The 65,177-nt window shown below is 44.1% G+C and overlaps 1 protein-coding gene across 1 annotated transcript; it reads left to right on the top strand.

The window, feature by feature from the left end:
- The first annotated feature begins 10,300 nt into the window (after nt 1-10,300).
- Nucleotides 10,301-38,065, top strand: LOC112257367 (UV excision repair protein RAD23 homolog B). The gene is made up of 10 exons (XM_024430878.2): nt 10,301-10,521; nt 11,237-11,318; nt 14,440-14,519; nt 30,053-30,225; nt 30,790-30,845; nt 31,109-31,236; nt 33,270-33,390; nt 34,990-35,117; nt 36,067-36,228; nt 36,520-38,065. Exons 1-10 carry the CDS (start codon nt 10,456-10,458, stop codon nt 36,631-36,633), a joined length of 1,110 nt encoding a protein of 369 aa, XP_024286646.2. The 5' UTR covers nt 10,301-10,455; the 3' UTR covers nt 36,634-38,065.
- The last annotated feature ends 27,112 nt before the right edge of the window (nt 38,066-65,177 follow it).

The raw sequence follows: 65,177 nt of genomic DNA, 5'->3' as shown, positions 1-65,177 counted from the left end.
AACTTAAATAATGAAAAAAAAAAAAAAAAAAACATAACAAAAACCAACTAAAGAAAAGACTGAAAGACCAAAATCTTTCATCAATGGACAATGAGGTTAAAACCATTCGGAGTAAAGAAATCATACCGGCTGTGATGACATCAGCTTTGTCAGTCCAAGACGTCTTGAACTTTGGCAGAAGGATTTCAGCAGCAATCAGCTGTGGCTCCTCCATCATTTCTCCAAAGCGCTTTTGGAGACCGTTCTGAATGGCTCTGATAAGTGGTAGGCACATTTGGCAAGATGCTTCCAGCCTTTGAAGTTTTGTTTTTAGTAAGAAGATCACTGGCAGCTTCCACCCCATATGCGTGTCAAATCAAATCAAATCTTATTGGTCACATACACATGGTTAGCAGATGTTAATGCAAGTGTAGCGAAATGTTTGTGCTTCTAGTTCCGACCGTGCAGTTATATCTAACAAGTAAACTAACAATTTCAACAATTTCACAACTACCTTATACACACAAGTGTAAAGGAATGATTAAGAATATGTACATATAAATATATTGATGAGCGATGGCCGAACGGCATAGGCAAGATGCAGTAGATGGTATAGAGTACAGTATATACATATGAGATGAGTAGTGTAAACATTATATAAAGTGGCATTGTTTATGTGACTAGTGATACATTTATTACATCCAATTATTAATTATTAAAGTAGCTAAAGATGAGTCTGTATGTTGGCAGCAGCCACTCAATGTTAGGGATGGCTGTTTAACAGTCTGATGGCCTTGAGATAGAAGCTGTTTTTCAGTCTCTCGGTCCCAACTTTGATGCACACATACTGACCTCGCCTTCTGGATGATAGCGGGGTGAACAGGCAGTGGCTCGGGTGGTTGATGTCCTTGATGATTTTTGGCCTTCCTGTGACATCGGGTGGTGTAGGTGTCCTGGAGGGCAGGAAGTTTGCCCCCGGTGATGCGTGGTGCAGACCGCACTACCCTCTGGAGAGCCTTATGGTTGTGGGCGGAGCAGTTGCCGTACCAAGCGGCGATACAGCCCGACAGGATGCTCTCGATTGTGCATCTGTAAAAGTTTGTGAGTGTTTTTGGTGAAAGGCCACATTTCTTCAGAATCCTGAGGTTGAAGAGGCGCTGTTGCTGTCTGTGTGGGTGGACCATTTCAGTTTGTCTGTGATGTGTACGCGGAGGAACTTAAAACTTTCCACCTTCTCCACTACTGTCCCATCGATGTGGATAGGGGGGTGCTCCCTCTGCTGTTTCCTGAAGTCCAGGATCATCTCCTTTGTTTTGTTGACATTGAGTGTGAGGTCTCAGACTGTAGAATGTTTGAAGCTGAGACCTAACTTTGCAGTACACATTCAAGAAGGACATTTCTCCCGTGCTCAGCCTGAAAGATAAGGTAAGGTAAATGTAATACCTCTTAGAATTCTAACATTTGATGGACAATACATATTACTGTAATAGGAAAACATTACATTGATTCAAAGAATTGCTACTCACATGTTCACTTTTAATTCTTCACACACATTTCTTATGGCATCCTCCCCCTTCTCTTGTATGGTACGTGTGATCCTCTCCACAGCCAGGTAAGTGGAGTTCCAACGTGTTTGATTTGGACTGATCATCAGCAGTTTGCACTTTCTCTACAACTTCAGCAGCTAAGGTTGACCGCCCCGTTTTATTCCACATGGCTTGGCATTTGGCAAAAGACCACCTGGACAAACTTTTGTAGCCATCACTATTTGTTTCTGCCAACGCAGAATCTGTTATTGCAATCAGGTTCAGCAGGTGACATGCACACCGTTGATGCTGAGGGAGTTGATATTCTAGGCCACTGTCATTTTCCAGGATGGAATAGGTGTCTTGGTATTCAACCTGCTCTGCTGGCTCTTCAGCATCTGAGTCTCGGTCTGCTGACTCGACTGCCTGGCTCTGCTCACCAAAAACATTGAATGCTTTGATGAAGTTTGATCCAATGTCTGTTGTGGTTCTTACCACTTTCCCCCTGATCCTGTATGCACAATGGATGTCAGAGGGCACCTGCAAGCACATCATATGTGTGGGAACCTCTCAATGTCCTGCAAGCGAGTGCAGCAGAATGTCTCACCAGAGATTCTTCATCTATCCAGTGACATGTGACCCCTATGTAACTCCTTGATGAGCTGTCCAACAATCAGTGGTGGTGGCAACATAATTTACCCTGCCGAGGTGTGCCATAACGGTCTTCTTCATGTGATTGGCAGCTTCATGTATTCTTGAACGAAACAGTAGGTCTGGAGATTACTTTGCATTGAGGATGCAGGGAGGTTACCAACTCTTTAAAAGCTGCTTGTATGACCAAAGAGAATGGCTGTCGGCCCTCAGAGATCAAATGAATGACAAGCTTGTCAACGGTTGCCTGTGAGATGCACCTGGCTCCTCCCACTGCCATCATCAGACATCATTGCTTGCTTGTAAGTTGAAGAGGTGTTTGATAGTTCCTTGTTTCGTTTGTATGTGGTTGCAGAGGTGAACATATTGTAGTTTGTCATCTTTAATGGATGTTTCCTCTGTGGACAAAATGACTGCATCAGTCTGGGCAAAATGTATATAGCCTGACCAGTTTGGTTTTATACAAATTAACTTAAACCAGCACTTAAAGTGCAATCTGTACGTATTTGGGCAATGACAACATTTTTTTTTTGGCTCTGTAGTCCAGCACATTGGATTTTAAAATATACAATGACAATGGGGTTAAAGTGCAGACTGTCAGCTATAAGAAGGTGTTTTGAATAATGTCACTCTCCAAATACATATGGATGTTGGGGAATATTGTTCTTTCTTTTCCCCAGTTATAAGAACTATAGTTTTACCAAACATGATTTTAGGCTATTATTTGAAACTCAGTGATCCAACCAGATATAGCTAGGTAATAAGCAAACAAACAAGAATGCACACACCTACAAATCCCAGGTCTCAAAATTATTTATTTATTTTATCTTCACAAGTTCATTCATTTCACGTTTTATTATTTCACCTTTATTTAACCAGGTAGGCAAGTTGAGAACAAGTTCTCATTTACAACTGCGACCTGGCCAAGATAAAGCAAAGCAGTTCGACACATACAACAACACAGAGTTACACATGGAGTAAAACAAACATACAGTCAATCATACAGTAGAAAAATAAGTCTATATACAATGTGAGGAAATGATGTGAGATAAGGGAGGTAAAGGCAAAAAAAGGCCATGGTGGCGAAGTAAATACAATATAGCAAGTAAAACACTGGAATTGTAGATTTGCAGTGGAAGAATGTGCAAAGTAGAGATAGAAATAATGGGGTTTAGCTATCACCAACATCTTAAATGATGGGGATGGCTAGCTACTAGCCACCATAATGTCAATGAGGTGGTAGCCCGCACTACAGCTTATATATAGTTCCTTCAGCTGTGTAAAGACATTGGTCAGGGTTAGCTTCTAACTAGCTAGCAACAGGATGAGCTAGCTACCGTTAGCATTATGCTACAGATTGAATGCAACTGGCTAATAGCAACACTTTGTTAGCTACATTACATAGCCTACACAACAAACTACATTCATGGCGATAAAATATATTTATAACTTTACTTTTCGTACCATTAACTTACATGTTTCCTCAAGTTTGAAGCAGAGTAAATGTAGGCAGCCACCTCCACCATCTTTGGTGAGCAGAGTTTACATTCCAGAGTTACACTGTATCCTCTTCTCTGCTTGTGTTTTTTGAGATGCGGTCAGGGATTTCCTTCCTCGTGGTCTTCAGAAGACCCGGCCACTGTCTCTGTATGTGTCTGTATTGTCTCCTGAACCTGCTCAATTTGTTTTTCAAGTTGATTAGACAACCTTCTTTTTTCATGGCATGTAGCTACGTTTTTTTTTTTACTGTTACACAATCCTGCTACCGATCATCATTTGGTTTACATACAACAGCTGTGATTGGGCCGTTTGTGCGATGCGTAAAATTGAATTATATTGGTCCATCTGGTCATGTAACTTGTCACTGACAAAGAAGTGAACAGTTCTACCTGCTACAAAATAAAGAAGTTTAAGGAAAACATCAACTCAAATTGTTCCTTTTGTAATGACCACTAAGAAACAGTGTTGCATCTTTTTTTGCCATTGTAGTCATATAAGAAAACTGTGGTAAGACATCAGTAGATTTATAATTGAACACATTTTTTATGAAGATCTTACACTATTGTGGAGAGATGTACCGCTTGGATTCTTTACCTATGATAGAAATAAGCTGAATTTTTTTTATGTAATTCATTTAATTATTCTTTTGGCCACATTTCATATTCACAAATGTAAATGTACAAACAAACAATTTTTTTTTCTTACCTTACAAAAAGAAATTGAACTGTATTTTAAGACAATTAAATACTCTGCTAACAAAAAAAGCTGTTAGAATTATAAGTGTATGTGTATGTGTCACGACTTTCTCCGAAGTGTGTATGTATAGGATTTCCTGAGTTTTCCCAACATAAGGCGCTAGTAGATTCATGCGCAGCTGGGATCTTTATTGACCGGTCATTTGCACTTAGATTAGGGATCCCTATTGTTCCTGTTGATGTGCCCTTCCCTGTACATGCCTTAGATAGTTGTCCTTTAGGGTCGGGGCTGATTAGGGAGGTCACAGCTCCACTATGTATGATAACGCAGGAGGGTCATGAGGAGAGAATTAGTCTCTTTCTGATCGATTCTCCTGTGTTTTCTGTGGTGTTGGGGCTTCCCTGGTTGGCCTATCATGACCCCACTATTTCGTGGCAACAGAGGGCTCTTAAGGGATGGTCACGTCAGTGCTCAGGGAGGTGTGTAGGTGTTTCCATAGGTGCGACTACGGTGGAAAGTCCAAACCAGGTCTCCACCCTCCTCTGAATATGCTGATTTGGCTCTCACCTTCTGTAAGAAGAAGGCGACTCAACTACCACCCCATCGACAGGGGGATTGTGCAATAAATCTCCTGGTAGACGCAGCACTTCCCAGGAGTCACATGTATCCTCTGTCACAGGAGGAGACTGCGGCTATGGAAACATATGTCTCAGAATCTCTGGGACAGGGATACATTCAGCCCTCCACTTCACCTGCCTCCTCGAGTTTCTTTTTTTTGTGAAGAAGAAGGATGGAGGTTTACGCCCGTGCATTGACTATAGAGGTATAAATCAGATCACGGTTAAGTACAGTTATCCACTGCCTCTCATTGCCAGTGTGACAGAGTCATTACAAGGGGTGCGCTTCTTCACAAAATTGGATCTCAGGAGCGCTTACAACCTGGTGCGTATCCGGGAGAGGGATGAGTGGAAGACGGAATTTAGTACCACCTCTGGGCAATATGAGTACCTCGTCGATGAATGCTCCATCAGTCTTCCAATCCTTTGTAGCTGAGATTTTCGGGGACCTGCACGGGTAGGGTGTAGTGGTGTATATAGATGACATTCTAATATACTCCGCTACATGCGCCCGAGCATGTGTCCCTGGTGCGCAAGGTGCTTGGTCGACTGTTGGAGCATGACCTATACCTCAAGGCTGAGAAATGTCTGTTCTTCCAACAGTCCGTCTCCTTCCTAGGATACCGCCTGTCAGAGTCAGGGGTGGAGATGGAAAATGAACGCATTTCAGCCGTGCATAATTGCCCGACTGCAGCGGTTCTTGGGGTTTGCCAAATACTACCGGAGGTTTATCTGGGGCTTTGGTCAGGTAGCGGCTCCCATTACCTCCTTGCTGAAGGGGGGATCGGTGCGAATGCAGTGGTCAGCTGGGGCGGACAGGGCTTTTGGTCACCTGATCCCTCCATGGCATTTATAGTAGAGGTGGACGTGTGGCTGGGATAGGAGCTGTGCTGTCTCAGCGCTCGGGTACGCCACCAAAGCTCCGCCCCTGTGCTTTCTTTTCGAAGAAGCTCAGCCCGGCAGAGCTAGGGAGCTGTTGGCTGTTGTCAAGGCTCTGAAGGCGTGGAGGCATTGGCTTGAGGGGGCACAACACCTTTCCTCATTTGGACTGACGACCGCAATCTGGAGTACATCTGGGCGGCGAGGAGACTGAACCCTCGCCAGGCAAGGTGGGCCATGTTTTTCACCCGTTTTGTTTTCACCCTGTCCTACAGACCAGGTTCCCAGAATGCTAAGGTAGACACACTGTCCCAGATGTATGACACAGAGGAGCGGTCCACGGATCCCACTCCCAATACTTCCGGCTTCTTGCCTGGTGGCACCGGTGGTATGGGAGCTGGACGAGGACATAGAGTGGGCGTTACGTACAGAGCTCACTCCCACCCAGTGTCCAGTTGGGCGTCTGTACGTTCCGTCTGATGTCCGCGATCGTTTGATCTGTTGGGCCCACGCGTCACCCTCCTCTGGTCATCCTGGCATCGGTCGGACAGTGAGCTGTCTTAGTGGGAAGTACTGGTGGCCCACTTTAGCTAAGGACGTGAGGGTTTATGTTTCCTCCTGCTCGGTGTGCGCCCAGTGCAAGGCACCTAGACACCTGCCCAAAGGGAAATTACAACCCCTTCCCGTTCCACAGCGACTGTGGTCACACCTCTCGGTGGATATCGTGACGGATCTTCCTCCATCACAAGGAAACACCATGATCCTGGTCGTTGTGGATCGGTTTTCTAAGTCCTGCTGTCTCCTTCCTTTGCCCGGTCTCCCTACGGCTCTACAGACTGCGGAGGCCCTGTTCACCCACGTCTTCCAGCACTACGGGGTGCCTGAGGACATAGTTTCTGATCGGGGTCTCCAGTTCACGTCTAGAGTCTGAAGGGCGTTTATGGAGCGCCTGGGGGTCTCGGTCAGCTTCACCTCAGGTTTTCACCCCGAGAGTAACGGGCAGGTGGAGAGTTAACCAGGATGTGGGTAGGTTTCTGTGGTCCTATTGCCAGGACCGGCCCGGGAGAGTGGGCGGCTTTCACCCCCTGGGCAGAGATGGCCCAAAACTCCCTCCGCCACTCCTCCACTAACCTATCTCCTTTTCAGTGTGCACTTGGTTATCAGCCGGTCCTGGCACTGTGGCATCAGAGCCAGATCGAGGCACCCGCGGTGGATGAATGGTTTTGGCGCTCGGGGGAGACATGGGACGCTGCCCATGTGCGCCTGCAGCGGGCCATCAGGCGGCAGGAGGCGAGCGCCGACCGCCACCGCAGTGAGGCCCCGGTGCATCCGGGTCTGGCTCTCAACTGCTCCAGCAGTCTGAGGTAGGGGAGGTTCCTCTGCCCCCTCTGGACATCGAGGGGGCCCTGGCATATACTGTGCGAGCCATCATGGACTCAAGGCATCGGGCGAGGGGCCTTCAGTACCTCGTGGAGTGGGAGGGGTATGGTCCGAAGGAGAGATGCTGGGTGGAGGACATCCTGGACCCTTCCTTTACTGCAGGAATTTCACCGTCTCCACCCAGATCGTCCTGCACCTCGTCGTCCCCAAGGCCGGTGTCGGCACACTGCTGGAGCCGCGCGTCAAGGGGCGGGGGCTACTGTCACGACTTCCGCCGAAGTTGGTGCCTCTCCTTGTTCGGGCGGCGGTCGACGTCACCGGCTTTCTAGCCGCCACCGATCTACATTTCTTTTTCCATTTGTTCTGTCTTGCTTGTACACACCTGGTTTCCATTACGTTTGAATTTATTCCCTATTTAACCCTCTGGTTCCCACATGGTTTTGTGCGTGTTTGTTCTTTGTTAAGTAGTCGCTCTATTGTGTCGAGCTGGAATATTTTTCCCTGTATGGAAGTTGTTTGTGATTTTCAGAGTAAGTACGTTGTTACTCAGTTCTGTGTCCTGCGCCTGACTCCGTCCTACCTGCTGCACACGGACTCTTGACAGTATGTCCCTTAAGGTCCTTGTGTAATGTGTATTGTATCCCCTAGCCCCGCCCCTAGCCCAATTGTCCATTGTATATTTTTCATATATACTTGTGTTCCCACATGTACTTCCTGTATTGAGTTAATAATAAAAATTCAATAAAAGTTCTAGCTGCTACAAAAGGCGCAAATTTTATGTGCTTGCCATGATGTGTATCCTTTTTCTAGATTGTACTCTGTAACAGATGGTTTTGAAAATGTACTTTATTAAAAATGTACTTAAGTAAAAGTACAGCCTTTAAAAAATACTCAAAAGTACAAGTACACAGAAAAGCTACTCAATTACAGGAACGTGAGTAGTTGTAATTCGTTACTTCCACCACTGGGTATCAGCCTACTCAATGACTCCCACAGAACACAACGCTGTAGAGTTGAACAAATATGAAAACATAATCTTATTTCGGGACTTTGACTGTGGACAATCACCTCCCCAGTTAGTCTATTGTGTGTAATGAACATTAATTTTGCACTGTACAGACTGACATATAGATTGTGCACCAATGAAATTGGGGTATCAACCTACTTGTTGAGACCCATAGTAGGGTGACACAAATTGTGCGGGACAGTCCTCCATTTTTGCCCTTTATTCCACGTCCCGCAACCAAACAATGTCCCGCATTTTATCAACAAATTCATACAGCACAAATGTAGAACAAAAGGTAAATTGTCCCGTATTCCAGTCAGACATTCCAACCTGTCTCTTGCATTCATGTTGCTTGTATGAAAATATATATAGCATATAAGGATGTGGTACTGGTGATTAACACTTGTCCCATTATTGTTGAGATCTAATATTAGCGGAGCGCAAGACGAGAAGTAAGCCAATGTCACAGGCCTATAGTCAACCAATCACATTTTTGAAATCCTTTCGGGCTAAATTCCAGCTAACCTTGAAGAGGACAGTTAGTCCTGACTACTTTTGCTGAAGAGCAAAAGTAACTAAATAGCCGAATTAGACTGAAGGATATAAGATCATTTAATCAAACTTGTCAGGTTCTCCAGTCTCAATGCTCATTCAACACATTTGCCGCTTCTTCACTCAATACCGTTTAAGAAGTCTCCCTAAACTATTTTACATTCCCTGAGACCAACCAGAATGTTTCCTGGGCCACATATTCCCAGGTTGTCATAAACCTGGGACCACTTGTGGTCTCTCGTTTTTGCATCACCAAAGTTTGCACGAGGAAAAATAATAGACTAGGTGTGGCTGGTGCGCTTAAATGAGCTCGCTCTGTGTAGCGAACTGCAGGGGGTAGGTATACTGTAGTGCAGCCAGAGCTCACCGGAGCGTCACTTCGCCACTTCTCACAGTGGTGCTCGTTTAGTAAAGTTAAAATCAAAGCTGAATCAATGTCTTGGAAGATCACATAATGATTCATTGGTATTCTGCATAAGAGAAACATATATAATAGCATACTATCACGTTACTGTTACACCAAAAACAACACCTAATTTATTATGAGATTTTTGTAAATTGTAAATAAGAATGTGTTCTTAACTGACTTGCATAGTTAAATAAAGGTTAAGTTTTTAAAAAATGTTCTAGGATGGTTAGCTAAATAGTCCCAACAACTAAAAAAATCGCACGAGGCCGAAACGCAACAGTGCTCGAATGTAAACTACTAAGCAGAAGGTGCAGGAAATACAGGAAGGATATACACTGTTAGCACCATCTGCTCAAATGTGCAAATGAAACAGTCATTCAATTACAAGAAGATCTAAATGCATATTCCGTATTGTTGTGTTCTGTGGGTGTCACTGTGTAGGTTTATACCCCATTTCATGGGATGCTCAATCCATAGGTTAGGCTGTACAGTACGTATAAGCATGCGCCCAATGCAATTCTGAATTTAAATGCATCCACATTGCATTTTCAACATATTTGTACTTTTTGGGGGTCAATTTGATTCATACTTGTTTTTTTGTTGAATTTATATAACATTCCAACCTTGTTTATCATTATCTAGTCCAATTGTGGCATGTTTTCACAATGTTTATCCTTTTGCATTCAATGGGTGATGTATTTTGAAGGCGAACCGCCGATTCCACTATTGTTGCTGACGCTAATGTTGTTAAAGACACACACCTGCCTAAAGGCTAGTGAGTGGGTAACTATTTAACTTGAGGGAAAATTAAACCCGAGTGCGTTAATTTAGCTTCAAATCTTTAGTCGCGAAGAAACAAAAAAAGTATTCCCTCGATCGGGAAAGATCATGGATGCGCCGATGATGCTGGTGTTGATGATGATGCACTCAAAACAAGTTTTTATTTAATTTAATTGTTTATCTGTGATGCGCTGCTAACAATGAATGCATGTATGAATTAATGAATGGACGGATTAATTCAAATGAATACTCAATTTCCCATGTTTCTTGCAATGTCGCCCTCGCGTCACCAGTTGCACATGCCTACTCGTCTTTTTGTGCAAAGTCAGGTTTGTTTATGCACTGAAAAGCCAAAAGCGTAATGGCGCCGGACAGGTTGTGATGAGCTAGCGGGAATAGTAAACGAATCGACCTACACCCTCGGAAAGAGTACGTGGTGAAATAAGTAAAGAAACCTAAGCTAAATTGCTCATCGCGAAAATGCAGATCACTTTGAAAACCCTCCAGCAGCAGACATTTAAAATCGACATAGACGAAGAGGAGACGGTGAGTTGAAACCACCATGCATTTGTTGAAGGGGGTGGATGGCTTCGGCTAAGTTACCGTTGGCTACCGTTAGCTAGCACACATTCTAGCTAGTTTGACATGGATAACTACTGTAGGTAGCGAAGCAATTTAAACATGTTCAAGTCCCCATTCAATTAGTGAATTAGAAATAGTCTTTAACGTAAAGTAGTAAATTGCTTCATATACACTTATTGCGATTTTATAATGCAAAAACAGATCTGAAACTTGAGGATATAGTAACTAACGTTGACTGATTTATGCTAGCTTTAGCTAGTAACGTTAGCTACCTAAATTAGCTGAACTTTATCAATCTCAACTGGCGAGCTCATTAGTTAACGCTGTCTAGTTAAATCACTTTTGTCATGCATAGTTGCAATTTATGTTTACAATAGATATTTATTCAAAACGGCAACTTTTGGGTTTGTTTTATAGCTAGCTAGCTAACTACTGTTAAGTAATATTAGTCATCTATTATAGCTAGCTAACGTTAATTTGTTAACGTTAGTCACACGTAGCTCGGTAGCTAGCTAATTATGAAGCAGTTGAATAGTTTGTTACCTATTTGGAAAATGTAATGGTTCAGATCATTGATCCATATAGCTAGCTATCTAACGACAGCTCTAGGTTTGACAACATATATTTCTCACAATGGACTTCGATCCCTTTATACTTTGTCTACTCTTTTTCTTTACAGGTAAAAACCTTAAAGGAAAGAATTGAGAATGAGAAGGGAAACGATGGTTTTCCGGTTGCAGGGCAGAAATTGATATATGCAGGTACAGTTTGTATTTTATTACCCTACTCTACATTTCGTCTGGCAGTATAAGGACTTTTATTTTTTTAAGCGTAATACATCGTTGTGCTGTCATAATATAATTACATGTCTCCTGTTGGTTTGCCTTGTGCCACACTGACAAGAGAGCTGCATAAGTATGTCAGTACACAGGTTGTCATCTCAATGTTTTCATGTATACTGAACAAAAAAATATAAACACAACATAAAATGTTAGTCCCATGTTTCATGAGCTGAGACAAAATATCCCAGAAATGTTCCATATGCACAAAAAGCTTATTTATCAAAAATGTTGTGCACATCCCTGTTAGTGAGCATTTCTACTTTGCCAAGATAATCTATCCATCAGACACTGGAATATCAAGAAGCTGATTAAACAGCACGATCATTACACAGGTGCACCTTGTGCTGGGGACAATAAAAAGGCCACTCTAAAATGTGCAGTTGTCACACAACACAATGCCATAGATGTCTCAAGTTTTGAGGGTGTGTGCAATTGGCATGCTGACTGCAGGAATGTTGCCAGAGATGTTAATTTCTCTACCAAAAGCCGCCTCCAACGTCATTTTAGAGAATTAGGCAGTAGGTCAAATCAGCCTCAACTGCAGACCACGTGTAACCACAACAGCCCAGGGCCTCCACACCCAGCTTCTTCACCTGCGGGATCGTCTGAGACCAGCCACTCAGACAGTTGATGAAACTGAGGAGGATTTCTGCCTGTAATAAAACCCTTTGTGGGGAAAAATGTATTTTGATTTAGTGGGTTAGCCTATGCCCTACCAGGACCACCCATGGCTGTGCCCCTGCTAAGTCATGTGAATTCTATAGTTTAGGGCTTAATGAATTTATTTCAATTGACTGTAACTCAGTAAAATCATTTAAATTGTTGCATGTTGCGTTTTTGATATTTTTGATCAGTATAATTATGTTATGGGAATGCAGAAATAGTATTCAGTCCGTGTATGTGACTTTTTGGGAGACTTGGAACAAATTCACATAGATGTAAGTTATAGATCTGTTATTAAAGAAAGTCTGTGGTAGAGCTGTCTCTATGTACACTATTTATATGTTTCCCAGTCTTAAGTTTAGTTTTTGTGTTTAATTTTTGGTTTTCTACACCAGCTTCAAATACTATTTTTGGTTATGAAAAATATTCCACAGCGGTTTAGATGGTATAATGATTATCTACACTATAGTTGCTTGTTTTGTAAATAAACTGAATTTAGGTCGAACTGTTAGATTCTTAGTAACTAGGAAATGGTGGAGCGATTTCAGCATAGTGCGTCTTTTAATGTTTCTTCACCACTATGACTTAACTTATAGGTGACAGGATAGCAGGGTTCTCCCCAGGGATAGGCTTCTGTGAATTTCATTGGCATAGAATGTCAGGGTTCTTGAAGCATTGTTGGCTGATAACTATCTTCATTAGAGGTCGACCAATTATGATTTTTCAGCGCCGATACCGATTAATCGGACAATTTATTTATTTTTAATGTATTTTTTTATTTGTAATAATGACAATTACAACAATACTGAATGAACTCTAACTTAATACATCAATAAAATCAATTTAGCCTCACATAAATAATGAAACATGTTCAATTTGGTTTAAATAATGCAAAAACAAAGTGTTGGAGAAGAAAGTAAAAGTGCAATATGTGCTATGTAAGAAAGCTAACGTTTCAGTTCCTTGCTCAGAACATGAGAACATATGAAAGCTGGTGGTTCCTTTTAACATGAGTCTTCAATATTCCCAGGTAAGAAGTTTTTGGTTGTAGTTATTATAGGACTATTTCTCTCTATACCATTTGTATTCCATTAACCTTTGACTATTGGATGTTCTTATGTGTAACAGTATAGCTTCCGTCCTTCTCCTCACTCCTACCTGGGCTCAAACCAGGAACACAACGACAACAGCCTCCCTCGAAGCAGTGTTACCCATGCAGAGCAAGGGGAATAACTACTCCAAGTCTCAGAGCGAGTGACGTTTGAAACGCTATTAGCTCGCACCCCGCTAACTAGCTAGCCATTTCACATCGGTTACACCAGCCTAATCTTGGGAGTTGATAGGCTTGAAGTCATAAACAGCAGAGCTGCTGGCAAAACGCACGAAAGTGCTGTTTGAATGAATGCTTGTGAGCATGCTGCTGCCTACCACCGCTCAGTCAGACTGCTCTATCAAATCATAGACTTAGTTATAACATAATAACACACAGAAAGGCATTAGGTCATTAATATGGACGAATCCGGAAACTATCATCTCAAAAACAAGACCTTTACTCTTTCAGTGAAATACAGAACCGTTACGTTTTTTTAAAATCTAACGGTGGCATGCATAAGTCTAAATATTCCTGTTACATTGCACAACCTTCAATGTTATGTTATAATTATGTAAAATTCTGGCAAATTAGGTGGCCCAAACTGTTGCATATACACACTGCGTGCAATGAACGCAAGAGAAGTGACACAATTTCACCTGGTTAATATTGCCTGCTAACCTGGATTTATTTTCGCTAAATATGTAGGTTTAAAAATATATACGTCTGTGTATTGATTTTAAGAAAGGCATTGATGTTTATGGTTAGGTACACATTGGAGCAACGATACGCACCGCATCGATTATATGCAACGCAGGACACGCTAGATAACTACACATGGTTGATATTACTAGTTTAACTAGCGATTATGATTGATTGTTTTTTATAAGCTAGGTTTAATGCTAGCTAGCAACTTACCTTGGCTTACTGCATTCACGTAACAGCCAGGCTCCTCGTGGAGTGCAATGAGAGGCAGGTGGTTAGTGTTGGACTAGTTAACTGTAAGGTTGCAAGATTGAATCCCCCGAGCTGACAAGGTAAAAATCTGTTGTTCTGCCCCTGAACGAGGCAGTTAACCCACCGTTCCTAGACCGTCATTGAAAATACGAATGTGTTCTTAACTGACTTTCCTAGTTAAATAAAGGTGTAAAAAAATAAAATAATAATCTGCCAAATCGGTGGACAAAAATACTGACTTCCGATTGTTATGAACTTGAAATCGGCCCTAATTAATTGGCCATTCCAATTAATCGGTCGACCTCTAATCTTCATGTTTGTTCCTTGCAGGGAAAATCCTAAATGATGACACTGCTATCAAGGACTATAAGATTGATGAGAAGAACTTTGTGGTTGTCATGGTGGCAAAGGTAAGGTATTAGAGGGGTTGAGATCTGGCCTTTATTGTGGTGGAGAATTTAAGAGTAGATGGCACAGAACTGTTTTTGCATCGTAAAACCATTTTCACACACACACACCAGACCATAACACACATACTGTGGCACCCACTGATATTGGCAGATGGACTTAATTAACTTTCCATGTCATTGGACGTACGTGTGTGTGTGTGATGTAGATTTCCTAGGCCTGTCACACCGGTGTTAATTTAGTCAACAAAAATTGTGACAAATATTAATCGAACATCAATTTCTTTTCAGTGGCAATTGACGAGATTATAACTGACTAAATAGACCCAGGAAAAAATTACTAAACAAATGATTTTTAATTTTAGTTGACTGAAAGGAGACTATTATCCCTGTGACTAAAATCTCAGTGGACTGAACAATAGTTTTTGGAGAGATTGAGCGCTTTTCAGTGACGAGCACAATTAATATTAGCAGCACAGATGCTCAGTTCTGTTCAGCATTGGGCGCACATGCCTAGCCTACATCAGTTCTTGTCATAGATTTTCAAGCAGATTTAAGTCAAAACTGTAACTCGGCCACCCAGCAACTTTTATTTCCTTCCTGGTAAGGAACTCCAGTGTAGATTTGGCCTTGTGTTTTAGGTTATTGTCCTGCTGAAAGGGGAATTAATCTCCTAGTGTTTAGTAGAAAGCCGACTGAGCCAGGTTTTCCTCTAGCATTTTTCCTGTCCTTAGCGCCATTAAGTACATGTTTTATCTTGAAAAACATCCTATTCCTTAATGATTGCAAGCATACCCATAACATGATGCAGCCACCACTGTGCTTAAAAATATGGAGTGATCCTCTGTAATATGTTGTATTGCATTTGCCCCAAACATAACTTTGTATTCACAACAAAAGGTTAATTGCCTTGCCACATTGCAGTATTACTTTAGTGCTTTGTTGCAAGCAGGATGCATGATTTGAATTGTTTTAATACTGTACATGCTCCCTCCTTTTCCCTCTGTCAATTAGGTTAATATTGTGGAGTAGCTACAATGTTGTTTTTGCCTATCACAGCCATTAAACTCTGTAACTGTTTTAAAGTTAGAGTGTAGTGCGTACCAGTACATCACTGGTGCCAAGCTTCCTGCCATCCAGGACCTGTATACTAGGCAGCGTCAGAGGAAGGCCCAAAAAATTGTCAGACTCCAGTCTTAGACTGTTCTCTCTGCTACCGCACGGCAAGCGGTACCGGAGCGCCTTGTCTAGGTCCAAAAGGCTCCTTAACAGCTTCTACACCCAAGCCATAAGATTGATGAACAATTAATCAAATGGCCACCTGGACTATTTACGTTGCCCCCCTCTTTGTTTTTACACTGCTGTTAGTCACTATTTATTATTATCTATGCATAGTCACTTTACCCTACCCACATGTACAAATTACCTTGACTCACCTGTACCCCTGCACATTAACTCGTTACTGGTACCCCCTGTATATAGCCTCGTTGTTATTTTACTTTGTTACTTTTGATTTTTTTTAAAAATTACTTTGGTTTATTTAGTGAATATTTTGTTCACTATTTCTTGAACTGCGTTGTTGGTTAAGGGCTTGTAAGTACGCATTTCACTGTAAGGTCTATAGCTGTTGTATTTGGAGCATGTGACGAATAACATTTGATTTTGAAGATGTGATTTGGCCTTGGACTTTAATGCAGGGAAACTCTAATCTGTTTTTCCTAATTTCTTCTAGCATGTTAAATGTTCAATCAGAGGAGAGAAAAAACCCTCTAGTTCACCTTTACTCCACAGACACATACAAAGCTCTCCTTCACTCTTCATTTGACCATAATTCTATCCTCCTGATTCCCGCTTACAAGCAAAAAGTAAAGCAGGAAGCACCAGTGACTCGGTCAGTAAAGAAATGGTCAGATGATGCAGATGCTCAGCTTCAGGACTGTTTTGTTAGCACAGACTGGAATATGTTCCGAGATTCCTCCGATGGCATTGATGAGTACACCACATCAGTCGCTGGCTTCGTCAATAAATGCACCAATGACGTCGTCCCCACAGTGACTGTACGTACAAACCCCAACCAGAAGCCATGGATTCCTGGCCACATCCGCACTGAGCAAAAGGGTAGAGCTGCCGCTTTCAAGGAGCGGGACTCTAATCTGGATGCTTATGAAATCCCACTATGCCCTCTGACGAACCATCAAACAGGCAAAGCATCAATACAGGACTAAGATTGAATTGTACTACACCGGCGCGCGTCAGATGTGGCAGGGCTTGCAAACTATTAGACTACAAAGGGAAGCACAGCCGCAAGCTGTCCAGTGTCACAAGCCTACCAGATGAGCTAAATGCCTTTTATGCTCACTTCAAGGCAAGCAGCACTGAAGCATGCATGAGAGCATCTGCTGTTCTGGATTACTGTGATCACGCTCTCAGTCGCCAATGTGAGTATGGCCTTTAAACAGGTCAACATTCACAAGGCTGCAAGGCCAGACCGGATTACCAGGATGTGTACACCGAGCATGCGCTGACAATGGGCAAGTGTCTTCACTGACATTTTCAACCTGCCCCTGATTGAGTCTGTAATACCAACATGTTTCAAGCAGGCCACTATAGTCCAGACCTGCCAACATGCACGCATTTTGCGTACCAACTACGCTATTCTCTGTCCATGAACGCAGGTACGAGATCCGATTTTAATAGTAAGCAGAATTGTAATTTATTTATTTTACATTTTAATAAAAAAATTAATTCACTGGGTAAATCTAACATCCCGATTCTCGAGCTGCAACACACCGACATGTACGGAGTTTGTGTCAACGGACATGGAGATTAATACATTATTATTTGACGTAGCTACCCCGTGTTTGCGCCTCCTGTTTGTTGTGATGCTGATTTTTGGCAACTGTCAGCTGTACGTAAACACATGGACAAATCCCTTTTCGACTCCGTGCCAGCAGTTCACTCGCTAGTGAAAGAAATTAAATACAAATACGAAGAAAAAAAAAATATTTATATTTGTGCGAGTGTGATATACATTTAATTCTGCATTCCATTAGTTGTATTTTCCATGTAACATTACGAGGATCACGCAACCTGATAGACTGTAACTAATTATGATCCACGTCACAAAAAGCATTACAGAAGTTTAATCAAAAATAAATGGAAACATCTTGGCATTAAATGTCGGGAGTTTAGAAGACTGAGCGATTTTAATGAATGAGTGTCCGGTATTGGCTATAGAGGCAATGCTTCTAAAAGGCCTTTGCACTAGATTTGAGATTTTATCAATTTCGAAAATCTGAAATTATGTATGCAAATAAATACAAATCCAATAGGCACCTTTTACATAGGCTGAAACACCTGACTCTTCTAGCGAACAGTGTTCAGATTCCCTTTGCGGTAGCCTACTTAAGCTTTGTCTAGTCAGTTTGCGGTCTGTGTCAACGTGATCATTTGTTTTTATTATGTTTTCAAAAATGATTTTGCTTTTAGTGTTCATTAGGAACCGTGTTTTAAAAGCGATCAGACCCAAACAGCATGAGCAGTCGGGGGGAAAGAACCCCAATTCGGCACGTGCTACGCGAGCGAGTTGAATCTACAATTTACCGCACGCAGCTGGTACTCTTAAAAAGTTGGACAGGGTTGGCAGGTTTGATAATTCCTGTGCCCAAGAACACTAAGGTAACCTGTCTAAATTACTACTGACCCGTAGCACTCACATCTGTAGCCATGAAGTGCTTTGATACGCTGGTCATGGCTCACATCAACACCATTATCCCAGAATTCCTAGATCCACTCCAATTTGCATACTGCCCAAACAGATCCACAGATGATGCAATCTCTATTGCACTCCACCCTGCCCTTTCCCACCTGGACAAAAGGAACACCTATGTGAGAATGCTATTCATTGATGACAGCTCAGCATTCAACACCATAGTGCCCTCAAAGCTCATCACTAAGCTAAGGACCCTGGGAGTAAACATCTCCCTCTGCAACTGGATCCTGGACTTCCTGACGGGCCGCCCCCAGGTGGTAAGGGTAGGTAACAAGACATTTGCCACGCTGATCCTCAACACGGGCTCCTCGGGTGTGTGCTCGGTCCCCTCCTGTACTCACTGTTCAGTCTTGACTGCATGGCCAGGCACCATTAAGTTTGCCGACGACACAACACTGGTAGGCCTGATTTTATTTTTATTTTTTTATTTCACCTTTATTTAACCAGGTAGGCTAGTTGAGAACAAGTTCTCATTTACAACTGCGACCTGGCCAAGATAAAGCATAGCAGTGTGAGCAGACAACACAGAGTTACACATGGAATAAACAATTAACAAGTCAATAACACAGTAGAAAACAAAGGGGGAGTCTATATACAATGTGTGCAAAAGGCATGAGGAGGTAGACGAATAGTTACAATTTTGCAGATTAACACTGGAGTGATAAATGATCAGATGGTCATGTACAGGTAGAGATATTGGTGTGCAAAAGAGCAGAAAAGTAAATAAATAAAAACAGTATGGGGATGAGGTAGGTGAAAATGGTGGACTATTTACCAATAGACTATGTACAGCTGCAGCGATCGGTTAGCTGCTCAGATAGCTGATGTTTGAAGTTGGTGAGGGAGATAAGTCTCCAACTTCAGCGATTTTTGCAATTCGTTCCAGTCACAGGCAGCAGAGTACTGGAACGAAAGGCGGCCAAATGAGGTGTTGGCTTTAGGGATGATCAGTGAGATACACCTGCTGGAGCGCGTGCTACGGATGGGTGTTGCCATCGTGACCAGTGAACTGAGATAAGGCGGAGCTTTACCTAGCATGGACTTGTAGATGACCTGGAGCCAGTGGGTCTGGCGACCAATATGTAGCGAGGGCCAGCCGACTAGAGCATACAAGTCGCAGTGGTGGGTGGTATAAGGTGCTTTAGTGACAAAACGGATGGCACTGTGATATACTGCATCCAGTTTGCTGAGTAGAGTGTTGGAAGCCATTTTGTAGATGACATCGCTGAAGTCGAGGATTGGTAGGATAGTCAGTTTTACTAGGGTAAGCTTGGCGGCGTGAGTGAAGGAGGCTTTGTTGCGGAATAGAAAGCCGACTCTTGATTTGATTTTTGATTGGAGATGTTTGATATGAGTCTGGAAGGAGAGTTTGCAGTCTAGCCAGACACCTAGGTACTTATAGATGTCCACATATTCAAGGTCGGAACCATCCAGGGTGGTGATGCTAGTCGGGCATGCGGGTGCAGGCAGCGATCGGTTGAAAAGCATGCATTTGGTTTTACTAGCGTTTAAGAGCAGTTGGAGGCCACGGAAGGAGTGTTGTATGGCATTGAAGCTTGTTTGGAGGTAAGACAGTGTCCAATGACGGGCCGAAAGTATATAGAATGGTGTCGTCTGCGTAGAGGTGGATCAGGGAATCGCCCGCAGCAAGAGCAACATCATTGATATACACAGAGAAAAGAGTCGGCCCGAGAATTGAACCCTGTGGCACCCCCATAGAGACTGCCAGAGGACCGGACAGCATGCCCTCCGATTTGACACACTGAACTCTGTCTGCAAAGTAATTGGTGAACCAGGCAAGGCAGTCATCCGAAAAACCGAGGCTACTGAGTCTGCCGATGAGAATATGGTGATTGACAGAGTCGAAAGCCTTGGCAAGGTCGATGAAGACGGCTGCACAGTACTGTCTTTTATCGATGGCGGTTATGATATCGTTTAGTACCTTGAGTGTGGCTGAGGTGCACCCGTGACCGGCTCGGAAGCCAGATTGCACAGCGGAGAAGGTACGGTGGGATTCGAGATGGTCAGTGACCTGTTTGTTGACTTGGCTTTCGAAGACCTTAGATAGGCAGGGCAGGATGGATATAGGTCTGTAACAGTTTGGGTCCAGGGTGTCTCCCCCTTTGAAGAGGGGGATGACTGCGGCAGCTTTCAATCCTTGGGGATCTCAGACGATATGAAAGAGAGGTTGAACAGGCTGGTAATAGGGGTTGCGACAATGACGGCGGAAAGTTTCAGAAATAGGGGGTCCAGATTGTCAAGCCCAGCTGATTTGTACGGGTCCAGGTTTTGCAGCTCTTTCAGAACATCTGCTATCTGGATTTGGGTAAAGGAGAACTTGGAGAGGCTTGGGCGCTGCCGGGGGAGGAGCTGTTGGCCGAGGTTGGAGTAGCCAGGCGGAAGGCATGGCCAGCCGTTGAGAAATGCTTATTGAAGTTTTCGATAATCATGGATTTATCGGTGGTGACCGTGTTACCTAGCCTCAGTGCAGTGGGCAGCTGGGAGGAGGTGCTCTTGTTCTCCATGGACTTCACAGTGTCCCAGAACTTTTTGGAGTTGGAGCTACAGGATGCAAACTTCTGCCTGAAGAAGCTGGCCTTAGCTTTCCTGACTGACTGCGTGTATTGGTTCCGGACTTCCCTGAAGAGTTGCATATCACGGGGACTATTCGATGCTATTGCAGTCCGCCACAGGATGTTTTTGTGCTGGTCGAGGGCAGTCAGGTCAGGGGTGAACCAAGGACTGTATCTGTTCTTAGTTCTGCATTTTTTGAACGGAGCATGCTTATCTAAAATGGTGAGGAAGTTACTTTTAAAGAATGACCAGGCATCCTCAACTGACGGGATGAGGTCAATGTCCTTCCAGGATACCCGGGCCAGGTCGATTAGAAAGGCCTGCTCACAGAAGTGTTTTAGGGAGCGTTTGACCGTGATGAGGGGTGGTCGTTTGACTGCGGCTCCGTAGCGGATACAGGCAATGAGGCAGTGATCGCTGAGATCCTGGTTGAAGACAGCGGAGGTGTATTTGGAGGGCCAGTTGGTCAGGATGACGTCTATGAGGGTACCCTTTATTACAGAGTTAGGGTTATACCTGGTGGGTTCCTTGATGATTTGTGTGAGATTGAGGGCATCTAGCTTAGATTGTAGGACTGGCGGGGTGTTAAGCATATCCCAGTTTAGGTCACCTAACAGAACAAACTCTGAGGCTAGATGGGGGGCGATCAAGTCACAAATGGTGTCCAGGGCACAGCTGGGAGCTGAGGGGGGTCGGTAGCAGGCGGCAACAGTGAGAGACTTATTTCTGGAGAGAGTAATTTTCAAAATTAGTAGTTCGAACTGTTTGGGTATGGACCTGGAAAGTATGACATTACTTTGCAGGCTATCTCTGCAGTAGACTGCAACTCCTCCCCCTTTGGCAGATCTATCTTGACGGAAGATGTTATAGTTGGGTATGGAAATCTCTGAATTTTGGTGGCCTTCCTGAGCCAGGATTCAGACACAGCAAGGACATCAGGGTTAGCAGAGTGTGCTAGAGCAGTGAGTAAAACAAACTTAGGGAGGAGGCTTCTGATGTTGACATGCATGAAACCAAGGCTTTTACGATCACAGAAGTCAACAAATGAGGGTGCCTGGGGACATGCAGGGCCTGGGTTTACCTCCACATCACCCGCGGAACAGAGAAGGAGTAGTATGAGGGTGCGGCTAAAGGCTATCAAAACTGGTCGCCTAGAGCGTTGGGGACAGAGAATAGGAGGAGCAAGTTTCTGGGCATGGTAGAATATATTCAGGGCATAATGCGCAGACAGGGGTATGGTGGGGTGCGGGTACAGCGGAGGTAAGCCCAGGCACTGGGTGATGATGAGAGAGGTTGTATCTCTGGACATGCTGGTTGTAATGGGTGAGGTCACCGCATGTGTGGGAGGTGGGACAAAGGAGGTATCAGGGGTATGAAGAGTAGAACTAGGGGCTCCATTGTGAACTAAAACAATGATAACTAACCTGAGCAACAGTATACAAGGCATATTGACATTTGAGAGAGACATACAGTAATCACAGGTGTTGAATTGGGAAAGCTAGCTAAAACAGTAGGTGAGACAACAGCTAATCAGCTAGCACAACAACAGCAGGTAAAATGGCGTTGACTAGGCAACGGGGCCGACAGATAAAACATAAACAGCAGAATGGAGTACCGTGATTAATGGACAGTCCAGCGTGCATCAGCTATGTAGCCAAGAGATCAGTGTCCAGGGGGCAGCGGTGGATGGGGCAGGGGAGCTGGACAGGCGAGTGTTATCAAGGTTGAAAAAAGTTAACAATGACTAAATAGCTTGTAGCTAGTTAGCTGGTTGGCTTCTGGAGGTTCTTGAGTGTGTTCTAAAAATTAAAAATGATAGCGATTCTGTGTCACATTGGGTGAGGCAGGTTTCCGGAAAGGTATAAACAGATTAAAAATCAAAAAGAGATAGAGAGTGAGTATGGGTCCGGTGCGTGTTTGGGACGTGGCGATTCAGACGGTTAGCAGGCCTGTGCTAACAAGCTAACAGTTCGTAGGCCCGGGCTAAACAAGGTAGCAGTTAGCGGACCGGGGCTAGACAAGCTAGCAGTTAGCAGGCCGAATTAGCAAGCAGGGAGATAGCGAGGGCTAGAGAGTTAGACTTTGGGGGACGTCGCGATGGGGTGAGACTGTTTATTCCTCTTCATGCGGTGACATCGATAGACCGGTTGTGGGCCCGGGTATTGTAGCCCAGGAGTATGCTACGGTGGTAGTACAGGTGCGCTGGCCGGGCTAGCTTCACGCTAAGTGGGTGGAAGCGCTAGCCAGGAGTAATCATCCGGGGTTGTGGTTTAGCTAGATAGCTAGTTGTGAAGATCCAGCTGAAAAATGTTCCGTTTGCGGTGGGAATCCGGGATGAAAAATAAATAGGTCCGTTATGCTCTGGTTAGAGTCGCGTTGTTTGAGCTGGCGAGAGCTTTCCGAGCTAAAGGTTAGCTTAGCTGATGACCGGTTAGCTGAAGACCGCTAGCATAGCTGGTGGTTAGCTGGCTAGCTTCAGTTGAGGGGTTCCGGTTCCGACGTAAATATAAATACTTTAGGAAAAATAGCTACATTGGGTGAGGCGGGTTGCAGGAGAGTATTTGGAAGCTTAGGTTTAGCAAAATGTTTTTGAAGAGATATGCGAAGAAAAATATGTAAAAAACGAAAAATATACGATATACACAAGGGACACGACGAGACAGGACGACTTACTGCTACGCCATCTTGGGTGTATGATCACCGACAATGATGAGACCGCCAATATGGAGGAGGTCAGAGACCTGGCCGCGTGGAGCAAGGACCACAACCTTTCCCTCAAAGTGATGAAGACAAAAGAGATGATTGCAGACTGCAGGAAAAGGGGGACCGAGCATGCCTTCATTCTTATTCCCGGGGCTGTAGTGGAGCAGGTTGAGAGCTTCAAGTACCTTGGTGTCCACATCACCAACAAACTATCATGGTCCAAGCACACCAAGACAGCTCAGGTGACTGAAAAGATGGCATGGGTCCTCAGATCCTCAAAAGGTTCTACAGCTGCACCATTGATAGCAATGGTTGCATCACTGCCTGGTATGGCAACTGCTCGGCCTCCGACCACAAGGCACTACAGAGGGTAGTGCGTACAGCCCAGTACATCACTGGGGTCAAGCTTCCGGCCATCCAGGACCTCTATACCAGGCGATGTCAGAGGAAGGCCCTAAAAATTATCAGACTCCAGCCACCCTAGTCAGACTGTTCTCTCTGCCACTGCACGGCAAGTTGTACCGGAGTACCAATATAAGTCCAAAGGGCTTCTTAACAGCTTCTACCCTCAAGCCATAAGACTCCTGAACAGCTAATCAAATGGCTACCCAGACTATTTGCGTTGTCCCACCCCCTCTTTTACTCTGCTGCTACTCTGTTTGTTCATCAACGCATAGTCACTTTAATAACTACCTACATGTACATCTTTCCTCGACTAACCGGTGCCCCCTCTGTAACGGTACCCCCTGTATATAGCCTCACTACTGTTATGTTACTGCTGCTCTTCAATTATTTATTAGATTTTTTTTCTTATCTATTTTTACTTCACACATTTTTCTTAACTGCATTGTTGGTTAAGGGCTGTAAGTATTTCACTACGGTCTACACCTGTCGTATTCAGCGCATGTGACAAATGCATTTAGATTTGAAGTCAAATTGGCGTCATGTTGAAATCCGGAGTGGTTTCCTTCCTCTCCGGTAACATAGTTAGGAAGGACACCTGTCTCTTTGTAGTGACTGGGTGTATAGATACTACACTTTGGATGGTGTATCTTCCCCATGCTCAAAAGGAGATTTGATGTCTGCTTTTAAAAAATAAAAATATTGCCCCATCTACCAATAAGTGCCATTGGAACGAGGCTTTGGAAAACCTCCTTGGTCTTTGTTTTGTAATTCACTGCTCGGCTGAGGGACCGTACAATTATCTGTATGTGTGGGCTACAGAGATGAGGTAGACACTTATTGCCCACAGAGTGAGTCCATGCAACTTATTAGGTGACTTGTTAAACACATTTTTACTCCTGAACTTTAGGGTTGCCATAACAAAGGGGTTGAATACTTATTGACTCGACATTTCAGCTTTTCATTTTTAATTAATTTCTAAACATAATTCCACTTTGATATTATGGGGTATTGTGTGTAGGCCAGTGGGGGGGGTCCACGTTGAACTCATTTTAAATTGTCTTTAACACAACAAAATGTGGAGAAAGTCGAGGGGTGTGAATTCATTCTCAAGGCACTACCTGTTTTTCCCTCGCTTGAGTATAGAAAAGTATTTACATTTTTAGTCTTGCGCAACCCTCACACTTTCCTCACTGCATTTCTTAGCCAGGTTCTGTAGCCAATGTACTAGCTAAGTCTACCGCATTTCTTCAGAGAAAGCGGCTTGATTCTAGCCATTACTGTTCAAAACATATGACCCATAATACCTCCGCTACATTGGTTGGCCGCATTTTCCATTCATAAAGCATATTGTGGGCCATTCTAAAACGAGGCTATTTGCGGCCCGGATTGTTAACCATTTGTTTAGGCTACGCCTTGTTCAGTCATGTTATCTCATTAGCTAGCTATTGCTAACAACCTGGGTTGCGTTCAGCGGGATGTAACGTTTGGTAACTTTCAGCTTTGTAGAACAAACTTTGCTGTCTGACATGTTGAATAAGGAATAACCTCAGCTCTGTTTTTGCAACTGAACGTGACCCTGTAGCCTGTATGCAAACATTTTGGTGGCACAGAAACAAATGCATAGCAAACAATTTATTGAGTAAATAACGTTGGGCCATTGATAACGATGACAATGTGACTGAGATGCAACCCATACTACTTTGCAAATACTTTGAAGAAGTGTCGAGAGAGACTTGTCAGTTAAATGCCTTTCTTGCCAGCTCTAAATGCAGTTATGAATGTAATACTAAAAATAGCAAGGTGGAACAAAAACTCATGATAAATAGAAGAGCACAAAGAAAGATTGTATTTAATATTATACTGACTCCACACACAATGGTCAACTCAGTCCCTGTAGCCATTTTGTTGACTATTTATTCATTTCCTGCAATCCTACACATTTTGGCATGGTGCGGAGAGAATTTTAGTTTTTAAGCGCAATTCTACACTTTGCCATGGTTTGTCGGGTTCTTATGCTGAGTGACTCAAACGTAAAATCAATGGGGATGCCATGAGATTTGACGTTCTCCCGACTGTCTTATTATTAGTTTAAATTTACACTCAAAGTATTTTAAATCTATTTTTTTTGGAGTGGTGGCCACGATTTAGCAACGGTGGCCCACCGCTTCTAGATTAATATAGGGGAAACACTGATTTGTTTACTATTGGTTAATGATACAATACAAATGAAAGGTAATTTAGTTGATTAAAATGGCCCAGTGTTTTTGTAATTTTGACAACTACAGTGGCAAAGTATGTGAACCCTTTGGAATTACCTGGATTTTTGCATAAATTGGTCATAGATTTTTTTCTTGATCTGATCTTCATCAAAGTCACAACAATAGACAAACAGTTTATGCACACTAACACACAAATTATTGTATTCAATATAGACAAAAAATGACATAATTTAAACTTTCACAGTGTAGGTTGGGAAAAGTATGCTAATGACTTCTCCAAAAGCTAATTGGAGTCAGGAGTCAGCTAACCTGGAGTACAATCACTGAGATGAGATTGGAGATGTTGGTTAGAGCTGCCTTGCCCTATAAAAAACACAAGAAGCATTGCCTGATGTGAGCCATGCCTCGAACAAAAGAGATCTCAGAAGACCTAAGATTAAGAATTGCTGACTGGCATACAGCTGGAAAGGGTTACAAAATTATCTCTAAAAGCCTTGATGTTAATCAGTCCGCGGTAAGACAAATTGTTTATAATTGTAGAAAGTTCAGCTCTGTTGCTACTCTCCCTAGGAGTGGCCGTCCTGCAAAGATGACTGCAAGAGCAGTCCTAGAATCCTGGAGTGTCAGCTAAAGACATGCTAACATGTCTGTTGACGAGTCTACAATACATAAAATACTAAACAAGAATGGTGTTCATGGGAGGGCATCACGGAAGAAGCCACTACTGTCTGAAAAAAAAAACATTCCTGCACATCTGAAGTTTTCAAAAGTGCACCTGGATGTTCCACAGCGCTACTGGCGAAATATTCTGTGTACAGATGAAACTACAGTTGAGTTGTTTGGAAGGAACACAACACTATTGTTTGGAGAAAAAAAGGCACAGCACAACATCAAACCTCATCCCAACTGTAAAGTATGGTGAAGGGAGCGTCATGGTTGAGGGCTGCCTCAGGGCCTGGACATCTTGCTATCATAAACTTTCAAATGTATTTTTCTGTCGATCAAGGCATTTTGCAGGAGAATGTAAGACTCTGTCCACCAATTGAAGCTCAACAGAAGTTGAGTGATGCAGCAGGACAACGACCCAAAACGCAGAATGACTTCACCAGAAGAAAGTACACCTGGAGTGGCCCAGTCCGAGTCCTGACCTCAACCTGATTTTTAGATGCTGTGGCATGATCTCGAGAGCAGTTCACAAGACTAGAGGTCGACCGATTAATCGAAATGGCCGATTAATTAGGGCCGATTTCAAGTTTTAAATAACAATCGGAAATCGGTATTTTTGGACACCGGTTAAAAATAATAATAATTTACACCTTTTTATTTAATCTTTATTTAACTAGGCAAGTCGGTTAAGAACACATTCTTATTTTCAATGACGGCCTAGGAATGGTGGGTTAACTGCCTCGTTCAGGGGCAGAACGACAGATTTTTACCTTGTCAGCTTGGGGGATTCAATCTTGCAACCTTAGTTTAGTCCAACGCTCTAACCACCTGTTGAAGGAATTTAATTCCTCTGTTTTAATTCCCAATCAAAATGAAACACTGTCAATTCATAAGGATTTGTATGACCCTTATTTTATAAGAATGGACAGAGCCCCGGTTTTAAAAGTCAAGTAACAGCCTTTAATTCAAGAGAGTACTGAGTTCATACACATTTTACCACAGGTTATAAACTGAAAATGACGTCAGCGTTTTCTAAATGTTCCGTCTCTTCTTGACACTGGTAGAAAGGCCCTATAGTTCTCAAGCCTTCCCCCCTCGCCTAGAGCCAAGGTCAGTCAGTGTAGATAAGCATTCTAGACAGTCTGGAGATAGTCCGTCCCTGCCATCTGGAGATTTGTACATTTGTACCAAGGAACAGACCGTCATTGTTCCAAACTCTTGACTACATTATATACAATACTGGGAGCAAGAGAGAAAATTGATACATGTACAGTAACATAACAGCATTCGGACTAGTCAGTCCTGATTGAAATGTATACATAATTAGTCATCATTGATAAAAATTCCCTTAACACCACCTGATTTTAAAAAAAATGACCTTTTATTTTACCTGGCAAGTCAGTTAAGAACAAATTCTTATTTACAATGACGGCCTAGGAACAGTGGGTTAACTGCCTGTTCAGGGGCAGAACGACAGATTTGACCTTGTCAGCTCGGGGGTTTGAACTTGCAACCTTCCGGTTACTAGTCCAACGCTCCAACCACTAGGCTACACTGCCGCCCCTACATTTCACTCCACGAGGAGACTGCCTGTTACGCGAATGCAGTAAGCCAAGGTAAGTTGCTAGCTAGCATTAAACTTATCTTATAAAAAACAATCAATCATAATCACTAGTTAACTACACATGGTTCATATTACTAGTTTATCTAGCGTGTCCTGCGTTGCATATAATCGATGCAGTGCATATCTTTGCTCCAATGTGTACCTAACCATAAACATCAATGCCTTTCTTAAAATCAATACACAGAAGTATATATTTTTAAACCTGCATATTTAGCTAAAAGAAATCCAGGTTAGCAGGCAATATTAACCAGGTGAAATTGCACACAGAGTCAGTGTATATGCAACAGTTTGGGCCTCCTAATTTGCTAGAATTTTACGTAATTATGACATGACATTGAAGGTTGTGCAATGCACCCTGCTGCTACCTGCCACCCGTTAGGTCAAATACGGAACGGTTCCGTATTTCACTGAAAGAATAAACGTCTTGTTTTTGAGATGATAGTTTCCGGATTCTACCATATTAATGACCAACGGCTGGTATTTCTGTGTGTTTATTATATTATAACGAAGTCTATGATTTGATAGAGCAGTCTGACTGAGAGGTGGTAGGCAGCAGCAGGCTCATAAGCATTCATTCAAACAGCAATTTTGTGCGTTTTGCCAGCAGCTCTGCAGGTCTGATCTGCAACCACAAAACGTTTGGTTGAGGTTATTGCTGCCAAAGGAGGGACAACCAGTTATTAAATCCAGGGGTTCACATACTTTTCCCACCTTGCACTGTGAATGTTTACACGATGTGTTCAGTAAAGACATGGAAACGTATAATTGTTTATTATTTTAAGCAGACTGTCTATTCTTGTGACCTAGATGAAGATCACAATCTTATGACCAATTTATGCAAAAATCCAGGCATTTCCAAAGGGTTCGCACATTTTTTTCTTGCCACTGTAGACTAAATCCTTTTTGTCATTTGAATAAGACTTAATGATATTTTAGTCAATGACTAAATCTAAAAAAATAAGTGCCAAAATTAGCTGACATACACCTCGATATCACACTGACAGAATGCAGATTGCATCCCACTGTGCAGAGTCGATTGGAATCAGTGTTACAGCCCCCCTTCCCATGCATGCAGGTGCAGCAACAGTTCATCCAATGATTGAATATTCTACCACACTGAGCTACAATATGTCACTTCTGCGCCGTTTGAGTGTCTGATAGTTGGCAGCAGGTGGTGTCCTTGAAAGATTGAATGGTAAAGATGGCTGTTTATTTGCATATCTATGAGTCTTTGCTCTGATCCTATATTGATGGGAAAATCTAACTTTAAGCAAGATGAGTAGCCTACGAGGCTAGCAAGCTTGTTTTCTTGCTGTGTTTTTGCTTAGTAAAAAAGGAACTATTGCTACCTCACAAAGTGAAAGTCACCTAAAATGAATACTGCTTCACAGTAATTCCCAATGTGTCCATGTCTGTATGTAGCCTAAAGCAGATCACAGGCTTCTTACATGACACGATCCATATTGGTTAAATCATTGTTACTGTATCACTTATAGGCATAAGTGTTCTTTTAAAAGATGCCTTGGAAAGAAACAAAAACCGAACGCTGTGGGCGTCCCCTTTCTCTCTGTAGCCTAAAGCAGCAGCTGCCCAGCCTTCCGGTTCTGCCGCCACCACCTCCTCCAGCACTACAGCCCCCACTGTACCCACGGCTGCCTCGCCAGGCTCAGATAACCCACCAGAGGGGTCCAAACCAGCCGAGGAGAGGCCCTGCAGCACTTCAGCACCAGCATCAACCCCCACCAGGTAGGTCTGGTTTGGCAGTCACTGCTGTGTCACAAATGACAACTTATTTTCTATATCGTTCACTACTTTTGACCAGAGCCCTGTTGCCTATATAGTGCACTACATAGGGAGTAAGGTGCCATTGGGGATGCTGTCGATGTTACCTCGGCCTGAAGACCACAGCCCAGCTGGCAGCCATTAATAGGAGGCTGTTTTTACCGGTCCATCTCAACGGTAGCCTCATGCAAAGGCACCGACACGCCGGTAGCGTTTGCCAGCTGAGACTACTTAGCACCTCTGAACAGAGTGCCAGCCGTCATTTGCGAACTGATTCTACATGTAGAATCATGTGTAAAAATGTCGGCAGTCGCCCACCGGTGGGTGGTCCCTGAAACACACTGAACAAACGGCAGATGGACGTGCGGTGTGTGTTCTCTCCTAAGACGAGGCCAGTAGACATGTTGCTAGTGTCTGAGCTTATAGAAGGATGAATGCATCTCTTTGTGGTTGTATTTTAGTACAGGGCAGACCATGTGATATACTACTTGAACAGTACTCATCAGTGTCACGCTCCTTCTCTTTCAGTTCCTCTGGTCTATTGACAAATGTGAACATGTTCGAGGAGGCAACTTCTGCTCTGGGTAAATGGTCTTCCTGATATAAGTGAACATTTGAGTGTATATGTGATTGACTATGTTTTACCTTGTCCTGTAATAGATGGGTATATGGCCATGTGTCTTGGTAGTCTTCCCTATATAGATAAAGAAGTGAAAGGCATAGCTCTGCCTCACAATCTGTTTTTATTAGGCTATGTTTATCCTAGTGAATGATGTCATCTGAAGCTTACAGAATCTCTCAGATCAAAATGCTGTCTGGTTGGTTTGTTGTTCTTCCTGCTCTTCAGTGACAGGCCAATCGTATGAGAACATGGTGACAGAGATGATGCTGATGGGCTACGAGAGGGAGCAGGTAGTGGCAGCGCTCAGAGCCAGCTTCAATAACCCAGACAGAGCTGTGGAGTACCTGCTTACAGTAAGCGCGCGCGCGCACACACACACACACACACACAGCTTCAACAACCAAGACAGCTTTGGAGTACCTGCTTACAGTAAACACACACACACACAGCTTTAACAACCCGGACAGCTGTGGAGTACCTGCTAACAGTAAGCCCACACACACAGCTTTAACTACCCAGACAGCTGTGGAGTAGCTGCTAACAGTAAGCCCACACACACAGCTTTAACAACTCGGACAGCTGTGGAGTACCTGCTAACAGTAAGCCCACACACACAGCTTTAACAACCCAGACAGCTGTGGAGTAGCTGCTAACAGTAAGCCCACACACACAGCTTTAACAACCCAGACAGCTGTGGAGTAGCTGCTAACAGTAAGCCCACACACACAGCTTTAACAACCCAGACAGCTGTGGAGTACCTGCTAACAGTAAGCCCACACACACAGCTTTAACTACCCAGACAGCTGTGGAGTAGCTGCTAACAGTAAGCCCACACACACAGCTTTAACTACCCAGACAGCTGTGGAGTACCTGCTAACAGTAAGCCCACACACACAGCTTTAACAACCCAGACAGCTGTGGAGTACCTGCTAACAGTATCTCCCCATCACACCATACACTTCTCTAGTCTGACACGCCTTTTTATTCAGTGTGAATGGTCATGTGAAAGAAATGCTCTAACCAACCCCCAGCCACATCTAGCTTAATGGATGGGTAACTATTGTCTAGACGTATACACATCTTTGTTAAATACAATAGATGGCCGTAATAACCCACAGACACACTTGGCTAACCGGATGGGTCATGTAATCATCTAGAGAATTTGAGTATTTTGTTTAGACAAGTAGGTAGCTAGCTACCAACTGGGAACCCCCAAGAGTTCCCAGTTGTCTTGAACGCACTGAAGTCAGAGATTTCCGACTTGCCAATGGTTTTGAATGGGGCAATAGTTCCAACCCATACTACTAGCAATAAAAACTGTCATAGCTAGCCACCAAGCTTGAATCTGCAGGTAGCTAAAGCTAACTAACTAGGTTCAATGTTAAATAATATTATTTCAGAGATCATACATGTAACGCTAGCGAGCCAGGCAACACAAGCTAGCTAACTTTAACTTGCAATGAATGATAATGACTTTCTGACAAAATTAGAAATGTATAATATCTGAAAATGTAGCTATCTAGATTCTTACCCGTATGAATTAACGATTTTTCCTCTGTCACGATGCCGTGGTTGCCCTTAGTTTGAAGATGTTATCCGGAGACAGGTGTTTTATCCAACATCCTTCTGTGTTCTCTTTTCAACTCCCTCCACATATTTGCAATCAAAATGCCAGAATTATCTCCATCTCCTTAGCTATCATACTCTTCCACCGGGCATTTGACTGATTTCAAAACTCAACTTCTGTGATTGCCATTTCTTCCCCATCACTGTCATCAGAAACAACACTTTTGTGGTTATTCATGATATCTTTCAAAAAAGCTGCAGTGGAAAGGATTATCTACACATACTGAGCAGCTCATGTTATAGACAGAAGCGTGCTACATGGCAGACCAATCCGAACTCATCTCTCGGCATGTCCAGCCCATCCATTATCTCAGCCAATCATGGCTAGCGGGAAGGTTCCTGGCTTTTTCCGTGGCTAAATCATCTAGGTTCGTAATTTAACGATTTTATTAGTATTTACAGATGGCATACAAGTTTATTATGGCACATGAAAGTTCACATGTTCCAGTAGGCATTTCTGCAACGACAAAAAACGCATTTTTATATAATTATGTTTACGTTCAAATACCTCTCCTGTGAAGTAGTGTCGTGCGCCAGACGCAGAGTTTCCTGAAATGAGTCACATGATATTGACTGGTTATTTCATAGTAAAACAAACAATATACCCCTTGTTTTTCAAGTACTTCAGATTTTCTATTTTATGATGGTTTTCATCCACATGTTACTTAGAGCTGGAAGCTAGATTCCTCCACAGTCGGACAGTTCTCACGTTGGGTCGCTAATGCGGTAGCGAACGTTGTCGTGTGTGTGTGTTCTTCAGGGGATCCCAGCTGGGGAGGAGAGCCATGCGGGTGCTGACCCAGTGGTGCCCTCTGTGGGTGGAGGAACTCCAGCTCTCAACACAGGCAGTATGACAACCCCCGCCAGCGTTGCAACAGGAGGTGAGTGTGGGTGGGCGGGCCTGCCTCTACGCTGGGTAACAACACTTATGTATGCTGTGGACACTAAGAAAACATTTGATGCATTTTTATTCTCTTTTTTTTCTGAAATAATAAGAAACTGGTAACATATTGACTGACCATTCTCAGCATCAGCTAGATTCTGAGATGACCTCCATGTTGCACTGGATCGATTGTTCCATGCCGTAAGCGGTTTGTCATACTGGAGGATAATAAGCTGAAATAAAAGATCCCATAAATATTCCATACACAGTTTGTTTCTCTCTAATGTTGTGTACAAATTTGTTTACATCCCTGTTAGTGAACATTTCTCTTTTGCTAAGATAATCCATTCACCTGACAGGTGTGGCTTTATCAAGAAGCTGATTAAACGGCATGATCGTTACACAGGTGCACCTTGTACTGGGGACAATAAGGCCGCTCTAAAATGTGATGTTTTGTCATACAGCACAATTGCCACAGATGTTTCAAGTTTTGATGCCGCATGCATTTGTCGTGCTGACTGCAGGTATGTCCACCACAGCTTTTGCCAGAGAATTTAATGTTAACTTCTCTACCATAAGCCGCCTCCAATGTTAGAATGTGGCAGTACATCCAACCAGCCTCACAACCACCGACCACGTGTAACCATGCCAGCCCAGGACCTCCACATCTGGCTTCTTCACCTGTGGGATTGTCTGAGACCAGCCACCCAGACAGCTGATGAAACTGAACTGTGGGTTTACAAAAGCAAATCATTTCGGCACAAACTGTCAGAAACTGTATCAGGGAAGCTCATCTGCATGCTAGTCGTCCATACTAGGGTCCTGAGCTGACTGCAGTTTGGCGTCGTAAGGCGACTTCAATGGGCAAACACTCAACTTTGATCGCCACTGGCATGCTGGAGGAGTGTGCTCTTCACGGATTAATCCTGGTTTCAACTGGCGTGCTGGAGGAGTGTGCTCTTCACGGATTAATCCTGGTTTCAACTGGCATGCTGGAGGAGTGTGCTCTTCACGGATTAATCCTGGTTTGTGGGCGAGCTGTTTACTGATGTCAACGTTGCAAACAGAGTGCCCCGTGGTGGAGGTCGGGTTATGGTATGCACGGCCCCATGTCACAAGGATCTGATCTGTACACAATTCTTGGAAGCTGAAAATGTCCCAGTTCCATGGTGTACATTCTCGCCAGACGCCATGTTTGGGATGCTCTGGATTGACGTGTACGATTGACGTGGTCTGCCCTGTGGATTGACGTTGACGTGTGTTTCAGTTCCACCAATGTTCAACAACTTCACACAGCCATTAAAGAGGAGTGGGACAACATTCCACAGCCTGATCAACTCTAAAGGAGATGTGTTGCGCTGCATGAGGCAAATGATGGTCCCACCAGATACTGCTTTTCTGATCCAGTCATGTGAAATCCATAGATTAGGACCTAATTTATTTAAATTGACTGATTTCCTTATGAACTGTAACTCAGTAAAATATTTGAAGTTGTTGCATGTTGCGTTTTACATTTCAGTATAGTACAAGGACCTGTGTGGACATGTAATGTTGAACTGTGGAAACAGAACACCCCTTCTCCCCTCTGTGTATCCAGCCAATCCTCTGGGGTTCCTGGTTAACCAGCCTCAGTTCCTCCAGATGAGACGGATCATCCAGCAGAACCCCTCTCTGCTCCCTGCCTTACTACAGCAGATAGGGAGGGAGAACCCCCAGCTTCTGCAAGTATGGATGACTCGCACACTACTCTTTTATTATTATTATTATATTATTATTTTTGTGTTTATTTAACCTTTAACTAGGCAAGTCGGTTAAGAACAAATTCGTATTTACATTGACGGCCTACCTCCGGCCAAACCGTCCCCTAAGCCGGACGACGCTGGGCCAATTGTGCGCCGCCCTATGGGACTCCCAATCACGGCTGGTTGTGATACAGCCTGGGATCGAACCAGGGTCTGTAGTTACTCCTCTAGCACTGAGATATAGTGCCTTAGACCGCTGCGCCACTCGGGAGCCTGTTGCTCCACTTCTACCGCCACCAAAGACACAACACACACACTGCTATTTATGATATACTCCTGAATTGATGATCCAGACTATTATTCCACAATCTTGTAGTTGGACTGGTTAAAATGAGCAGTAGATAGACTAGTTGAATGCTGAATTCCAGATAGTTTTGTCTGCCAAATAAATTCCCCTCTGTATCCTTCATCTCTTCAGGCCTACATAGTGATGAGATCAGAGCCTGAAGGCATCGCAGACTGTCTAAAACACCGTGTGTCCCAAATTGCACCCTTATCCCTTTTACAGTGCACTACTTTTGACCAGGGCATCTACTAGCATGCTAGTAGATACCCATAGACTTCCAGTCATTGCACTAGTGCTAGTTAGCATTACCTTGCGACACTAACTTCCTTCATTCTGGACACAGATGCATAAAAATGATATCCACAAGTTCATCTGACTCTAGGCCGGTCATTGTAAATAAGAATTTGTTCTTAACTGACTTGCGCAGTTAAATAAAGGATCCCTTTAAAAAATAAAGTACATAAAGGGCCTCATTGTGAAAATCCCGAAGTATCCCTTTAAGAAATGGCTGTTCTTTTCCGTTGGAAATGTTTTGCTACAGTGTGCCCTAATGAACACGACCATGTCTTGTTTGTTTCCCTCCCAGCAAATCAGCAGCCACCAAGAGCAGTTTATCCAGATGCTGAACGAGCCAGCCCAGGAGGGGGGACAGGGTGGTGGTGGTGGTGGAGTGGGGGTTGGTGGGGAGGCTGGAAGTGGCATGAACTACATCCAGGTCACACCCCAGGAGAAGGAGGCCATTGAGCGGGTAAGGAAGGAATCTCACAGGTCATGATGGCTGTTGATATGTGGCTACAGTTGAAAATTAGCTAGTTAGCTAAATCGGGAACATTTACAGAAATGTCAGTTAATCTGCATTCTCCATGTCAAATAAACCTAATAACAAAAAGCCAAGTGTTGATTTCTGACTGCGTTGTTTTCAACTGAAGACGAATGACTCCATTACATAGATATCTTTCTGAACAAGTCATGCAAATCCTGTAATTTCTGATCTTTGTTAATTTAATTTCCATGTTGACTTTGTCTGCTTCTTCTTCAGCTAAAAGCCCTAGGATTCCCAGAAGGACTTGTTATACAGGCCTACTTTGCCTGTGAGAAGAACGAGAACTTGGCTGCTAACTTCCTTTTACAACAGAACTTTGACGACGACTAGAAAGGAAGCCATGATAGTAATTTTGATCCTTTTTTCCCCCTCTACTTTTTTGATTGATCAATATCTCATAAAAACATGGGTCTTCACGGTTTCCTGAATTTTCCTACAAATACATGATACATCTTCTTGGTAACAGTGGATCATAGTTTTTGTGAGAAATAAAAGCTTTTTCTAATCACCTTAATGGTTGAATTGAGTACCAGCTACTTAGTTCATCAGATCACCAGTGTACTACCTGTTTTTATTTCATTCAGCCAAAGACCAACATGATTGTTTCTCACAAGGAAATAAATACTGGTTTAAAGGGTTGATCGCAGAATGTTGTTTCCCAATGTTGTTATAAAAGAGGAGATTGAATGTGATTGGGAGGTTTATGGTATATTCATTCCTATACATAATTGTTCTTGCTTTTTTTCTGTCTCAATTTACCAGTATAGGGATCCCAGTACATAAAACAAATTGCAATTTGAAATTAGTGGAAGTTTTTAAACGAGCAACATTGTTAACTTTTAAATTTGTATTAAACTTCTGACATGAACTTCTAGAGAAGTGTGATACAGCGTCTAAAATGAGTTGCCATGGCAACAGTACAAATATGGGAAGTACTGATGTATTTTCATGCAACCTGAAAAAAGAAATTGAACCTAGTTCTTTGTCATCCAGAGGCATGTATATGGTTTCCCTTGCTTATAGTAGCCTAGTGTTTACAGTTACTATCAACTTGATTTACTGTCATTTTTACATAAATAAAACTTTTCAACATGAATAATGCCCAATTTGTGTTGGTGGGGGTAAAAACCTCCTATTGACTTAACAGTTAACCCCATGAATAATACTCAAGACTAGGAATATGATATTGTTCTTATTTAAAAATGCATTTTGGTCAGGTTCTGTACCACCATAGTCTTCTACACGACAGTCTTTATCTAATTGGTATGCTGTCATCTGAAAACCCATGACAATCGGTGAAAGTGGCAAACAGGCAGAATTTGTTCTGACTTGCCTAGTTAAATGAAGGTATAAAAAACAATGCCTACATGAGAGGAAGCCATGCGACCATACTCGATGACATGTAAACAATCCTCCCTCCCCGAGCAGACTGTTCTACATAGACCAGCAGGGGGCAGTATTGACCAACATACATTGAAATGCTCGATCCAGACCACTGGGTGTGTGTGAGAACCGGCGTTCCACATGTTTAATGTCACTTGACACTCAATGAAATACATTTTTGACTGACTTAACTACGCTTGGTACATTATTGTACTGTGAGATGTGTTCCGTTTGAAAGTGAAGTTCGGCATCGTACATCTGTGTTGCTTATTGACATTTCTATAACGAACTTTGGCAATTAAATATCTAGTGTTTTATTATTTTCAAGGGTTTGATATTTTGTGATTTATGACCATTAAATGAGCCTTCTCTGTTTCCACTCAGAAACCGAATGTAAGTTATTTTCAAGTCAACATTTGTTCTGTCTGACATCAAAATTCACCACTATAATGCAAGCTGGCTCTGATTTACTTTAATTCAAACTATGATATGAAGCCGGGGAGACATTTTGATTTATGCAAGACCAATTTTGACGGAACAGCGTGTGATCATCTAACAGAGGAAAAGAGAACGTTGTACTAAGCCATTAACTGACTTGCCTGGTTAAATATAATTTGAATGTTAAGTCTTCGTCAAGATCAGTCAGTCAAATGGCAAACATTCAAGTCAAGTATATGATTTCACTCAGAGAAGGGAGATTGCATTAGGATAGTTATAAAAACACATGACACAAGTGTTCTGCAGAAGTTGGCCCCTATACAGATCTAGGATCAGCTTGCCCCTCCACGCATTGAAAGTCGGAGCAATGCAAAACTGACCCAGGATTAGTGTCTAAGGATAACGTCACCCTAACCCTGCGCATGTCTAGCCCTCTTCAGTACCAATAAATAATACCCTCATTTCTGCGCAGGTACCAGCAGATTTCTGTGTGATTGTTACCTAAACATCGACTTTCTCCCGGTACATCAACCTGCCTGGGTGACTCATCTGTCTGTAGCGCACAAGCATGACATCTTTCCCATTCATGATCATGTCCAAATATAATGGATTTAGACAGGCCCGTGCGCAGGCCTTTTGGTGACATGCTCAAACTTAAAAAGGGCAACCCCCCAAAAAAAAAAAAAAAATCCCCCGAAGCCTTCGGTCACAGACTCGTTGGGCAATTATGGCTTGATTTATTTTTACAAAAAAAACAATAGATGGCCAAATATTAATGGCTAATTAATAGAGGGTTCAGAATAACAACGACAATCTGTATACAAAAAGGTATTTTTACCCAAAACAAAAGGACACTAGAGATGAAGGGCAAATGGGGAATGTGTTCTGCACAGGTAATGTCCTATCTGCACATGCCTAAAAACATTTTGGCAGTACTTTTTTAAGTGAAAATCTTCCCCATATGATAATCAGTGGTAAGGGTAACCTCAAGAAACCAGTTTCCCCACCTTTTTTCATTCTGTGGATAGGGTTTAGGTCTGTTTAGCAAGATAATTGTATTTGTTTTTTTTTGCATTATGAGTTTACCTACCTATATACCCAGGGTGCTCCTTGTCACAGATGGGCTATTGCAGCAGACGACCACACCGGGTTCTATCCTATCAGCTAAAAACAACAAGCGGCTCCGGTGGGCACGCCATCACCAACATGGACAAATGAGGAGTGGAAAAACATTGCCTGGTCTGATGTTCCTGTTGTGTCATGCTGATGGCAGGGTCAGGATTTCACATACGAAGCTTGAGCCCATGGCCCCATCCTGCATGGTGTCAACGGTACAGGCTGTTGGTGTACTGGTGTGGGGAATGTTTTCCTGGCAAACGTTAGGACCCTTGATACCAATAGAGCAACGATTGAACGCCACAGCCTATTTGAGCATTGTTGCTCACCAAACCCAATAGAGTCTCTGGGATGAGATGCATTCATGCTGTTGGCAGCAACTGCGTGAAACCCTGAAGAATTCCGGCTGTTCTGGAGGCAAAAGGGTGTGTGTGTGTGGGGGGGGGGGGGTCTGACCCGGTAATAGATGCATGTACCTAATAAACTGGCCATTGAGTGCACCCCCTGATGATGATGTAAATACAGTACTACAGCGTCATGTCCCACATCAACAGACCATTTGTCCAAATGTCTCCCAACAGTGCACTATTCATTAGATCAAGAGAGTGTAACAACCTGTTGACCACAGGAAGTTGTTCCTTTTCAGGTTTAGAAGAAGTGACTGCTGTTTGTATAGCCTGGTTAGCATAGCTAGCATACAGAAATTGGTGGTGGTAGTCAAAGTCGTTTATGACCTGACATCCATACAAGCATTATGCTCACATTTTTACCACAACATGGAGTGAAATAAACACAAGTAATAGCCTAAATGTAGCCTAAATCTGCTCGGGGACAATGAGGAGATTAGGGATCTCACCGCACCTTCCCCATGGCATTTCCATTGTTTTGGTCGAGTTCCATTGACCTCTTTACCGCATCTATTGTCTAAGGCCAGAGCCAGGGAGGACCCCTCTTTCCCAGACTTACTGCTGGATGGTGAGGCGGTCTGAAGGAAGGCTATGGTCTATAAAGGACTGTGAAGGGCAGTTTTTAGTTGAGATTGGGGAATACAGCCTAGATACAACGTATCCCTGAAATATTTTTCTTACTCTATCAAATCCCTTAAGCAGCTTGCTTATGAAAATTCCGTTGACTTTATGTGTAGGTTCTATTGTGAAAAAACAAAAAACCCTGCCAATTTTTCTTAAAATCTGAGCCCAATAGCCCTCTCTGGATCCCAGCATACCAGTTAAACTGCCAAGCGCTCAACCGCGAGGCCCGCTCTTAACATGACACAGTGGGAACATCAGAAGTCCATTAGGTGTCATGGTAACCTGGTGTAGGTCATTTATCTTATGTTCATTAACAGCTATGAAGTCGACACAACACGCCAGATACAATTGAAACCAAATGACCCTTTTGGAGACCCTTGAGTGTGCGTTGATAGGGACACACACACACACACAGAAAGTTTCCTGCTCTACATTGTACAGATCAGACCGTGGAGTGCCAGAGGTATGTGACAGAAACTGTGCCCTGGCTCTGTGGTTTGTATAAGTTTCAAATGTTCTGTGAAAAACATTGCAGCATGCGAACCGGATGGGAACTCTGGCTTTGACTGTGGTATTCTTCACTCAGGCCTGCTGCTACTAAATACTGTTATAACTCTCTGGATAGTGCTTAATGCTCCCATTGCTCCTCTCAACAACATTACCTTGCTGAATTAAGCTATTGAGGAGGTAAATCCTTGAACTTTAGCTGGTGAGGAGAGGTATCATTAATACTTTACCTCTCTGTGTGAATGTTGTTTCTTGTCTATACCAGAACTATAATCGTAATGGTTACAAATGGCCTCTCTACCAGCTGAATAAGTCACTATAGTCATAAAACTCACCCAGAGTGTAAATGACTACATAATTACAAGGTTCTGGTTCCTGAACCTTTGACATTGTAGCTAGATGGACGTTTAAACACAGAGAGGCAGGCAGCCATTTACATGTACACCCAGAACCATGACATCACAGGCATGCAGTGTGTGTGTGTGTGTTATTGAGAGCAGATGAAGGGAAAGTGTACAGGTCTTAGTATTGCTCTTGGACCAGAGCCAGAGCTGCAGATGGTCCTGGTTTGTGTTTGTGCAAAACGGCTGTGATGCTCACGCCTCCCGAGTGAACATGACGAAACACACACATACACACACACACACACACACCAGACTACTCTACCCCAGCAGGCCCTGGGTCGAGTCAGCTAACTCCACAAAGACTTCTGGGTTGTGCTTTTATTAAATGGCACTGTTAAGACTAAGTGTTAAGTCACACAACGCCTCGCTCTGCAATACTCCCTGAAGGATTACCCTTAGAAAGAACACACATCTTTCCCATAGTGGTTAGCTCTGCAAGTACATGTACGACACTGTCAACGGCAGCAATATCAGCTTTAATAAAGGAGGGATAGCCTCCGTACAGTAGGTAGAGGTAGTAGACCTGCCAGCTTTGCACTTGCTTAGCAACAACAAACAATAACAACAACAAGAGAGAGAACCCTGCCTCCCGGGAGTTCCTCTGGAATGCTAAGCTCCAGTCTGCCCTGATGTTTGTAGAGTCTGGAATGAGGTTGTCTTGGCGACGGGAGGCCGTCTGAGGGAAGACCCATGTCTTGCTGACGCTGCCACTTGGATTGTCACGGTACAAAGGCCATGGAGGAAGAACCAACCTGCCAACAAGCCGGATGCCGCACCTTGTGTTGGTTAAGGTGGAAGCACAGATAGCTTTTCTGTGTGTGTGTGTGTGTGTGTGTGTGTGTGTGTGTGTGTGTGTGTGTGTGTGTGTGTGTGTGTGTGTGTGTGTGTGTGTGTGTGTGTGTGTGTGTGTGTGTGTGTGTGTGTGTGTGTGTGTGTGTGTGTGTGTGTGTGTGTGTGTGTGTGTGTGTGTGTGTGTGTGTGTGTGTAACGCTATCTCTATATACATGATGATGTTTTTTCCCATTTGAATGTGTAACAAACCAGCATTACTGTATGCTAAATGCATCTGATTGTGCAACCATGATATGTATTGCACAATCACCTGAAGTAGCAACATTTTTGACAAACTTCTCACATTAACTTTCTACACGTCAAAACCCAAAGTATCTACAGTTGAAGTCGGAAGTTTACATACACTTAGGTTGGAGTCATTAAAACTCGTTTTTCGACCACTCCACAAATTTCTTGTTAACAAACTAGAGTTTTGGCAAGTTGGTTAGGACATCTTCTTTGTGCATGACACAAGTAATTGTGCAATTACTTGTGTCAATTTTGTGCAATTTCCAAGTGCATATCAATCCCAGAACAACATCAAAGGACCTTGTGAAGATGCTGGAGGAAACGGGTACAAAAGTATCTATATCCACAGTGAAACGAGTCCTATATCGACATAACCTGAAAGGCCGCTCAGCAGGGAAGAAGCCACTGCTCCAAAACCGCCATAAAAAAGCCAGACTATGGTTTGCAACTGCACATGGGACAAAGATTGTACTTTTGGACAAATGTCCCCAGGTCTGATGAAACCAAAATAGAACTGTTTGGCCATAATGACCATTGTTATGTTTGGAGGATAAAGGGGGACGCCTGCAAGCCGAAGAACACCATCCCAACCGTGAAGCACGGGGGTGGCAGCATTATGTTGTGAGGGTGCTGTGCATTTCACAAAATAGAGGCAGGAGGCAGGAAAATGATGTGGATAAATTGAACAACATCTCAAGACATCAGTCAGGAAGTTAAAGCTTGGTCACAAAAGGGTCTTCCAAATGGACAATGACCCCAAGCATAAGTTGTGGCAAAATGGCTTAAGGACAACAAAGTCAAGGTATTGGAGTGGCCACCACAAAGCCCTGACCTCAATCCTATAGAAAATTTGTGGACAGAACTGAAAAAGTGTGTGCGAGCAAGGAGGCCTACCAACCTGACTCAGTTACACCAGCTCTGTCAGGAGGAATGGGCCAAAATTCACATTTTGTTGGAAGCTTGTGGAAGGCTTCCCGAAACATTTGACCCAAGTTAAACAATTTAAAGGCAATGCTACCAAATACTATTTGAGTGTATGTAAACTTCTGACCGACTGGAAATGTGAGGAAAGAAATAAAAGCTGAAATAAATCATTCTCTCCACTATTTTTCTGACATTTCACATTCTTAAAATAAAGTGGTGATCCTAACAGACCTTAAACAGTGCATTGTTACTAGGATTAAATGTCAGGAATTGTGAGAAACTGAGGTTAAATGTATTTGGCTAAAATGTATGTAAACTTCCGACTTCAACTGTATCAGCTGACAGTACCTTGTGCAACAGATGTAAAATCGTCCCAGGCTCCAAATACAATAAGGGCTTAAAGGGCCCTAAAGCCTTCAGCCTGAATTTACAGTTTTAATCACGTCGACGATGACAGACGAGCAGTTTGTACTGCATCACCTGTGGTAGTCAGAAGAACTACCTGTCAGACAGACCAAAGCCAGCTTAGCTCCAGTCAGACACCCAACCTCCCCTCCCATCCTCACCGCCTCCAATCCTCCCTGGCTCCCAGAAACATTTTCACAAACCCAGTGGGAGGGGAGGAGAGGACAGAACTACGGAAGCCAGGTGAATTATTGCTCCTCTCACGTCCCTGCTTGAAGACATGTCAAAACTACTCTTTGATCATCCTCAGCCAATCCTGTTCGATCAAAATGTAGTAGCCTACCACTGTCCCCTATGAGGGAAACTTTTTGATCAGAAATTGGCATGTAGACCTAGTATTTTTGATGTTATAGTCCAAAGAACTTTGGTCCTTGCTATCCGGGATCCCTGGGACATCCCTACCCCATTGAAGTTAAGGTAAAGGTTAGGGTAGGTTAGTTAGGGTTCAGATAGCACTGACCTATCATAGACCAACCGGCAGTATGTGATGACAATAAGGTTTATGTAGCCTACATAGTGGCCCCGGGCCGTCGGTCGACAAACAGTTGATCGTGGATGCTGTGTTTTTATTATTTAACATCAAAACATTTGAGTTTGAGATCACTGAAATGGTATTTTATTTTTGTAAAAAACAAAAAAAATCTCCCTAATTTCGTGATATCCAATTGGTAGTTACAGTCTTGTCCCATCGCTGCAACTCCCTTATGGACTCGGGAGAGGCGAAGGTCGAGAGCCGTGCGTTCTCCGAAACACGACCCCCGCCAAGCTGCACTGCTTCTTGACACAATGCTCGCTTAACCCGTAACTAATGTGTCGGAGGAAACACCGTACACCTGGCGACCGTGTCAACGTGCATTGCGCCCGGCCCTCCACAGGAGTCGCTAGAGCTCGATGGGACAAGGATAACCCAGCCGGCCAAACCCTCCCCTAACCCGGACTAGGCTGGCTGCCTCATGGGACTCCAAGCCTGGGATCGAACCCGGATCTGTAGTGATGCAGACTGTAGGAACGCAGGCGCGCCACGCGGGAGGCTCCTGATCACTCAAATCGTTTAATCATCAGTGTGATCTATGTAGACTACATGCTGACCATGTCAGCGACATTGAACTTTGTCAAACTACTTGATCCTGGTAACAAGCATGATGCTTTTGATTGGTTTGATGTTTATCATCGGCTTGTTGTTTTTTCATGATGTGCTGTGTCTATAATGGTTTTACAGTGACAGTCTATATCCCTGTCCAACTGGAGGACAGTTCACAGTGTGCCTTGGCATGTCATCATTCTTTTATGACCATTATTGCTCTTCTCTTTCCATACAAAGTCATTGCCAAATTATAGTTAGATTTTTTTTACATAGTAGATTATAGTCTTTACACCCATCAACACATTGTTTCTCTCTTTGCTTTGGTTACTGCAATATGAAGCTGTCTTCTGGATACTAGGCTGTGTCCCAAATGGCACCCTATTCCCAATATAGTGAACTACTTTTGACAGGGACCCATATGGCTCTGGTGAAAAGCACTGCATTATGTAGGCAACAGGCTGTCATTTGGTACGCAACTCCAGTCTTCCCCTGTGATGTTTTGGAGTGTTAAATCTGTCATGAGGATCTGTTAATGTGGCTCGTCTCACAGTATAGCTGACTGGGTGCCAGTCCTCTGTCTCTGATGAGTGAGTCTCTCTCTCGCGCTCTCTCTCTCTCTCCTTCTCTCTCTCCTGCTCTCTCTCCTTCTCTCTCTCTACTTCTCTCTTCTCTCTCTCCTGCTCTCTCTCCCTCCTTCTCTCTCTCTCCCCTCTCTCTCCTGATCTCGCTCCTTCTCTCCCTCTCCTTCTCTCTCTCTCCTTCTCTCTCTCTCCTTCTCTCTCTCTCTTTCTTCTTCTCATTCTCCTATTCTCTCCCCTTCTCTCTCTCCTTCTCTCTCTCTCCTTCTCTCTCGCTGGCATGTTTCTGGTATGAGAGTGATTCCATTGTCATTTTCATATCACTCATCTTCACTTAGCTTTAGCCAGTCCCATAAAGCTGGAGTTGATCCATGCAGTAACGCTGAACTATCTCAGACATTACTATGAGCGAGAGAGAGACAGAGAGAGAGAAAGAGACAGGTTCTAGATATCACTTTTTTTCCCCCAAGAGTGTATTTCTTATGTCTCTGTTGGAATCAATCTATGTGATTAATGGGGGCTGAGCGGTGTTTGTGAGGCGGGTGTATCCCAAAGGGGCCCTGGGCAGGGTCTAAGGCCCCATCAAATCTGTGATACAGAGAACGCAGACAAAATCACGGAATCCAGACAATAAAACGGAATTCAACAATATTCAACTGTAGGGAATAAGTTGATCATAAGACATGAACAGAATGCATCAGTTATTCGTATTTCCAGCAACTTTCTGAAGCGGCAACAAGAATCCCCCCTTCTGTGTATGTGCGGTGCGTGCAGCTACCACCGTGTGTAGCCGTTAGCAATGATGCTAAATAAAAAATCTTCTGGTAGATGGAAAAGCTTTCCCAAAAACCGTCTCAAGTAAATGTTAACTACAAAGTAGCATATGCTTACCTGGCACCATGATATCATGATTATTAGCATCAATCCAGTGGGTATTAAAAACATAGCTAAACAACAGCCTCTTGCTAGGGTAACTACACCCCAAAATAAATCAAAAGTGGTCTCCTGATGTGGTTTAAGCATCGTTGTGGACTTAGAGCATCCAATTTAGTTGCTCTAAAAACTAAACAGAATCAGGCAAAAAAATAAAACAGATTTTATAGGGACCTAAGAGTCTGTTATACAAAAACGTCTGAAGAGTCCGAATAGTTTGAGCTACAAACTATTAAAAGCTATCTATGAAAATCAGAGACTCACAAGCTATACAAGAGTCGTTAGGCAGTAAGAGGTTCTTCTACATAGAAGATCATAGTAAATCCCAGGACATATTGTCTATAATACTGTTATAAGCTCACATATTTGCTGTCACAAACTCCAGACTCCACACAGTTGTCACTGATGAATTGTTATATTCATTTTCCAGCGAGTAAACAATTTCTATACTTACAGCATTCATATAAATCCATTTTTATCAGGTTTTTGCTTTGGCTGACCTTACTTTTCATTGACATTTGTTAATAAAACTCATGAATGAAACTGTTTATGGCAAATAGCTTGGTGTTCTTTTTGTCGCCCTGGTTGTTCTGAAAAGAACATGGTAAAACACTTCATTGTGAGGTTTTAATGTAAGGGCTGGACATGCAGCTACTGTAAATGAAAGTCAGATCTATTAAAAGTCTTTTTTTTTGGCTGGAATCTTGGGACTGATAAGGTTAATGTGTTTAACGAGCTGCCTCGGGGACTTGGCTCACACATGCTACACTCTATTCTATCAGCATCGGTACAGAAGTTGGCTTGATTGATTCTCACTGTAATGGAGGCGCAGGGCGTTAGGAAGCAGGTGTAGTCGGAGAGTTTAATATAAATTAACACGTAATGATACAAAAACAAGAGAAGCGTCTGGACATGAGAACATAAACAGAGACAATAGTGCCTGATGGGAAATGACAACTGAGTGCTATATATAGAGGGAGTAATCAGGGAAGTGATAATGGTTAATGAAGGGTTGCCAGGTGTGCGTAGTGATGGGTTGCCAGGACCGGTGGTTAGTAGACCATCGAGTGCTGGACAGGGGGAGCAGGAGTAGGCATGACATTCACTCTCCCTCTCCCTCCTTTGATACCTGCTTTCCAGCTCTCTCACTAACCCCATGTCAAATCAAATCAAAGTTTATTTGTCACGTGAGCCGAATACAACAGGTGTAGACCTTACAGTGAAATGCTTACTTACAGGCTCTAACCAACAGTGCAAAAAAGGTATTAGCTGAACAATAGGTAAGTGAAGAAATAAAACAACAGTAAAAAGACTGAAAACCTATACCTTATTCCAGCAGTGGAAAGGGCTGCTTTCGTCATGTCATGATCAACATGAATAATCCTTATTTGACATCTGTCCTGCTTTACCTAGGACGTTAGATTCTGACCTCGGCAGAAACATCTGCACAGTCGGTATTGACGGCTAAGTATTTCTCATGGTCATCAGCATTTTCTGCACAATATCAAACAGCTCGATCAGACTAATGAATTCAAAAGCCTGATGTCACATTCTGTTTTATAGAGGGCACTGGTTGCAATGTTCATGTTTCAATAGCGACTGAGGAAAATGGGAAAAGTGTTTGAAGCTCGTCGTTGTGAAAGAAATATGATTTGTTTTCCTGATTTGGCCCCTAGGTGCAATACATCAAAAAGCACAACACTAAAGACCCGGCATACAAAGTAAAGTAAAGAAAACACTGCCTGCCATTGATGACCTAAAAGTGTCATGTAGATACAGCATCATTATACTGTAACATTCTAGTTCACTGGCCTAATGCATTGAAAGAAACCATTTGTTTTTTATGAATCAGATCAACTTTAAGTCTCTGATTTGCTCTGTTCTGATCCATAGTTCAAGCACGTTTAAAAATGAAAAAAACAAACATTTGTGGATACACAGCAATTAGTCCACTTTGATAATGTTGATATATGCCTGGCTTTAAAATATTCATTAGGATTAATTTACCACCTATCTTGATTACTCCCATGAGCTCGTTAAAATACCACAGTGCATCCCAAATGGCACCCTATTCCCTACATAGCACACTATAACCCTATAGGCCTTGGTCAAATGTCGTGCACTATACAGGGAATAGGGTGCCATTTGGGACGTATACAATCCTCATAGCACCCAGCCATGAGACATAGACCTGCAGGGCTGTTAATCCTGCCACTGACCTGCTGAATAAAAGATCAACAAATCAAAGTTACCCTTAAAATAGCGCATGAATCATTTATGCCGTATCAAAGCCTTTTCTTGTAGAAGATTTTAATTTATTCTTTACTACTTGGCTACAGTTTGGCATCATCTGTCAATATCGGTGGACGTAAGAGTCAGTTGTACTTTAACTTGGCGTACTCTTGGTTATAGTATATGGATAGTAAATGGTATTGCCTTCTAATATCAAGGCTCACACTCAGGGAAACCCTGAGTTAGACAACACATCACCATTACTGTACCCTGTGGGCCGTTGAGAGCATTATGTTAGTACAGATACGAGCGTCTCATGGGAGTGATTCCGCCTGATTTAAGACAATGAGAGAGCCTTTACTCATCTGGTCTTACAGGTATCTAGCAGTACAACATGACTATGAATCATGGGAAAATTAGTACGGTATGCAAAATTCCTCCCACCTCTAAAGCCCCACCCCGCTACGCTACAGTCAAAGGTGTAATTACACACTCATTATACACACACACACACACACACACACAAACACACACACACACGCACACGCACGCATGCACAACACACACACACACACACACACACACACACACACACACACACACACACACACACACACACACACACACACACACACACACACACACACACACACACACACACACACACACAGAGTCAGGTGTTACCTGGGTGTCTGTCAGAGCAGCCCTGTTTCATGTTCCATGATGCCGGCGAGGGAATACTCTGACACCACCCTTTGTCTTCAAATCACAAAATACTATTTTACAGCTTTTTACATTAAAGTAATTTTTGAATCACATTTAACCATCTTTTTGCTAGCATGATGCTAAATTAACCATATTTCTGAAGATACAATCTTGAGACTTAAGGCAAGGCCTCTGTTTAGTTTGACCTATCTAATGTAAAACTTAAGATAAACGCAGTCTCAAATAGCCCCCCAATCCCTTTTAATAGCAGTGCAATGGCACACATTTCAGAAAAGAAACACCTGTTTCAAATACAGGCGGGTTTAAATTAATTGCTTACAGGGTTACCATGAATTACCATGAATTGTTTACGAGGTTTAGCGTTTGATTTGTTACATTAAACAATTCATTAATGACTTGAAAGAATTATGGCAATTGTCCGTTTTTATCGCCAGTAAGATACTGCTAGCCATTGGCTAATAACAGCTTAGAACTGCTAGCTAACTGGCAAGCACAAAAACAATCAACAGGTTTCGGGAGTTGTCTGATCGCCTTCTAGTGACGAAAGTAAGAACTGACAAATGCACAGTCAAAAAAGGAGAATAATTATTCTGGCAAGGATTATTCTTTTTTTATAGAGGCATCCTTGAGAGAAAAGAAATGCGACACAGTGTGTACACGATAACACATTAGTGCAGGAAATGAAGAAATGGATTAAAATACTGAAAGTGAATGCTGGAATTAAGCAATTAACTATGCAAATTTGCAAAAGCTGTGTACATTAAAGAAATAGACACCTGGCTCAAAATTAAACCTGTCTCTAATAAGCACCTGTTGTGATTTAAGCAAATAAACAGCCAGGCTATTAATTGAAGTTTTTCGGTATATCTACATTTGACATTTTTGTAATTTAGTAGAAGTTCTTCTTCATAGTGACTTACTGTAGTAAATGCATACATTTTCATACTGTTTCGTACTAGTCCCCCATGGGAAGTGTACCGACAACCATGGAGACAAGAGGTCCATGGTCTACCAACTGAGCCACATCTCAACTGTTTCATCACGGCTGAACTTGGAGTACTCTATAATTCTGGTTTATAGTTTGAACTAAAGTAGTGGTGCACTAAAGCTTTGTTTCTTATGCTTCATGTCAAAGATGGTTGACAATTACAGATGTCATTGTACAGTGTTTCCTACTCGCATCAGATCCAAGCCTTCTTCTTCTTCTCCTCGACTCCATCAAAGGAACATAAGATTCAGGGTAAGTAAACACTGGCTTTATGATTGCCCCCTTCCATAGTACAGAATGGTCCATATAATTGAAAAGTCCTCAGGGACTATTTTGGGACTAGTGGGAACGAAACCTCATGATACTAGCTGGGAATGGGACTCTCACATTCGCTCTGCTCTTCAATGATTCTTCAACCAGGAGCCTGAACAGTCTTTGGATCTTTTGTGTAAATGTTTTGAGGATTCCCATTTAAAAGGACTACCGAGGAACATGATGTTGTGTTGTCTTGCTAAATTTATAATTTTACCATTTGAAAGTTGAAAATCAACATACAATTATATACAGTCACGAGCAAAATTATTGCCACCCTTGATGAAGATGAGCAATAAAGACTGTATGAAACAGTGAATGCAAAACATATTGTACTCACTTTTTAAAAAACTTTTTTCTACATTTTATTATTATGTACTAATACAATTGCTTGTGTAGCTCTTCCAGCAAGACAATAACCCCAAGCACACATGAAAATCCACAAAGAAATGGTTAATTGTGCACAAAATCAACATTTTGCAAAGGCCATCTCAGTGTCCGTGTCACACCCTGATCTGTTTCACCTGTTTTGTGATTGTCTCCACCCCCCTCCAGGTGTTGCCCTTATCCCCTGTGTATTTATACCTGTGTTCTCTGTTGGTCTGTTGCCAGTTCATCTTGTTTGTCAAGTCAACCAGTGTTTTTGTCTCTCTTTTTCTCGCCCTCCTGGTTTTGACCTCTTGCCTGTCCTGATTCTGAGATGACTGCCTGACCACTCTGCCTGCCCCTGACCTTGAGCCTGTCTGCCGTCCGGTACTGTTGCCCCACCTCTGGTTTACTGACCCCTGCCTGCCTTGACCTGTCTATTGCCTGTCCCTGTTGGATTATTAAACAATTGTTAATTCGACATTGTCTGCAACCGTTATCCGCTACCACTAATTTCCTCTGTCTTCAAACTGCTCCAGGGGGCCACTGTTTTCTCCAAGCTGGATCTATGTAACGCCTACCATCTGGTGCGGATACGAGAGGGGGACGAGTGGAAGACCGCCTTCAACATGGCCAGTGGCCACTACGAATATCTGGTCATGCACTTTGGCCTCACCAACGCCCCTGCCGTGTTCCAGGCTCTGGTGAATGATGTTCTCTGTGACATGCTGAACCGGTTCATCTTCAGCTACATTGATGACATCCTCGTTTTCTCCCGCTCCCCCCAAAAATATGTGCTCCACGTCCGACAGGTTCTCCAGCTCCTTCTGGAGAACCAGCTGTTTGTTAAGGCGGAAAAGTGTGAGTTCCATCACTCCACCATTCCTTTTCTGGGCTACATCATGTCTGCTGAGAGTGACAGATGGATCCCGAGATGGTGAGAGCGGTGGTGGATTGGCCTCAGCCTACATCCAGGGTGCAGCTGCAATGCTTCCTGGGGTTCACCTACTTTTATCTCCACTTTATCCGGGGTTACAGCACCCTGGCCTCCCCCTGTCTGTGCTCACCTCTACCAAAGTTCCATTCACGTGGTCATCTACTGCTGACCGGGCGTTCCGGGACCTTAAACACTGCTTCACTACTGCTCCTATCCTGGTTCATCCTGACCCTTCCCGTGGTGGAGGCCGATGCTTCGGATGTCAGAGTGGGGGCTGTCCTGTCCCAACGTTCTGCCCTGGACCTTAAGCTGCATCCCTGCGCCTTCTTCTCCCACCGTCTCGACGCCACGGAGAGGAACTACGATGTGGGGAATCGGGAGCTTCTCGTGGTGAAGATGCCGATTGAGGAATGGAGGCACTGGCTAGAAGGGGCGGAACATCCGTTCATTGTGTGGACCGACCACAAAAACCTGGAGTATCTTCGCACCGCCAAGCGCCTCAACTCCAGGCAAGCGAGATGGGCCCTGCTGTTTACCCGGTTCAACTTTTCCCTCTCTTCCGGCCGTGGTTCAAGAACGTCAAGCCGGATGCCCTGTCTCGCAGCTATAACCCCACGATTTACACCCCGGAGACAGAGACCATCCTTCCCACCTCATGCCTGGCGACGGCACTTAGCTGGGGTACAGGGAAACAGGTCCGGGATGCGCAGCAGTCCCAGCCGAACCCTGGGGGGCCCAGAAAACCGGATGTTTGTGCTTGACGATATCCGCTCTGCGGTCCCAGAGTGGGCCCATTCCTCCAGGCTTGCCTGTCACCAGGGCTCTCGTCGGACCCTGGGCTTCGTGCAACAATATTTTTGGTGGCCACCAATGGCCATCGATGGCCATCCGGCGTACACTGTGAGATGCCTCCTGAGTGTTCAACCACAGGGCAGGAAAGGTGGAGCTGGGTCCCCGCTAGAGACATCCTGGACCCAGCCCTCATCGCCGACTTCCACCGCCGGCCCCTAGACGGGGGGTACTGTCACACCCTGATCTGTTTCACCTGTCTTCGCGATTGTCTCCACCCCCCTCCAGGTGTTGCGTATCTTCCCCATTGTCCCCTGTGTATTTATACATGTGTTCTCTGTTCGTCTGGTTCCAGTTCGTCTTGCTTGTCAAGTCAACTAGTGTTTTTGTGTCTCAGCTCGTGCTTTTACCATTCTCTCTTTTTCTCGCTCTCCTGGTTTTGACCTCTTGCCTGTCCTGACTCTGAGCCCACCTGCCTGACCACTCTGCCTACCCTGACCCTGCCTGCCATCCGGTATCGATGCCCCACCTCTGGTTTACTGACCCCTGCCTGCCTTGACCTGTCTATTGCCCCTGTTGGATTATTAAACCATTGTTAATTCGACGTTGTCTATATCTGGGTCTTACCTTCATATCTGATACTACGGACATGAACTCCATCGAAAACCTGGGGTTTTAATTGAAGAGGGCAGTCCATAAGCGCAGATGAAGGATATCAAGGATCTGGACAGATTCTGTATGGAGGAATGGTCTAAGATCCCTCCCAATGTGTTCTCCAATCTCATAAAACATGTTAGAAAAGGCTCAGGGCCATTATCGTTGCAAGAGGAGGGTGCTGGAATATTGAACTAAGGGGTGGCAGGTACACTTATCTTTAAAAAAACATTTTTTAGTTGTTTAACAAAATCTCTTTCTCTGAGCAAGTGTATTGTTATAAAATAATATCATTTTCCTTTTTTTGTGAGAATTTAGCTCAGTATTTGTATTATTTATTTTATACAGTCTGTTTTTGCTCATCTTCATCAAGGATCAAATACAGTGCATTTGGAAAGTATTCAGACCCCTTGACTTTTTCCACATTTTGTTACGTTACAGCCTTATTCTAAAATGGATGAAATAAAACCTCATCAATCTACACACAATACCCCATAATGACAAAGCGAAAAAAGGTTTTTAGAAATGCATGCAAATGTATTAAAAATAAAAAACAGAAATACCTTATTTATATAAGTTTTCAGACCCTTTGCTATGAGACTCGAAAATTGAGCTCAGGTGCATCCTGTTTCCATTGGTCATTCTTGAAATGTTTCTACAACTTTACTGGAGACCACCTGTGGTAAATTCAATTGATTGGGCATGATTTGGAAAGGCACACACCTGTCTATTTAAGGTCCCACAGTTGACAGTGCATGTCAGAGCAAAAACCAAGCCTTGAGGTCGAAGGAATTGTCGGCAGAGCTCTGAGGCAGGATTGTGTTGAGGCACAGATCTGGGGAAGGGGACCAAAACATTTCTGCAGCATTGAAGGTCCCCAGGAACACAGTGGCCTCCATCATTCTTAAATGGAAGAAGTTAGGAACCACCAAGACTCTTCCTAGAGCTGGCTGTCCGGCCTAACTGACTAATCAGGGGAGAAGGGCCTTGGTCAGGGAGGTGGCCAAGAACCCGATGGTCACTCTGACAGAGCTCCAGAGTTCCTCTGTAGAGATGGGAGAACCTTCCAGAAGGACAGCCATCTCTGCAGCACTCCAGCAATCAGGCCTTTATGGTAGAGAGGCAGGCGGAAACCACTACTTAGTAAAAAGGCACATGACAGCCCACTTGGAGTTTGCCTAAAGACACCTAAAGGACTCTCAGACCACGAGAAAAAAAGATTCTCTGGTCTGATGAAACCAAGATAGAATTATTTGGCCTGAATGCCAAGTGTCACATCTGGAGGAAACCTGGCACCATCCCTACGTTTAAGCATGGTGGTGGTAGAATCATGCTGTGGGGATGTTTTTCAGCGGCAAGGACTGGGAGACCATAATGACCATAAGCACACAGCCAAGACAACACAGGAGTGGCTTCGGGACAAGTCTCTGAATGTCCTTGAGTGGAACAACCAGAGCCTGGACTTAAACCTGATCTCTGGAGAGACCTGAAAATAGCTGTGCATCAACGCTCCCCATCCAAACTGACAGAGCTTGAGATGATCTGCAGAGAAGAATGGGAGAAAATCCACAAATACAGGTGTGCTAAGCTTGTAGCGTCATACCCAAGAAGACTCAAGGCTGTAATCGCTGCCAAAGGTGTTTCAACAAAGTTCTGAGTAAAGGGTCTGAATACTTATGTAAATGTAATATTTCAGTTGTTTTATTTGTTTTAATAAATTTGCTGTGTATAAACCTGTGTCTGCTTTGTCATTTTGGGATATTGTGTGCAGATTGATGAGGATAAACAAACAATTTAATCAGGCTGTAGCGTAACAAAATGTGGAAACAGTCGAGGGGTGTGAATACTTTACGAATGCACTGTATATGTACATCTAACCATTGTACACTGACTGTACAAAACATTAAGAACACCTTTCTAATACTGACTGACTCTACAAGGTGTCGTTCCACAGGGATGCTGGCCCATGTTGACTCCAATGCTTCCCACAGTTGTGTCAAGTTGGCTGGATGTCCTTTGAGTGGTGGACTATTCTTGATACACATGGGAAACTGCTGAGCGTGATAAACCCAGCAGCGTTGCAGTTCTTGACACAAACACCTACTACAGTAACCCGTTCAAAGGCACTTCAATCTTTTGTCTTGTCCATTCACTCTCTGAATGGCACACATACACACTCAATGTCTCACACTCAATTGCTTAAAAATCCTTCTTTAACCTGTCCCCTCCCATTCATCTACACTGATTGAAGTGGATTTAACACAAAGGACATCAATATCCCCTGGATTCACCTGGTCAATCTATGTCATGAAAAGAGCTTGCTTTGTATACTCAGTGTGTATGAAACACAGGAAAATCATGCTTTTGACTCTACTGGCCCTTTAACACGGACTCCATAATCCCCAAACCACCAACATCCCACAAACCATAATTAATGTCATTTCACTGCGAGTAAAAGTTTAAACAAACAGAAATATCAGCAGTCAGCGTCTTCTCTGTGTGCTATAATGAACTGCTTGTTCGGTAGAAATTATAACCAGCTATTTTGGACCTTGGTTGTCTATAGTATATCTGCCCTGTCCCACGTGTAGTTAGAGGCCCCATGAGGACACTACCTCAGATATAGGCCTAACAGTTGTTAGGTATTCTTTAAAGATACTTTTGAACAGTCATGAGTACCATTAAGTAATGTTGTCAATTGATTATTTTGTTAAAATAATGTCATTTGTTGATAAACTCATACAAAGATGCGTCAAAGCATGTAACTTATTATCAAAGTAGACCCTAGTCTCTCTTAAGATTACTGCTTACCATTCACCTTGTGTAAATTTGACACTGACACTGAGTTAACACTCACTGATAAATAAAAAATAAATCCTATTTTTGAACTATATCCTGTTTGTAATATTAACTCTCCTCTCTGTCAAACAAACCATTCATTGCGCTTTAAAAGAAAGCTGGTCCGGAGAGAAATAAATCAACGTGATTATGGCAGGTATTTATACTACGAAGGTTCAAAAGTACAAGGAATAAGCAAAAGATTATTTGAAAGTTAAAAACAAAACAAAAATATAAATGTAAAGTCTGTGGTAAAGATGCCTATGTTTTAAATCAGACAAATGATTGGCTCACGTCCTGACCTTAGAGATCCTTATTATTCTCTATGTTTGGTTAGGTCAGGGTGTGACTCGGGTGGGAAAGTCTATGTTTCTATTTCTTTGTTTTTGGCCATGTGTGGTTCCCAATCAGAGGGGAACCACACATGGTTCCGATAGCTGTCTATCATTGTCTCTGATTGGGGATCATATATAAGTTGTAATTTTCCTTTTGGTTTTTGTGGGATCTTGTTTTCTGTTTAGTGTCTGTACCTGACAGAACTGTGCGCTTTCCTTTTCGCGTTTGTTATTTTTGTTTGAGTGTTTTTGAATAAAGTATCATGAACACTTTCCACGCTTCGCTTTGGTCCACTCTTCCTTCTACCAACGAGAGCCGTTACGCTCATAAAGTAAAGTTAGAAACTTAAAAGAACATCTCTATAAATCATTCACTCACATCTGAGAATGTTGCTTGCTCTAATTCTGTTTATCATGAGCCCATAAACGTGCGATATATTACATGCTGTGTTGTAGAACACGCTATGGGTACACAGCTTTTCCACTGCTATCACAGAAATAATGGCTGCTGCTTCCTTTATAGGAGTTTCCACTAATTAACTCTGGCTAGCCAATTTACTTTGCGACTTTGTTCACTCAGCAATCTAAAGGTTTCTTTACACAGACAGAATATACTGCTATAGTCTATAAAAGAGACATAACTTAATTCCCACACAGAATTCTTACAGGTTTCTAGAACTATGTGGTGCCTCAATAGTAGTAACTCTGAGTTGTAAATTATTGACAAATGAACAATTGAATTTCAGGCAATACATTCATTGACATCCTGCAAATGCTGACATTTGACCGATTTCTAACACTTCAAGGGTTAATGCCTTGTAGTAAGAGACAGTGATGATGCCAGTCGGTCACTGTGTTGAAACCCCCCCCCACGACGTTGCTCATAGAGAATGGGTTGTGATCTTCAACTCCATATAGTTGTAGAGCTACATTATGGCTCACTTATGTTAACAGCCACTTCAATGACAATATAAAAAAATAAGTAAGCTCAACAATGAAACCCATGAGCTTTTTCCAACATGGCAGTTTGATCCAGACTTCATCAAACAGCGGGTTCTTTCCCCTCGCATCAGCAATTAGCTGTAGAGGGTTATGACGTCTTTTAGAAAATACGATGCTTTAAGCCGTCGCTCTCTGGCAGACATCGTTTTGCTTTCACGGAAAATTATACACACGTAAAATATCCCTTTAATTCAATATAGCTCGTCTAGACTATATTTATACTTTCATAAATGCTAATGGCCGTTTTATTGTCAGTCCATTGAGGTTCGTTTCTATCCTTTGTTTCTACAAGTGTTTGTGATGCTGGTGCAGGGGGTCCACTCCTGAGTCCTGACCACGGGGTCAGATTGACCACTTATATTACTTGAGTGTTAATCATTGTTGAAATTCAGTGGTGTAAAGTACTTAAATAAAAATACCTCTGAAGTATTTTTATTTTTTTGTGGTAACTGTACTTTTCTTAACTATTTATATTTTTGAGAACGTTTACTTTTACTTCACTACATTCCTTAAAAAAATAGTGTACTTTTTACTCCATACATTTGACCTGACACCCAAAAGTATTCATTAGATTTTGAATGCTTAGCAGGACAGGAAAATGGTCCAATTCACACACTTATCAAGAGAACAATGTTGGTCATCCCTACTACCACTGATCTGGCGGACTCACTAAACACAAATGCTTGGTTTGTAAATTATGTCTGAGTTTTGGAGTGTCCCCATGTCTATCGATAAATAAATAAAAACCTAAAATGGTGCCGTCTGGTTTGCTTAATACAAGGAATTAGAAAATATTTTCACTTTACTGTTGATACTTAAGTATATTTCAAACCAATACCTTTAGACTTTTACTCAAGTAATATATTTTTTTTTACCCCCTTTCATGGTATCCAATAGTTAGTAGTTACTATCTTGTCTCATCGCTACAACTCCTGTAAGGGGCTCAGGAGAGACAAAGATCGAGAGCCATGCGTCCTCCGAAACACAACCCAACCAAGCCGCACTGCTTCTTAACACAGCACGCATCCAACCTGGAAGCCAGCCGCAGCAATGTGTCGGAGGAAACACCGTGCACCTAAGCAACCTGATCAGCGTGCACTGCGCCCGGCCCACCACAGGAGTCGCTAGTTCGCGATGAGACAAGGACATCCCTACCGGCCAAACCCTCCCTAACCCAGATGACGCTAGGCCAATTGTGTGTCGTCCCATGGACCTCCAGGTCGCGGCCGGCTGCGGCAGAGCCTGGGCTGGAATCCAGAGTCTCTGGTGGCACAGCTACCACTGCGCCACCCGGGAGGCCCTTCTCAAGTAATATTTTGACTTTGACTTTTACTTGAATAATTTTATATTAAGGTATCTTTACTTTTACTCAAGTATGACAATTGGGTACTTTTTTCACCACCGTTGAAATCAAATCCTTGAGTCCAGTTCCCCGGCCCTCTGGCTGTTTTCTCACTGAGCAAAATATCTGCAGCACCGAACTTCAACTTCAACTGTCTTGTTTCAAGCTAATTCAAATGTCAAAGTGGCTATTTTCAGTGTGGTTAGACACACGTAGCCTCTTACCCCTGCTCCCCCGCTTCCACCTGCTCCCCCGCTTCCCCCTGCTCCCCCGCTTCCCCCTGCTTTCCTCTGCTTCCGGCTGCTTTCCCCTGCTTCCGACTGCTTTCCCCTGCTTTCTCCGGCTTCCTCCCTGCCTCCCCATGCTTCCCCCTGCTTTCCTCTGCCTCCCCATGCCTCCCCTGCCTCCCCATGCCTCCCCCTGCCTCCCCTGCCTCCCCATGCCTCCCCCTGCCTCCCCATGCCTCCCCCATGCCTCCCCCCTGCCCATGCCTCCCCATGCCTCCCCATGCCTCCCCATGCCTCCCCATGCCTCCCCTCCCCATGCCTCCCCCTGCCTCCCCCATGCCTCCCCCTGCCTCCCCATGCACAAAACAGAAAATAACTACCCACAACCCATAGTGGGAAAACAGGCTGCCTAAGTATGGTTCTCAATCAGAGACAACGATCGACAGTTGCCTCTGATTGGGAACCGTACCAGGCCAAACACAGAAATACAAAACCAAGAATACACAACATAGAATGACCACCCCAACTCACACCCTGACCAAACTAAAACAGAGACATAAAAAAGGAACTAAGGTCAGGACATGACATAAAATGTTATTTGTCACATGCGCCGAATACAACACCTTACCGTGAAAGGCTTACTTACAAGCCCTTAACCAACAATCCAGTTCAAGAAATAGAGTTAAGTAAATATTTACTAAATAAAATACAAATAAAAAGTAACACAGTAAAATTACATAATAATAACTAGGCTATATACAGGAGGCCCGTCACCGAGTAAATGTGCAGGGGTACACACACACAATATTCATGTCACCTGACCTGGATTTGAACCTTTATTTAAAGCTTTTTAACAAACTGTCCTCTTTTCATGTCATGTCAGATGGTCCTGCACCACCCTGTCCTCTTTTCATGTCATGTCAGATGGTCCTGCACCACCCTCAGTGTAACGAGTGCGCTGAGAGTCGGGAAGCAAGTTCAGGGAGTGAGTGTTTTAATAAATAAAATAAACAATAAACATGAACCACAAACAACGCACCGACATGAAAACAGAGTCAATAACACCTGAGGAAAGAACCAAGGGGAGTGTCAGATATAGGGAAGATAATCAAGGAGATGATGGAGTCCAGGTGAGTGTCATGAGGCTCAGGTGCACCAGACGATGGTGACAGGTGTGCGGGATAATCAGCAGTCTGATGACCTAGAGGCTGGAGATGGAGTATACGTGACAGTACCCCCTCCCTGACGCGGCTACAGCTGCAGGACGCCGTCCAAGGGGACGAACCCGGGGATCAGGAGCGGACCGGTCACCCCTGCTGATGTGCGAGAACCTGACATGCCAGCTGAGGCACAGGAACCTATTGAGTCAGCTGGGGCGCGGGAACCTGACACGCCAGCTGAGACACAGGAACCTATTGAGTCAGCTGGGGCGCAAGAACCTGACACGCCAGCTGAGGCACAGGAACCTATTGAGTCAGCTGGGGTGCGGGAACCTGACACGCCAGCTGAGGCACAGGAACCTATTGAGTCAGCTGGGGCGCGGGAACCTGACACGCCAGCTGAGGCACAGGAACCTATTGAGTCAGCTGAGGCACAGGAACCTATTGAGTCAGCTGGGGGCGCGGGAACCTGACACGCCAGCTGAGGCACAGGAACCTATTGAGTCAGCTGGAGCACGGGAACCTATTGAGTCAGCTGGGGCGCGGGAACCTGACACGCCAGCTTACGCACAGGAACCTATTGAGTCAGCTGGGGCGCGGGAACCTGAAACGCCAGCTGAGGCACAGGAACCTATTGAGTCAGCTGGGGCCTATTGAGTCAGCCGGAACCTATTGGGAGGCAGGGAAGCCTGGCGATCTGGTTGAGGCATGAGAGCCCAAAGAGAGAACCTGATGAGCTGGAGGAAGCAGGGAAGCCTGGCGATCTGGTTGAGGCATGAGACCCCAAAGAGCTGGTGGAGCAGGGAAGCCTGGCGATCTGGTTGAGGCATGAGAGCCCAAAGAGCCGGCGGAGGCAGGAAGCCTGGCGATCTGGTTGAGGCATGAGACCCCAAAGAGCCGGCGGAGGCAGGGAAGCCTGGCGATCTGGTTGAGGCATGAGAGCCCAAAGAGCCGGCGGAGGCAGGGAAGCCTGGCGATCTGGTTGAGGCATGAGAGCCCAAAGAGCCGGCGGAGGCAGGGAAGCCTGGCGATCTGGTTGAGGCATGAGAACCTGATGAGCTGGTGGAAGCAGGGAAGCCTGGCGATCTGGTTGAGGCATGAGAACCTGATGAGCTGGTGGAAGCAGGGTAGCCTGGCGATCTGGTTGAGGCATGAGAGCCTGTAGCAAACATAGCAGTGTAATTCTACTTTCTGGAAGAAAAGCCATAAAATAAAGGTTCAATCCTAGGTCATGTGACATGATAGCACAAAACACAGGCCCCTAGTCATTCCAGCATGACAGGAAGGGACACCTTAGTTGTGATATAACGGTAATACTCCTCACACTTTGCTACAAGACTTAATAACTTAATCAGGTCAATTTCTAAATGTCAAACAATAACACCCCACTAGAAGAGGAGGGGGGGAAGAGGAGGAAGGGGAGAGAAAGAGAGAAAGAGGAGGGAGGGGAGAGAAAGAGAGAAAGAGGAGGGAGGGGAGAGAAAGAGAGAAAGAGAAGGGAGGGGGAGAGAAAGAGAGAAAGAAAGAGAAGGGAGGAGGAGAGAAAGAGAGAAAGAGGAGGGAGGGGAGAGAAAGAGAAAAGAGAAGGGAGGGGGAGAGAAAGAGAAAAGAGAAGGGAAGGGGAGAGAAAGAGAGAAAGAGAAGGGAGGGGAGAGAAAGAGAGAAAGAGAAGGGAGGGGGGAGATAGAGGGAAAGGGGGATAGAGAGAGAGGGGGTGTGAGAGGGAGAGGGGGTGTGAGAGAGAGAAAGAGAGAAAGAGGAGGGAGGGGAGAAAAGAGGAGGGAGGGAGAGAAAGAGAGAAAGAGAAGGGAGGGGGAGAGAAAGAGAGAAAGAGAAGGGAGGGGAGAGAAAGAGAGAAAGAGAAGGGAGGGGGAGAGAAAGAGAGAAAGAGAAGGGAGGGGGAGAGAAAGAGAGAAAGAGAAGGGAGGGGGAGAGAAAGAGAGAAAGAGAAGGGAGGGGGAGAGAAAGAGAGAAATAGAAGGGAGGGGGAGAGAAAGAGAGAAATAGAAGGGAGGGGGAGAAAGAGAGAAAAGAGAAGGGAGGGGAGAGAAAGAGAGAAAGAGAAGGCAGGGGAGAGAAAGAGAGAAAGAGAAGGGAGGGGGAGAGAAAGAGAGAAAGAGAAGTGAGGGGGAGAGAAAGAGAGAAAGAGAAGGGAGGGGGAGTGAAAGAGCGAAAGAGACGGGAGGGGGAGAGAAAGAGAGAAAGAGAAGGGAGGGGGAGAAAAGAGAGAAAGAGAAGGGAGGGGGAGAGAAAGAGAGAAAGAGAAGGGAGGGGAGAGAAAGAGAGAAAGAGAAGGGAGGGGGGGAGAAAGAGAGAAAGAGAAGGGAGAGAGAAAGAGAGAAAGAGGGGAGGGGAGGGAAAGAGAGAAAGAGAAGGGGGGGAGAAAAGAGAGAAAGAGAAGGGAGGGGGAGAGAAAGAGAGAAAGAGAAGGGGGGGAGAGAAAGAGAGAAAGAGAGGAAAGAGAAAGGAGAGGGGGAGGGAGAAAAGAGAGAAAGAGAAGGGAGGGGGAGAGAAAGAGAGAAAGAGAAGGGAGGGGAGAGAAAGAGAGAAAGAGAAGGGAGGGGAGAGAAAGAGAGAAAGAGAAGGGAGGGGAGAGAAAGAGAGAAAGAGAAGGGAGAAAGAGAGAAAGAGGGGAGGGGAGAGAAAGAGAGAAAGAGAAGGGAGGGGAGAGAAAAGAGAGAAAGAGAAGGGAGGGGAGAGAAAGAGAGAAAGAGAAGGGAGGGGGAGAGAAAGAGAGAAAGAGAAGGGAGGGGGAGAGAAAGAGAGAAAGAGAAGGGAGGGGAGAGAAAGAGAGAAAGAGAAGGGAGGGGGAGAGAAAGAGAGAAAGAGAAGGGAGGGGGAGAGAAAGAGAGAAAGAGAAGGGAGGGGAGAGAAAGAGAGAAAGAGAAGGGAGGGGGAGAGAAAGAGAGAAAGAGAAGGGAGGGGAGAGAAAGAGAGAAAGAGAAGGGAGGGGGAGAGAAAGAGAGAAAGAGAAGGGAGGGGGAGAGAAAGAGAGAAAGAGAAGGGAGGGGAGAGAAAGAGAGAAAAGAGAAGGGAGGGGAGAGAAAGAGAGAAAAGAGAGAAAGAGAAGGAGGGGGGGAGTGAAAGAGAGAAAGAGAAGGGAGGGGAGAGAAAGAGAGAAAGAGAAGGGAGGGGGAGAGAAAGAGAGAAAGAGAAGGAGAATAAATGAGAAAAAGATCAAACTGAAACTGAAAGCAAACACCAGCCAGATGTGGGGTTGGTGATGCTCTCTCTATTTTTTAAAATTATAATTTTTTGTTGTTGTTGTTGCCCTTACCTAACAACAGGGTTGGTGTGTTATGTGCTCTGACTTTCTCTACCCCCTCTCTCCTCCCCCTCTCTCTCTTTACCCCCTCTCTCTCTCTTTACCCCCCTCTCTCTCTCTCTCTCTTTAACCCCCTCTCTCTCTCTCTCTCTCTCTCTCTCTTTATCCCCCTCTCTCTCTCTCTCTCTCTTTACCCCCCTCTCTCTCTCTCTCTTTACCCCCCTCTCTCTCTCTCTTTATCCCCCTCTCTCTCTTTACCCCCTCTCTCTCTCTCTCTCTCTCTCTTTATCCCCCCTCTCTCTCTCTGTCTCTCTTTACCCCCCCCCTCTCTCTCTGTCTTTATCCCCCTCTCTCTCTCTCTTTATCCCCCCTCTCTCTCTCTCTCTCTCTTTATCCCCCCTCTCTCTCTCTCTCTCTCTCTCTCTCTCTTTATCCCCCTCTCTCTCTCTCTCTCTCTTACCCCCCTCTCTCTCTCTCTCTCTCTTTACCCCCCTCTCTCTCTCTCTCTCTCTCTCTCTCTCTTTTACCCCCTCTCTCTCTCTCTTTATCCCCCTCTCTCTCTCTCTCTCTTTACCCCCCTCTCTCTCTCTCTCTCTCTCTCTCTCTCTTTACCCCCTCTCTCTTTATCCCCCTCTCTCTCCCCTCTCTCTTTATCCCCCTCTCTCTCTCTCTCTCTCTCTCTCTCTCTCTCTCTCTCTCTCTCTCTCTCTCTCTCTCTCTCTTTTACCCCCCCTCTCTTTATCCCCCTCTCTCTCTCTCTCTCTCTCTCTCTTTACTCCCCCTCTCTCTCTCTCTCTCTCTCTTTTATCCCCCTCTCTCTCTCTCTCTTTATCCCCCTCTCTCTCTCTCTCTCTCTTTACCCCCCTCTCTCTCTCTCTTTATCCTCTCTCTCTCTCTCTTTATCCCCCTCTCTCTCTCTCTCTCTCTTTACCCCCCTCTCTCTCTCTCCATGTTGCCTGGTAACTTCCGTTTCTCCTCTCTAACACTGTATTTACCAACCCTGGACCTCACATTTACAGTGTAATTACCCTCAAGAACGTCATCAGCCCAGCGCAGCTCGCCATTCCACAGCTGTTAGGGGGTGTTGTCCAAAGTGTGTGTGTGTGTGTGTGTCTGTGTGTGTGTGTGTATTTGTATGTGTGAAGACACAGAGGTGGCTGTGATGTTTAGTTCCAAGGCGCTTTGTTTTCTGCCAGGTAAAGATAACCAGGAGGCTTACAATTTGCGGGGCGAGAAGGCAAGGAGCGGGAAAGGGAGCCGAGAGCAGAGAGCAAGGAGCGGGAGAGGGATCAGAGAGCAGAGAGAGGGAGCAGAGAGCAGAGAGAGGGAGCAGAGAGAGGGAGCAGAGAGCAGGGAGCAGAGAGAGGGAGCAGGGAGCAGAGAGCAAGGAGCGGGAGAGGGAGCAGAGAGAGGGAGCAGAGAGCAGAGAGAGGGAGCAGAGAGAGGGAGCAGGGAGCAGAGAGCAGAGAGCAGAGAGTGGGAGAAGGAGCAGAGAGCAGAGAGAGGGAGCAGAGAGGGGGAGCAGAGAGCAGAGAGCAAGGAGCAAAGAGAGGGAGCAGGGAGCAGAGAGAGGGAGCAGGGAGCAGAGAGAGGGGAGCAGAGAGAGGGAGAGGGAGCAGGGAGCAGAGAACAGGGATCAGAGAGAGGGAGCAGGGAGAGGGAGCAAAGAGCAGAGAGCAGGGAGCAGAAAGCAGAGAGCAGGGAGCAGAGAGAGGGAGCAGGGAGCAGAGAGAGGGAGAGGGAGCAGGGAGCAGAGAG

This window comes from Oncorhynchus tshawytscha, linkage group LG09 (genome assembly GCF_018296145.1).
Source record: "Oncorhynchus tshawytscha isolate Ot180627B linkage group LG09, Otsh_v2.0, whole genome shotgun sequence".
Lineage (NCBI taxonomy): Eukaryota > Metazoa > Chordata > Actinopteri > Salmoniformes > Salmonidae > Oncorhynchus > Oncorhynchus tshawytscha.
This window is presented reverse-complemented; position numbering and strand designations above follow the sequence as displayed.

Excerpts from the sequence above, each read along its gene's own strand:
- LOC112257367 (XM_024430878.2), top strand. The coding sequence starts at position 10,456 with ATGCAGATCACTTTGAAAACCCTCCAGCAGCAGACATTTAAAATCGAC. Across the intron at positions 14,520-30,052 it reads TGGTTGTCATGGTGGCAAAG|CCTAAAGCAGCAGCTGCCCA; the intron begins GTAAGGTATTAG and ends TTCTCTCTGTAG. Across the intron at positions 30,226-30,789 it reads CCAGCATCAACCCCCACCAG|TTCCTCTGGTCTATTGACAA; the intron begins GTAGGTCTGGTT and ends CTTCTCTTTCAG.